The 60948-nt window shown below is 39.0% G+C and overlaps 2 protein-coding genes across 3 annotated transcripts; one reads left to right on the top strand and one right to left on the bottom strand.

The window, feature by feature from the left end:
* Window positions 1–3739: 3739 nt before the first annotated feature.
* On the top strand, window positions 3740–12280 carry ECRG4 (ECRG4 augurin precursor). Its single transcript, XM_007439673.3, has 4 exons — window positions 3740–4218; window positions 5964–6011; window positions 8393–8550; window positions 11902–12280. Exons 1-4 carry the CDS (start codon window positions 4131–4133, stop codon window positions 12061–12063), a joined length of 456 nt encoding a protein of 151 aa, XP_007439735.1. The 5' UTR covers window positions 3740–4130; the 3' UTR covers window positions 12064–12280.
* Window positions 12145–59233, bottom strand: UXS1 (UDP-glucuronate decarboxylase 1). Of its 2 annotated transcripts, none has more exons than XM_088136566.1 (15): window positions 58953–59233; window positions 45206–45233; window positions 40972–41023; window positions 39116–39159; window positions 36644–36704; window positions 31504–31684; window positions 29368–29472; window positions 26489–26548; window positions 24767–24888; window positions 23198–23317; window positions 21359–21402; window positions 18094–18154; window positions 16984–17041; window positions 16469–16572; window positions 12145–16043 (listed from the first exon to the last, which is right to left on the bottom strand). In XM_088136566.1, exons 1-15 carry the CDS (start codon window positions 59050–59052, stop codon window positions 15912–15914), a joined length of 1272 nt encoding a protein of 423 aa, XP_087992692.1. In that variant the 5' UTR covers window positions 59053–59233; the 3' UTR covers window positions 12145–15911. The 2 variants fall into 2 exon arrangements, with proteins under 2 accessions (XP_087992692.1, XP_087992693.1); XM_088136567.1 differs by having other exon boundaries at window positions 40972–41020.
* Between the last annotated feature and the right edge of the window lie 1715 nt (window positions 59234–60948).

Genomic DNA, 60948 nt, shown 5'->3' with positions numbered 1-60948 from the left:
TACCTAGCCCAGGCCTCCCTTGCTTTGTGCATTGGGCTAAAAGCTTAATGCAGCTTCACAAATGCTTTATTAAGTAAAACTTCCATTTTAGAAGGAGACAATGCCTCCTAAGGGAAACATGAAGAGTTTACTGCCCCCTTGCAGAACGAAAGAATATTAAAGCAGGGTTAATTAGATGACGCCATAGATGAACTCTTTTCTCTCCAGTTTGGGCGTGTAAAGCATTAAACCAAAAGATCTGCGAGCAGACACCAGTCAAAAAGTAATCTGGGGCTTCAGATCCCCAAAATGCCCTCCTCGATGACATTTGTGTGATGAAATTACCGAGAAAAGGCTGTCACAATCTTTTTGCAATTAGAAAGTGGATTAAATGTCTTTGTCTTGGTGCTCAGGGACTGATCTGTTTCTGACATATTTGGTGCTTCTGATTTTTAACATTCAGAAAACAAGAAATGGCATTTCATTTCCACCTGAGGATAGAGAGTGGGGCAATTAGGCAGTTTATTGGTTTCTGGTGTTACAATGACTCTTCACTATCTCTTTCTGGCAGTTGTCGCAAGAGGCGTGTGGGTGGTGGATTGAGGATCATTGTTTCTCCAATTAGAAATAAGATTTCTTAATGCCGTTTTCCATTTTCCTCTCATCTACTCTCTCCAGTAAACCAGGGTAAATCAACAGATGTAGACAGGCAGACAGACAAACCTGCTCACAGAATAGTCACAGCCCTATGATAATTAAGTTTTTCAATTAAGCATGCCCTATATTTCACTTCCAGCTTTCCATCCCTCAACTATGGGAGTAAATTAATTCTCTTAAAATAATACTCCCTTGCAGCTGATGAAATGTAATGCAGTCAAGAAAAACTCATATCATAACAGCTTCATAAGCCTAAGTGAACTCTGCGGCAATCGAGCTCCACATTTGGAAATTCTTATATAAGCCATAGTCATAGATGTAAATATCTTCTTGTAAGCATTTCCCCATCTCATCCTCCCAAAGAGTGTATTGGAATTGGCCCAGCTTAATGAGAAAATTTCCTACTTCCTTTCCCTGGTAAACTGAAACCCACAAGAAGAGATTGGAAAGACCAATAGCTTTTTATATCTGAAGGTGTGATAGCTTTTCCCAGATGAAGAGGGGTAACGTTTGAGTAGGGGAAGGCCCGAACTCAGCCTCTCAATCTTCTGGAGGATTACAAGAGGCTGTCCAGTGAGGCTATCATGTCACCAGAAGGGTTTGGCATTGAGTTTTTATCTCATTGGTGTTTGCCATAGGAATTTAAGGTAGCCATGGGGGAAGGAGTCTCTGGGAGGGAGGCAACTCTCTTCGTGTCCGCAATCCCCTCTAAGCAACAAGCAACTGCCAAAATCGTGGTGCCAGGATTCAGAACGGTGGTCAGGAGGTGTTGCAAATGGGTGCTCGGGGCTGCATATGTCATTTGGGTGTCCACCTTGTGCAAGAATTCTGGGAGTTGAAGTCCACACGTCTTCAAGTGGCCAAGGTTGAGAAACACTGCTCTAAGCTGTAAAAGGTCTTCTTCACTGGCCCATCCTTTACTCACAGAGATCCTCAGGAAGGATCAAAGCCTCAACTAAGCATTACAGAAAGATGCAGCCACAGGATCCTTTTTACAGTGAATTTCCAACCTAATCGAAGGTGGAAAAGAAATTATGTAAAGGGGCTGCCAGCAGCTTAACCGAACAGAATGGGACAACATTTAGCACAGAGGGAAGAAGGCAGCAAAAGAAAGCTTCAACTCAAAAGTGGGCCAGCAGGGACTGCAGAGAAAAATATTTCTGAAAAATTTTACCATGCATCCCTATGGGACAGGTAGTTGGGCACCATTACCAGTATCATTTCAATTATTATCTATTAACTGCAAAGATAAAATCAAATTAAAATTTAGGCATATTAATATTTTTAAGCCCAGGTTGTCCATTTTCATAGTAAAAAAAAAAAAGGACTGACTCTAAAAATATCTGTATAAAAACTTTTTTTTTTTAGATTAAACTATGCTTCATGAAACTGTGATGCTGGAAGATCAAATGGTATGCATAGAATGTGATTATTATTGCAGAATGAATAGTTTAATCATTCCTAAATTGCATTTCAGCCTTTGAGAGTCTTCTAACATCTTTGACAAGAGAATATTTGTTCTGTTTTGAGCAGAGGTAAAAATGAACATTTCTGAATGAAAAAGATTCACGGTTGTCTTATTTTGAAAGAAATTGGTTAATAGCTTTTCCTGCTTTCTCACAAACTCTACTTGCTTCAGCTGGAATCTAAATTATCCACTCTAATTTCCTAAAGACTGTCTTTTTTCTATTGTCTGGATCAAGTAGCTACTAATATGATTTTAATCTTGCAGTGTTAGCTTTTGTTAGTTCAGAATTTTTTTTTTTAGGTTGCATTGCAAGATGAAGGGAATATAAATTTTCCAGGTATTAGTGAATCCGCTAATCCTTGATAAGCCTACTACAGTTTAATGCAAGAACTATTTCCTGTTTCAATAGAAGAGAATATGGATTGAACTGTTGGGTTCTTGGGTTGGGTAACATCAACAACCCCTGTTTCCCTTGCACTGATAATGTTACCTAGCTAGGTAATAAAATGTCTACAAGAAAGCAACCAAATCCAGAGAGCACCAAGGACCCAACACTTTCTGGTGATATGAAGTTCCCTCGTTAGGTAGGGTAAATTTGTTTAATGAACAAATTTAACACCAGCCCTTGTAGTTTTTGAATGGTGGTTGGGGCACTGAATGGACTAGAAGGGAAGCCCTGTGTTCTCCACCTTCAGCTTTTCTGACCCTTTCCTATGGGAAGGCATTCCTGTGGGAAGAGCAGTTTCTCAACAGCAGGATTGCACCTGAAGTGCTCGATTCTTGCTTTCCCAGGATGGGTGGGAGGAGTAAAATAGCAGGGGGATCGACGTATCAAGGATCTTATTCACTGTAAGAACGCTCCACAGACAACATGAGGTCAACATGGCCAAAGCAAAAAAGGATTTCTTTTCAAACCAGTTAATGCCCAGAAGTAAAACAGCTTAAGGCTGCAGTGAAGAAAAAATGCAAGTATAGTAGCTTATATTTTTGGTGGACGTGTCTCTCAATCTAAAGTGAGCCGCATTTCTCGTATGAGGCATTGTCTGATACCCACCTGCTGCACTGGGCTTTGATGATGATAATCTCTGGCCAATATGCATCTTAGTTATGCTTGGGGGGGTTGCAATGGTAGTCAATGATGTCTAAATTGGGGGGGGGGGAAGGACAGGCAATTGAAGCCCTACCCCCTTTTAAATATGTGCCTCATACACACATCTCACACATGTAAAAAGGCTCAGAGCTTCAATCTCTGGTCCTGCCTGCCATTTTGATGTCTGTTGGCTGCCCTGCAGTGGATGCCCCTGGTCTGCTGGCAGGGGACGATGGTGGCTCAGGGTGAGGCAGCTGGGTCAGGGAATGCTAATACTAATACAATCTGTTGTTACTCTACTGTTAATAGGTTCCTGTAGGTATGTACACCCATGCATTCTGCGAGTGTGGTTTGGCAGCAACGTATGGTATAGAGATGAGCAGGAAAGAAGAAGAGAGAAATCCCTGAGAGAGGGAAACCGTTTTTGCTGCTTTGGAGAACATTTGGCAAGGGCTGCGTGGCTGGACAGCCCCCACCCTGATGATGCTTTACAGATGTATTGAGGCTGGAACCGCCGTCTGCGTTATGCTGGCGGAGTGGTTGGAACCGTAGTCGCAAGACCTTGTTAGAAGGTTGGGGCATGTAGACATTTTTATATATTAAGACATTTAGATGTTTAAACATTTATCTTTATATATTGTATAATATGAAGTAAAAGATTTCTTCCAACAACCTCCCGGCGCCTCCAGTTGGGGAAAGCCGGATAGGTTCGCCTCTTGAAACCTGGCAAAGAGTCGCTGCTCGCGGGCCAAGGCGATTTCCGCTCTGCTCCATTCCCGGGACCCCCTTCCCTCCCTCCAGCCTGCGAGGGAGCAGCTCGGCGGCGGCCAACGAGAGGCGCCCGCGGGGTCGGCTGCGAGAGAAACGCGCCGGCCGGACTCCGCGCGTCTCCCGCCGCTCCGAAGGACCGCGCCGCGGGGGACGAGCTCCTCCGAGATGGCGCTGCCGCGCTCCGCTTGGCCCGGGCGGGCTGCCCTGCCGTTAGCCGCGCTGGTGGGGCTCCTTTTCCTTTGCCTGAACCCGGGTGAGTCAGCCGAGCGGGGGGCGTGGCGGGCAGTCCCCGCGCGCTCGGGGAAGGGGCAGGCGAGCGATTGCGAAACGGGCCGCCGCAAGTGGCCGTGGAGGGGGGGGGCGCTTAGCCAAATTAATTATTTGCATAATAGCCTAGGAGAGGCACCTCCCCTCCGGTCTTGAATGGGGAATGCTCCCTTAATGACGTCAAGGGAGCAGGGACGCACCTGGCTTGCCATCCTTCTAATCACAATTCCGGGGTAACTCCGGATTCCAGAAGTGCTGCCCCGCTGCGCGAGCTCCCTCCCGCCGCACATCTGTAACTGCGGGGAGGCAGACGTGTTCTTTGTGCTCCAGCTGTTGCGTTTTCGTTCCTCAGCAGCTTCGAACGGGCCGATCTCATGGCAAAGACAAAGGCCCCCGGGTTTTTCAAGGATGGATGAATGACGGGCAGGCGTGGGGGTGAAAAGAAAAATACTGCAGCGGGTGCAGTCATCTGGGTTTGGGATTGGATGTCAGCCAGTTGGGATAGGAAAAGGGGATGGTGTTGTCAGCCCCCCTTGCAATAACCACGGGTACTGGCAGTGCTGGTTAGTTGCATGTCAAGGGTACAATTGGAGTCCTGATCTTTGATAGAGATCAGTGAAGGATGATAATGCACATCTTCCGTATAGATCAGGGTTTCTCAAACTTGGCAACTTTAAGATGTGTGGACTTCATGTGTGGCATGGCTGGCTGGGGAATTCTGGGAATTGAAGTCCACACATCTTAAAGTTGCCAAGTTTGAGAAACCCTGATATAGATGCTCTTGACCCTGACATGCTGGTGGGGTGGGGTGGGGTGGCTGTGTATAATAGAATTGTAGTTCAACACATCTTGAAGGCCCCAGATTTTGGAAATATAGTATTGAGCAGCAAGATTCTGCCTGGACCCACCAGCACCTGTTTTTGCCTTTTCCCCCCTAGTCTGATGAACCAGGCAGAATCGCTTGTTTCTAAAGGTGGTTCACACCAAGATGGGTGGATGGTACTTTTCTTTTTCCTTTCTTTCTTAAAAAACAGTGCTACTGTGTACTAATTTTTTCAAATCAATGCCAACATTTTTTGTGCATGTACAGCTCTAGAAACTAATTAATAAATCGTATGGCCTGGATATAAATGTGTAGCTGACTGCTAGAAGGTCAAACCAGTCAATCTGAAAGGAAATCAATTCTGACTGCTCATTGGAAGGATTGATAATGAAGCTCAAGCTCAGATACTTTGGTCACCTAATGCGAAGAGAGGACTCTTTGGAAAAGGCCCTGATGCTGGGAAAGATTGAAGGCAAAAGGAGAAGAGGACGGCAGAGGATGAGATGGTTAGATAGCATCACTGAAGCAATGAACATGAAATTGAGCAAACTCTGGGAGATAGTGAAGGACCAGAAGGCCTGGCATGATATGGTTCATAGGGTCACGAAAAGTCAGACACGACTTAACAACAACAAAAATGTAGTTATATTTTCAAGTATGTGGGGACTTTTCCTGAAATAGACAAGCTTCTTTGACAAAGAGTTTAGCTACATGGTCTTAGTCGTTCACTGATGTATGTTTGGAAATGCACATCATATACCACGGTTTCTTTTAAGTACTGAAGCACAGAGAAGGAAAGTTATTTGTGTTCTTCAGTCACATAATTACATCTGTCTAAAAAGTAACATTGTATAGGAAGAATGTGCATTTATACACTTAACTACTTAATTTTGTTTTGCTTCATTTAGGTGTTTCAAAGGGAAATAAACTTAAGCTGATGCTTCAGAGAAGAGAAGGTAAGCCTGTCTAAGATGATATGAATTCTCTTACATGTTATTTGGAAAAAATAATTAAAAATAAATAACTACATATTCTGCCTGCCCAATTTCTTCCCTATAAATTAAGAGAAAGTGACTTGGCTAAAAAAAATGCCTTTCCATAGTGGCCTGTTCATCCTGAACAACTTTTCCCATTCAATTAGTTGACTCAGATCTGTAGCAAAAACATAAACTTGGAAAATCAGTAATGTCTATCCTTTAAACCCTACATCTAAATCTGATTTCTATAAGAGAAGAGGCGGTCACCATTTCAGGTTACAAAATAGAAGTGGAACATATACATCTTTCAGGCCTTTTCCTATGGCTAAATACAGAGCTCCCCGACAATGACTGAGCCGAAACCGTAACAGCCTAAACTTTGCAGAGTAGGGAGTGTGGATTTAGGACACTTTCAATGGTTTGCATCCATGTAAGCTTACTCTGAAAGAATGTAGATCTGGCTTTGGGAAGGAGGAAGAGAGCAATGAACCAATTACAAAGAATATTTGTAGCTTAGGGTTGGAATGTTGAGATCTTGGGTTTTTTCTTGCAAATGTTTCATGGCCAAACTAGGTAACATCATCAGCGCTACACCTAGCGATCAACATGTAGATAAGAATGAACCAAGACAATAGCCAGGAACGATCTAAGATGAAATAATTCAGCCAGGTGGGTTAGTCAGAAAGAAGCACATGAACTACAACAACCCTGTTGAAGATAGCTATGTATAAAAAGCTAGCAAACATCACTTCCTTGCATCAAAGCGCTGACAGTGTTACCTAGTTTGGTAATAAAATATTTGCAGGAAGAAACCCAAGTTCCATGAACACCAAGATCTCAAGAGAGCAGTGAACCTTAAGCTGGGAGAAACAGCAATTCAGTCCTGTCAAAGTAGAAAGTGTGAGAAAGAAACTCATAATAACCCACCTTGATTTGGGGCAAAGAGAAACTCTGACAAGCTTTCAAGATTCTGTTCCTACAACAGTAAAGAGCACTCCTGGAGTCCTTGCTGCTGCTTTTCTTGACCTTGCCTATCTCAAAGGACTGATACCTACTAAGAGTTGATCAGCATGCTCCTTAGGCGGAACAGAAACAAGTTTGGAAAGACTGTGAAAACCTTTATGGAGGAACCCCACTCCTTAGTAGCTAAGGTGCTTTTAGGTGGACTTGCAAGTGGGTTTAGGTGGACTCAGCAGCTGGGCATTGGAATTGCCCAGTAAAGTAGGAGAATCTACCTCGTGGGTGGCCCTCACCTATGGACCAGCTGTACAGTGGACTTGTTTTGGCAAGAGTTTAGTGTAGTGTTTTTCAAGCTTAACAACTTTAAGTTGTGGGGACTTTAACTCCCAAGTCTAAATGTTCATGCTATCTAACATTTAATATACCTAATATATTAGTTATTAGTTATATAACTATATAACTACTGTGCAATCATTAATTATTTGCATAATTATTACTAAGCATGTCCTCAGGTGTTCAGATTCAAAGTTACTGTGTCACTGCAAATTGTCTTATAAGACTGCTTACAGTTGCTTGTTTAATTAAGATATGTAGCTTTTCTTTGAGATAATTACCTGAAGGGTGATTAAGTGACCATGTCTGAATATAAACAAAGTATATATCCTATGACTAAGCTTTTGATTTACACCTAAACATTTTATATTATCTTACCCAATATTATTTGTACTGTAGTAGGGTACAGTCACTTCAGATTCTATATCAGTGTTTCTCAACCTTAGCAACTTTAAGCTGTGTGGACCTCAACTCCCAGAATTCCCCAGCCAGCTAAGTTGCTAAGGTTGAGAAACACTGTTCTATATAGTATATAGTACTTGTTTTCAGAACAAAATATTCAGAATTTCTAGAATTTGAGAGCACCTCTGTCTATAGTTACCTTTTAAAAAAAAATCTAATCTTCATTATAAAAAACAAAATAAGAACTAATTGCAGGTTTCACTTAGTACATTCGTATCATCATAATAAAGTTATGTTATGAAATAGAAATAGGACACTGTTATTAAGAAGAAAAAAGACAGCTAGAATCAGTAGAGACTGAATAGACTTTGTAGGAAACAATTCATCCTAGACGATATTTTCTACCATGAAAATCAGAAACTGGGCCATAATCACAGAACTCAGGTGAAAAAAAAGCATGTTAAGAATTTATTTTTTTATTCAGGGATTGTGTTATGCTGATAACATAGGGAAATACTTTATAACAATGGTATTTTTCTTCACCTCTTGCACAGAGTATTCAGTGTAGTCAACATATGACCGATGAACCTGCTAGAAATATCTACACTATTTAGAATGAGAACTGTTGGCTTTAATAGATCCTACGTTTTTGATCTTTGTTTAAGCTCCTGTTCTGATAAAGGAGGAGGTGTCTGTTAAAGAAGATAAGGCCAAGGAATTCTTAAACAATCTGAAACGTCAGAAGCGCCAGCTTTGGGACAGAAGTCAACCTGATGTACAGCAGTGGTACCAGCACTTCCTCTATTTGGGTTTTGATGAAGCTGTAAGTGGCCCCGTTGTGTTTTAACTTCAAAAAAAGTAATTCAGTGATCTTAAGCACTGGGGAAATCACTTTGGATTCAGGATAGTTTCTTCATGTTTTATTTTCTTTGAAATAAGGCTTTGTATTTCTGTTTTGGGTAGTTATAGACACAATATGGACATCTTATTATATTTATTAGAGTAGATATCTTGATCATAGGAATCATCCCACTTATTATAAGTGAATTTGAGAAGACGAAGCTTTGAATACTTGATAATGGTCACAGCAGGTCTTCCTCGATAACTGCTTCAGGAATCCACTCAAAGCAATTTAACTTGACTCTATGGCAAAGTTTCTCTGGAAAATGCGGCTATTGAATGACATGAATGCACAGGAGAGTATTTCAGCATTATGATCTTACTAAGGCCTAAATGGTACATGCAAACAAAACACATTTGTATCATGGATAAAGTAGTTCATACTGCAAACAGTAGCCTGGAATTATATGTTCTGTCCCCCTGCTCAACCTTCTTGCCAATTACTGTCCTAGAAGTGGAATTCCAACACTTCTTCAGCATGGGAAGTTAATGAATCAATTTTCCATGCAGGCATTTTACCTGTCAAATTAAACCAACACTTTAATTTCAAGATACAGTGTATGTGTGTGTGTGTGTGTGTGTGTGTGTAGAGAAAGAGAGAGAGAGAGAGAGAGAGAGAGAGAGAGAGAGAGTTATTTGAATCTGATATAGTTGTTTTTAGGAGGAAACGGCAAAGAAGCCATATAAGAAAAGCTGAATGAGAATACGGCATTTGTGGCAATTCTCTAAGAAGCTAAATGCTAAACTGAGAGGATAGGAAGGAATAAGAAAAGGTACAGCAATGTCTTATACATTGGACAAACCATTATAAGCTGAAACCACTGTGGAATTTGATGTACACTGAATGTGCCTCAGACTGCTGCAATATTTCAGAATTTGAAAAAGCTTATTCATTTGAGCTCTATAATTTTTGCTTTTCGACACGTTATATTGATGCATTTTCTTGACTTTTAAAGAAAAACATAGTAGAAGTTACTTATAAAGAACACTGGAAGGCTGATAGAGGCTGAATCCTGACATAAATTGACTTCCCAATCAGCATGTTTGTTTTTTTGTTTTTAATCAACAGAATAACTACTTAATGCAAAAGAAGTGAATGATATCATCTTTCAATTATACAGGACCTTTTTTCTCTTGTCTCACTCTTTATGGCATTTTCCTGTTGCAGGAACGTTTGTTGGGAGGCAAACCCTTTTTTGTTCTAAATATTTCTATAGAAAACAATTTCATTTTATATGGGTTTTGACAGAGAATTGCTCGTACTTATTAAAATGAAGTCATGTGTTATCCAGATAACTGTTTGTCACAGTAATGAAGAGTGCTGGGTTTTGACAGAGGAGAAGCAGATTCAAGTGTCCATTGGCCCCAGAGCTTCTTAGATGTCTTCACACCCGACCTACTGAGCACAGGTCCCTGAAGAGGGAAGGGGGGACCATGAAGCATTCTTCAAGCCTTGCGTCCAACACTGCGAGGCAAATATACTTTTTTGGGAGGATACTTTTGCTACTGTCAGGGCTGTTGTGGGTATAAAATGAGGTGAGGCCCTCATGTATGTTGAAGTCCCAGTAGAAATGTTGATTGCAATATATAAACAAGATATAGATAAACCATGATCACAGCATCACTTTATTTCTTCTGTCATACAAGCAGAAGGACAAGCTAGTTAACTATGGTTTCACCTGATAAACCACTTCTAACCAAGCCAGGATGCTGTTGTATTTTAAGCCTGTATCAAAAATATTCACACAATTAGGGAGGTAATACATAAATCTACTCAACAATACCAGAGTAAAAAATAACCACTTTTTAAAAATTCAAATGACTGTTACTGAATGCACACACCATCTTCAAGAAAAGAAAACAATTCATTTATTTCAGAAAATGTGCATAATATTCACCTGTAAAGTGCTGAAACACTATAATGAGCAGAGTCATGTATGCAGAAAATACATAGTAGCTAAACACTGATAAAAATATCTTAAAATTTGAAGCACCATCTTACTTCATTAAATAGAGTTTGAATGAAATCAAGTTTCAAAGTTCAAGGTAAAATGTCACTCACCCTGTCAGCAACTCTTTATTTACCCAAAATTCAACTGAATTTCTTGGCTTGTTGGAAATAAGCCTTTTCCCACTTTATTGATGTAAAGAAATGGTTTATAATGTTCAATGATTGCATAAGCATACAGAAAGAAATGTACTAATACTTCTAAAGCACTTTAACCAATCTGTTAAATATTAAGCAGAATTTGACAACCCTATTGGGAACTTCTGTTTACTGTTGACCTGAAATAAAGTATAAACAGTTCTCACATGCTCTTCATAGAAGAGTAGATGTTATGTTAATGGAGCTGGGTGTCCCACTAACTGTACTCCTTTTACTTTATACGGTCATGCTGATTCCAAGGTGAGGATGTTGCAAAAGGTCTCCTCCAGAAACTCAATGAGTAGGCTGATTAATTGTGCTGGAGAGAAAGCTGTTCACTTTATAGATACAGTAGGTTTCTGCAGGTTTCTGAATCCTTGCATCATATACCATCGTAAAGACAGGAATCATGCTCAGCTGTTTCTGGAGATTAACACTGACTGCTTTTCCATGATGAATCCTTTAGCCCTCCCAAATACCAGTTGCATGAACCATTGAGTAGAAAACTTGCAAATACACATAATCTCTTCATTAGCTTTTCTCCAGTTTGATTTGAATCCATCCTGAAGGCTAGGAGAAGAGAGTCTAGGAGTCAAAATACATTATTTTAAGTCAATAGTTTAAACACTAAATCTATGTGATAAAGATAATTCCTGCTCCCAGGAGTAAGAAGGCACTGAAATGTAAATATTTTTACTGTACATCCACAATAACCATAGGCCTTATAGATGCAGATCTGACATTCATATAATATTTGAACAATAACTTTCAAAGCTTCGCTGTCCTAATATATTCTAGATTGCTGGTCAGCTATCTGATGTGGATGATTTAATTTGGACTCCTGCACTGAAAAGGAAATTGGACTTCGGAAATTGGATGGAGTTAATGGCTTCTTCCAGCGTTATGGTTCTGTTGCCAAAATTATCAATTAGCTTTTTAAACTCGAAGTTTATCCTCCACAGTGTACTACAGAAGATGGTATACAGTACGTATACCATTTTGTAGGAAATTATTTGATCAATAATGAAAGAAAAATATATTTTAAGCATCTAGTAAAACAGAGCATTTTTATTATTTTTACGATGAACCTATGACTTCAGTAAATCCTCACTTTCTCCTTTTCTGCAGAAATTTGAAGATGATATCTCCTACTGGTCAAACCTAGGCCGTAGTGGCCATGAATATTATGGCGGCTATTATCATCACCATTATGATGAAGATGCTCCTATTGGCCCACGAAACCCACACACCTTCAGACATGGAGCAAATGTCAACTATGATGATTATTAACCCTTTCTTCTCTGTATCAGTTATGATTATTAACCCTTCTCTGTGTAAAGACACTAGGAAGATTTTTTATATTGATTCTACTTTTAACCTGGTTCTTATTTTTAGCTGATGGCGGGGGGTGGGGTGGAGACCAAGAAAAAATGGTCTTGCATATATTCCCTAACATTTGTATCTGCATTAGAATTAAAGCTTTTTTATAATAAACTTCAATTAAGTATTTTGGTGAAATAGTTATCTTATGAAAACAAACTTTCCTTACTGAGACAAATATGGCCACCCGTTTTATACACATTAACAATGGCCAGCTCACAACAACTTAAAAATAGAACAACAGCGTCACACAATAACAACCTATTTCTCCCAACAGTACCATGACACCACCATACCAACTCTGCATTTGCTGGGTTCACTCCCATCTTAGCCCAACCATTGGGGAAATCAAATTCATGGCCTGAAGGTTCAAGGCTAAGAGGGTAAGGGCCCTCCAGATCCCAGGGGGCCAAAAACGGAAACCCATTCTGTCTTGCTAGGGTTGAGTTGCAGTCAGTTCTTCCCCATCCAGGCACTCACAGCCTCCAGGCACTGGGTCAGCACCTGAACAGCATCATCTGCACAGTCTAGGCGGAGACGTATAGTTATCATTTGATACTGCACCCCCTGCTGACGAGTGACCTCACCCAGAAGCTTTATTAGTTGCTAAATAGGAGTGGTAAGAGACCCAACCCCTGAGTCACCCCATATAAGATGAGCCTAGAGCTAGACTTTCCCCTCCAACCCAAACTGGAACCAGTGACAGGGGAAGGGGTACCACTGCAAAACAGTGATTCTCATTTCCAGTCTCCAAATCTGATCCAGAATTGGTTGATGGTACCGAATGCTACTGAGAGACCCAGAAGGGCAAGAATGGATGCACTATTCCCATCCCAAGCTTTTCAGAGACTGACAAGTGTGACCAATGCCATCTTAGTACTATAACCTGGCCTGAACCCTGATTGAAAAAGGTCTAGATAATAACTTCATCAAGGGGCCTCCAATACCAAGCACCCACCACTTTCTCAACAACCTTCTGTTAACCAACTTGGAGGGGGCAACAGTCCAAACATGTGGCAGAGCTCATAGAAGCTAGGACCCTGGCCACTTCTTCAGAATCAACTGGCCCAAATTCTTCCCAGCTAACCAAGCTAGTCACTTCCATAGGACCTGCCCAGCCAGAGTCCAGTCAGAGTGAAGCCAAGTGACTTTGTCTGATAGGGCCCTACAAGGGTTCTCCTGGCCCTTCCTTACCCAGAAGGGATCTGATCACCTAGAATAAAGCTGCTGTTGGCTATATGCAAATGCAATAAGAGTAGAGAAGTGAGCTCACTTTGCTGCTTTTGTCACAAGGTAAGTCCTAATAAAGGCTCCTACCTGTGCCTGGTGGCTTATTTTCCTCCAGTGGTGCTCCAGGTGTCTCTTGTGTCATTATATCTCCTGAAGACCCTTGGTAAACCATGGGCACTTACAGGATTCACAACATGCTCATTCCAGGTTGCAACTAAGGCCTTGGCTGAACTGTGTACCACAGCTTCAGGAATAACCTCAAATTCCCTTTGAAACCCATCAGTTTCCTGCATCCATCAGTTGCCTGGGACTGGCCGATTGAATAGGCTGCTCCTCCCTGCAGTGGGGCTAGCTTACAGAGAACTCCATGGCCAAAAGGGAGTGGTCTGTCCATGACAAGCAACTGATGATAACTTTCCCCAACCCCAGATGATGTTGCCACTGCCCCAAGACAAAAACCAGATCTAATCGGTGCCCTCCTCTGTGAGATGGGCCCCTAGTAAGTTGGGGTGAGATACAAGATTGCCATGGTTGCCACAAACTCCCAAGCCACCAGTGTTTCCAGGCCAAGAGAAGGTAGGTTGAAGTCCCTATCTTGAATATGCCAATTATGTATATCCATGTACCATATAATGAGTACGATTTGTCTTTTCTCCTTCCTAAATCGATTTAGTAATATGTTTCTGAAAGAAAATGCTTTTATAAATCAAAGAAGTAGGCAATATTACCATAGTTTCTTTTGCATCTCTGAACAAAGAGTAAGGCATACGTGTGCTCATGTATCACTCTCATCAGGAAGAGCGCAATATGGCTAGCATTATGAAGTACCACTGCAGATCCATTTCACAAAACACTAGTTAGTTCTGGAATCCACTGCACGTAAGTATTCTAGTCAAGAAACCCTTTTTCTTAAGTGCTGCAATTCGGAACGATATGGATGTACGGAGCAATTCTATCTGCATGATTTATATCAAGGAGGGTAATTCGTAACTCCCCATCCCACTACCATAATTTGGCAATAAAACTGCTGAAAACTCACAGCATGGTTTTGTATTATTTTGAGAAAAACTAGTGCAAGCTCTGAAATGCACCTTGGGCGTAAAAATATTCTTCCCAGCCTACTGGCTTGACAACCCTTCCTCTTTGGACCATCACTTTTGCTCCTTTAAAAACACTGAAGTGTTCTCTCCCAGTCACCAAAAGGGTTTTCTCCCTTGATTTGCATTAAGGATTGTTATAAAGGCTTGGAGATCACACACACAATTCTGTCTGAGCACTGTTATGCTGGTGGCTGAGCACTGTTACTGTAGCTCTGCTTCAAGACAGCAGAAATTGGCTGGCCATCTCCACTCCCATACATCTCAAATTTTGCCTAATGTCAAAACATGAAAAACTTGGAATAGGATTATTTAAGACATTCAAAAGCATTTCCCTAAAGAAAACAGGATGCCATTGTTTCTGTAGGAATGTGTGATTCAATTACAGTATGTCAATAGTAATGGTAGTTGAAACTTGTGGAAGTGGCAACTTGTTATTTTTGTTAAAAGTGGGTTAGTACTGCAAATAGCAATATAGCTTAATTATATTGCTAGAGAAAGGAGAAGTTATCCATGTTTGCGCCTCTTCCTCTTTCCCTGCCCAACGTGCTCTGGAAGATCCACTAAATTTCATCCATATCCATACCTACTTGATTTTTAATTTAATTCCACAGGGTTATTTGTAAATGAGTTGTACTCATCAAAAGGTATACTGTCTAAAAACTCACATACTATTGTTTAAAAGGATCAGTTACTCAGAGGCAAATGGATATAACATCAGTTTGTTATATCCGTATAATAATATGCCCACAACCACAGGGTTTTCACTTACTTAAATCTGTAAGGTTCAGTGTTTTATTAAAATAGCATATCCAACCACTGGTAACCAATAATACATTAACTCTTGCCCAGAGTATGCACAATACAGTAGTGATTTAAAATAGCATTTATCCATGGTGTTCAGTGGAAAAAGTTCAAATTCAAGTAGGCAACTAGAACTAAACGTTTGGGGGAAAAATGGATTTAAAGAATACATAAAGCTCTTGTACAGATTGTTTACTAAATGCCAGTGTTTGTCACCTGACAATACTGCTACCCTTTCTCCTTTATGCATAGTATCTCTCATTTAAAGTACCCATTTTATAAATAAATTGGCAATTCTGCCCCTCTTATCTTATCCGCAGCTTCACAAAGAAACCAGTAAATAAAACTGTCAAGGACAGTTAGAACAAATGATCTCACAGCAAGATATAAAACCTGAAGGTACTAAAAAAGGATGCATCTATTTTACATAAAAAGACAGATTTAAAAAGTGCAAGGCAAGAATTGCAGTTTTCTTGTTGAGGCACATCCACTTCTTTAAAGCAAGCTTCAGAGTGAAATTCCAGTTCTTTTTCTTCATTATACCTGTTTCTGAAGTCTTTTCCAAAAGACATACGACATCTTCTCCAATACAAGGTAAGACATTTCATTTCTTGTCCAATTGAGTTTTTAGTTATGTCTGGTTCTTCCTTTTTTTATCCTAGCAGGTTTTGGTTTAGGAATATACTGGTTATTCGCTTGATATTCCAGTTCTTTCCGAAAATAATGAATTGCTTTATTTAAACCTTCTTCCAATGGAACCTGTTCCGGGGGAGCAAGAGAAACAGAGAGACTATCCATGTTTCCAGAATATGCAGTACTTAATTATAAACCCCCACCTCCTAAAAATATACTCCTCCATCTATTCATGGAAGTTTGCTTGTTTTAAGGAATTTGATAAAATTTGAAGTAGCAAAAAACAAGACATTTACAGGGGATAAATATAGATTTATATATTTTGTTTCAGTTGCTTTGTTAAAATGACTGGTTTCAGAGTTTCTCCCGAGTTCAGCTTGCTTTATGTAAAGAATCAACAGAAGGAACGGGCTATTTTTTAAAATGCCTCTTTCTCCTAATCCCCAGAAGGGAGCACAACACAGAATCAATTTAAATAATTTGCCGTAAATAGTTTGAAATGAATAATATTACATTTTAAAACAACAATACAATTGATTAACGTTACATACCACAGGTTCCCAACCAAGTAATAGCTTTGCTTTTCTGATATCTGGCTTCCTTTTTTGAGGATCATCTTGAGCTTCTGACAGAAACTGGATTTCACTTCCACTGCCTGTAAACACATTTTATAATTAGGCATATTGTTGAGTGACTGCTGTTACAATTTCAATTTCTAGAAAGAGATAATTTCCTTCTGCAAGACATTCCACATCAAAGGCTTCATAATGCATTCAAAGTATCCATGGAGCACAGGGGTTTTAGGATCTACAGGCCTATAAAGGAATTTTTCCTTTATTTATGATAATTATGATAAAAATAAAGGAATTTTTCCTTTATTTTTATCATAATTCTTATTACATCTTCATTGGGTTTTCTATAGCAGCTCCAAATTATATCATTTGAATTTTTATGTATTTATTTATAAAATTTATTACTTCCCATGTAGTAATCAGCAGGAGACATATGTCACCTAAAGTCTGAAGTTCTACATTTTCTTTAAAAAGTAATTATACGTTGTACTTACCAACAAGCTTTTTAATTAACTGGGCAAATTCTAGAATAGAGTGTTCCTCTGGATTTCCCTAAGGACACAAGAAGTATGATTAAAATAATGTTTTTAAAGCACTTATTTTACAGTAGAATATCTAGAAAGAAAATATAGGCTTTGGTCCTAGTTTCCGTGCCATAAAGAGTTATTTTTCTGAATCCTCATTCTCTCTGCCAGCAAACTGCAAAATATGTTCTCAATCGCTGAATTCTCCGTTACAGGATGGAATCTACTACAGGGATTCCCTAAGAAAAAGAATGATCCAAAGACTGGAATACTGCCCTAGCAGAAATTCCTAATGCTTTCACACCACTCTTGGGGGCGAACCTAAGGAGGGACTTGAAGATCTGGCTCTGCCATCTGGCCTGGGTTGGGGAGGGAGGTCATCAGATATGGGGTTGGCTAGCCCCCTAGAGGCTTGGTGTTGCTTCCATCGGCCTCCTGGATTTTTCCTTTTCCTTTTATTCTTTGTAAATGTGTCCTCTTGTAAATTTTAACTGTATATTTATTTATTGTTTTAGTATGTTGTAAGCCGCCCAGAGTCCCCCATTGCGGGGTGATGGGCAGGGACAAGCTAGCTAGCTAGCTAAATAAATAAATAAAATGCATTTTACTACATCTCAGATCATACTACCTTCAGTAGCAATGTTGACTATCAGGCAAGTCAACGGCTTTAGCCACTTTTTGACTTGGCAACAGAATCTCAAGGAGATGAAATATTATGGTGGGAGAATACAGTTATAAAAGCAGGGCACTGCACAAAGAAACATTGAATTGGATTTATAAAATGGGGTCTGCAAAGGCTTTATGTGCAAATAGAATACAGAACTGACTGCATTTAAGGTCGAAAAATAGCACCATGCTGGTTTCTCCTCATATTTTTATGTTGCTCATGTTTTTAATAACAATAATGAGGAGCAGGAGGTGGTGGTGGCAACAGCTAAGAGCCTATTACAGTTCCCAAAGACTATGTCCCAGCCCTGATTCCATTCATTTTGAATTTGGGGGTGCTATTTTGTTTCCATGCTACTTGGCTCAGTTCCCTGCCAAGGTTCCCGTTCCCGTCAACAAGAAGGTTTTGTTTACCAAGTTAACAGGACTGCTAACATTGCTATTCATTAAGGCCACGAGCCCATTCACAAGGTCGCTGAAAAAAAAGAAGACACAGCATGAGCAGAGAGTCATTTCCTCATTTATGGTCTAGCTTTGCAAAGTGCTGATGCTGAAGAAGAACAGTTCTCTTGGGGGAAGTTTTACTGTAAGCAGTGGCATCCGTGGGGGGCAGGGGTCAAGGGGGCGCAGACTAACAAAGCCCCATCCCTCTTATACAAGCAGTGCAACACCACCTTTACCATTTGGATGAAAACAGGAAGCTTCTGCAGACACCCGTGAACAGAAGTCAAAGCAATTGAACCACAGCATCTTACTTTGAATACACATGAAGGGCTGGCACAAAACAGTTCTGCCTAAACAATTTTCACAAAAGACACAATGCACCCAAGGAGCACATTGAGACAATGGGATGGACTAGTTACCAGGGTGCCAGATATAGGTGCAGAACATAATAAAACTTTAAAATCAGGGTGGGGACCTTTTATTAGACTGAAGGCTAGACTTGGTTTTTGAGTGACACATCATGGCCCCTATTTTAATCACTGGTGTGGCCAAGTCAAGACTCAGATTAATTATATTGATTAAGAATAGTTAATGGAATTACTTCTTTTGGCCTTGCTAACATAAATTAAATAATGAAATTTACCAACAACTTTTGACAAGGTTCAGCACTTATGGCCATGCTTTAGAGAGGGAGGAAAGCTAATTTACTCAGGCAAATGGTTAGTTTGTAGACAGCCAGGGAACAAACACGTATATTCAATTAACTCTGGTTGTAAGTCTGGTATTCACTGTTTAAGTAGAACATTTCCAAAGACTCTTCCACTGTAATCACGGGTATCCACGGGGGTCAAAAACTCAAGGGGGTGGCCACAACTATGCAATCAAAGCCTGCCCTGTCATGATGCATACAAGTGGGGGAAGGGCACTGATCGCATGGTTTTGGTCACCACCTTGAGTTTTTTGAGCTCCTCCTTGGGAACATCTCTGCTTGTCATACTTAACGTTGGTATTAACAGCATAATGAACATTGGTGGGGAAATTCACTCAGTACAGTTATGGGATGGGAAAGAGGTTTTGATTCCCTGGTCCCTGGTAAAAAAATGGGTGGGGGGGGTTCTCTTATAATTAAGCTATATGATTTTTTTCCCCAACAAAATTTAACAAATATAGAAGCACAGGCATATGTGAGTGTGGAGCAGCAAAAGTAGTCACAGAATTTAAGAAATTAGCACAAACATTGTGCTTTTCCTTTGTTAGTGCTTAGCCACCATCATGCTGGCTAACACTGAAAAAAAATACTCTCCTTACAATAAAAACTGCATATCCAGATGTTCAGCAGAAGGTGGCAGTAATGTTTTGAGGAAAAACAGGAAAGGCCCAAAGGCTTCTGACACTTTTTTTTTGCCACTTAGGGTCACCTTGTAGTGTTACTTTATGATGATTACTAAGCACTTTATATTGATTATTCCCCATTTTGTAAAAACTATCTACTAAATACTATGTACAAATAGTGGGTATAAATAGATAGTTTATCCCTGCTGGGGTGGGCTGAATTAAATGTACTCAAGGCCCTGCTAGGAAAACACTCCACTCTGAAACTGTCTGGGGTACATAAATTTCCCGCGCTCTGCTCCAGACAAACACCTGAATGGCTGGCCCACCGCCAAAGCTTCTGCCTGAGCCAGGGTTCCACCAACAAATATACATAACTGGGACTGATGCAGACTTATTCACATCTCTGACAGACCCATTGGCCCATTTGCTTCTTTCTTTCTTCCTTATTTTTTTTTTAATCTAAAACAATCATTATTTATTTGCAACATTTATTATCAGCTTTCACTTAAAAGCAGCACCTCAGCAGGGATGCAACGAGAGAATCAGTGCATGACACTGGCTGCACTGTTATTTTCAGTGGTGTCCTTCATGTTTAACAGTTTGACGGATTGTTTAATTATACTACATATTGTTAGGAACTGCTCCAGAACTGTACAGCTGTTGTTGGTACTCAGAAATATTTAACCAGTGGTTTGATGATAGAAGACACTCTCCGTGTAATTTTAGGACTGTTTTTTAAATTAAAATAATAACAAATAAAACATGGCCAAATTAAATTAAAATAACACAGAGACGGCATGCTCTGGATCCCCTCGGCAAAAGAACTCCGACTAGTGGGGTCCAGAAGACGGGCCTTCTCTGCTGTAGCCCCCGCCCTTTGGAACATCTTGCCCCCGGAGGTGAGACAGGCCCCCTCACTCCTGGCCTTTCGGAGGGACTTGAAGACCTGGCTCTGCCATCTGGCCTGGTGTGGGGATGGAGGTCATCAGACGTGGGGTTGGCTACCCCCCTAGAAGCCTGGTGTTGCTTCCATCGGCCTCCTGGATTTTTCCTTTTATTCTTTGTAAATGTGTCCTGTTATAAATTTTAATTGTATATTTATTTATTGTTTTAATATATTGTAAGCCGTCCAGAGTCCCCCATTGGGGGGAGATGGGTGGGGACAAGTTTAATAAATAAATAAATAAATAAATAAAATAACCAATAAGAATGTTAAGTTCATAACCAGGAGCTTTCAAAAGCTGAATTTTCTAGGTTTATAAGTTTAGGATTTTCATAGGCCAGAAATTAAGCCAGCAACAGCATACTTGGTGTACAGAAATTGTTGGGTAAGTCCTGGTTATCTTTCATCATGATCTGAAGCCCAAACTATACAAAGAGGTGTTCACTTAAGAATAGACATTAAGAGCTAGATGGAGGTACAACTTGCTAACTGTAATGAGAAGTTACTAAGTTCTAGGAGACAAACACTAATCTGATTTGCAAGAATCCCTGCCTTTGAGTTGAGCACAATTAACATTCAGAATTTTTATTATTATTGTTTCTCTTTATAATTATTACTGCTTTCAGCAAGATGCTTTATATTTCTTTCGATTACTAAGGCCAGCAGGCTAGAAGAAATATTATAATGTTGTCTCCATCCAAATTCCTACAATAGTTTTTTTTTAAAAAGGCATGGTTTTGAAAGCCGAACCTGTGCATTATCAGACAACGTGCAACATGAATGAAACTATTCAGGAAAAGTGCTGAAAAGTTATATGGCAAAACTGTGGCATGTTGGAAAGCACACCTTCCCACAAACACTTTACATTTATTTCAGTCACTACTGGAACAACGAACATTAAAAAGTTTGCTGGCCAAAGGCCATAATAAAGTTAAATTGAACATAACAAATGTATACCTGACATATTGGAATGCTCTGGTTTGAGTGCCAGGCCCATATACCTGGAAGAAGTAAAACTGACATAAATATGCATAGTAAAGATATCACTTTGTAGTGACATGCAAGTACCACTCATCTATCCTCATGTGTTTGTCCTGATCTACCAAACGATTATCTGAGGTTAGATGGAAAATAATCTTATTACACACCACTTAAGAACATGTTAATTTTTCACGAGGCTCATGGAGTGCCATCAACAGGCTTCCCAGGTAGTTTTCCATTCATAGCCAAACAAATCTATTTGATGGCTGGTGTGGGTCTTCCGGGCTGTGTGGCCATGTTCTGGAAGTTTTGTTTCCTAACGTTTCGCCAGCATCTGTGACCGGCATCTTCAGAGGGCAGGAGCACAGGCAGGAGCAGTTCCCCTGCTCCTGTCTGTGCTCCTGCCCTCTGAAGATGCCGGTCACAGATGCTGGCGAAACGTTAGGAAACAAAACTTCCAGAACACGGCCACACAGCCCGGAAGACCCATACTAGCCATCGTATTTCAGCCATGAAAGCCTTCAACAAATCTATTTGATATTTGCCTACCCAAATCCAATATTGGTCCGAGATCCAAACCAACAGAGCTATTTCATATTAATCTATTTGTTCATTTTCATAGGATCTCTGTAACAATTCTTACCAACAAAAAATCTGTTATTTTTAACATGGCACTTTTTGGAAGAATTTGTTTTCAAAAAAAGGTTCCATAGCAGATCATGCCCCAAATTATTATATATTTGCTTTGCAAATGAGAAAGAAAAAAAATGTTTTTAAATTGGCTAAAAAAGGAAGCAAAGTCATTCATGCCGGCTTTTCTGACAATCTACAAAGAATTTAAACCTTTTTTAATGCAAGTTGAGAAACTGAATGCTTCATCAGGGGCCTTAGCAACCATCTTGTCAACAAGCAGATTACAAGCGCTCTGCTAATATATGGTTGTTTGCCAGAAAACAAAACATTTCAATTTTGAGAAGGCTGGATCTCCTGAGATTTCACTGTTCTTCAAAAGGATTTCAATCCATCAAAACATTCTTGTCTGAAAATCCTCCTCAGGTGTACTTTTATTTTGCAAAACTGCTCTCTAAAAGCATTACTTCATTTGTAAATGTTTATTTAAATTGTTAAAACTCAGCAGTAGTTTTAAATGTTATTTTAAAAGGAGCCATTTCAAAGTATTACTTGAATCACACCAAACGCAATTAAGAAGCAGTTTACATGCCTATATTTGTCATTTCCTGAACTGTAGCACTAAGTGATAAACAGATGTGTGAATATCTGCTAAAAGTGAACCACAAGAGATACAAGTGCAAATGTCAATTCAAAAACACCTTTCAACAGAAACAGTTCATACATTTGATTGAAGGCTTCACTTGATTTCTAACATGCACGCACCAATGAATCTTCCATGTATGAGATAACATTTCTATTACCTTAGGGATCTTAATATTAAATGACACTTTGAAGTGTCAAATATATTTTTATATATCCATATTTAAAACACTGATGTTTAAAAGGACATAACTTCTGCTTCTGAATGAAGCCACTTTGAATATGCTAATATTCAAGCTTTACTGAACACCGTGGGACTTTATCTGAGTAAATGTAAGCAATTGCCTAAACTCAACCATTATACAACACAATGGGCTTAAGTGATTAAATACCAGATGAAGCATTAAAATGTTTTGATTTCTAGTTTAAGATTCTTTACTAAAATATGGATCCTGTAAGATTTCACAAAATGGAGACTGATGTGTCTTTGCTACATAAAATGAATAGTCATTAAACTGCAAGGACAAGAAGGTGAATACATACAGTTAAGGGTTCTCCTTGAAGAGCTTGCAAGATAAAGTTACTAACAACTCTGCCGTCGTTCATGTGCATCCGGGGGCCAAACGTATTGAAGATTCGGGCAACTCTTACTTCCACACCTTCCTGAAAGCACAAGAAAAACAGCATCTTGTAAAAATTCTATTAAAAATGTTCATGCTGGGTTCTAATATTTTTGGTATTATGCCAGAATAAGACATACACACAAACATGTACCACTTTAATTATTTCATATGCTGCAGCTCAATGATCATATCACCTCATAATGTGATATTGGCATCCTTCAAATATCTGCTACAACATCTCCCATAATCCCAGCCAGACTCTAAAAAGGGTTAGCAATAATAAGAGTTGTAGTCCAGCCTATCTAGATGCCACAAGCAGTGGTTGGCAGCACTGTTGTTCAGAGAACTATTTCTGAGAGATTTCTCTTCAGAGGGTCAATGTAATGTTCTGTCAAGAATATTCCTAATTAAACTAAATCAATTTTTTGTTAGACTGTTTGGGACATGAAGCACTTCAAACTAGTAAACAAAACAGATACTCTAGAGGCTGCCATGAATGTTTACAGATCTTGACAACCACAGCAAATGTTGCCCAACATGTCCCAATTATTTGTTCTCTTCATAATATTTCTAGAAGAAACGTCAGAAAGTATTAAAGTTTACATTGCCTCTTACAGTGTTTGTACAGTCAGTCTGCCTTCTTAGTAGCATAGCAACTGCAGATTAGAAAGTGGATTCTACCATACAGGATGAAATATAAACAACTCTTTAACTAGTTTATTCTTACTTTCACAAGAACCTTGTTCCTACCCAAATAGAAACTCTACTACAGTGTTTCTCAACCTCAGCAACGTTAAGAGGTGTGGACTTCAACTCACAGAATTCCACAGCCAGCTTATGTTGCTGGAGAAGGCCCTGGATGCTTAGGAAAATCAAAGGCAATTTAAAAAGAGGCCGAGGGGAGGCAAAGTATCTAGATGTTATTGCATCTAGCATCTGATAGCACAGGTTTACAAGAACTCAAGAAGCAGTCACTGAAAGAATGGTATACATCAGGTCACAAACAATTGACTGTGACTGAATAACCAAACAAGAAACAAAAGAACAGAAAGCCAGTGGTGAAAAACAAGATTTTTATATTAACATATATGAAAGGGAAGATGGGACAAATAGAAAGACTGAATCACCCATCTCACATCTGAGAGATCTTGCATTTCTCTGCAACTGCCTTAGTATTACGCTCATTTCTGAAATTCTGGACCTTACTGTTATGACTGAGAGTCAGTTTGTGTAGTGGTTAGGGCAGCAGGCTAGAATCCAGAAGACTGTGAGTTCTAGTCCCACCTTAGAGACAAAGCCAGCTGGGTGACCTTGGGCCAGTCCCTCTCTCTCAGCCCTGGGAAGGAGGCAATGGCAAACCACTTCTGAAAAACCTTGCCAAGAAAACTGCAGGGACTAATCCTGGCTGTTGCTAGGAGTCAACACTAACTTGAAGGCACACTCTCACACACACGCAAAGTTATTACTGTGCAAATCTTGCCCTCAATACCTGCTTCATATAGGCATAGCACATAGTTTCAGCAACTCGCTTTCCTTCATCATAACATGCTCTTGGTCCTATAGGATTCACATGACCCCAGTAATCTTCATTTTGTGGGTGAACTTCAGGATCTTGAAGGAAAAAAAGGGGCTTTCAATTATCCAATAACATATAACAATATTAATATTAATTACTTTTGACAGAACACAATTTTCTAACCTTAACCTCTAGATGTGTTGGGAGTATGACTGTCCCAGGCTTACAATTCAGCACAGTTTTTAGCCATGCTATGTAGGAATTAACCAATTGCAGTCCCAACATAGCCAGAGAGGAAAGAAGGCTGCTATATAGAATGGTGGACAGCAGAGCTCAGCAAAATGTTTCCTGAATTTGCTTCCTGCCTTGGAAAAGTCATTTTCTTATCTTTCTGGGGCCATCTGCACAATTTCCTTGTGATACCTGCAGTTTCAGTGCAAATTTTGGGGAGTTCATTTGTTCTTAAGTGATCCTAGCCAATCAAGGCTTGTATATATGGGCTATTAAAAAGTTTAATTAAGAACAAACAAAACCCAATTAGAAAAAGGCCAGTGTGCTGATTATATAGCTCAATCAAAGCCGGTTAAAAATTACTATTGAGCACCAGCATTTTCTACAAAACAGTTTGCAGCTTCAGGACTTTCGATTAAAAAAAAAAAGGAGAGAGAATTGCCTCAATTAATATAAAATAGAAAAAGAGCTATACCTAAAACAGCTAATATTTCTTCCCATTTCTACTTAGGTTTTTTTTCCTGGCAACTATGAAAAGCAACTGGAATGCTTTCTTATGAGCCACAGTATCATTTGATAAGAAATTAATTCATTTAGAGTTGACTTTAAAAAAAAATTGGTTTGATAATGGGACATAAGCTCTAAAATGCTTTACTGCTGGTTACTCAATACAGAAAGGATAAACAAACACACCCAGCAATACAAACGGTCCTTTAATTACCTGCAGTGTTGCAAGAACAAATTGTTCATACACACCATGGTGATAATGTATGGGTTTTTAAATATTTTTAAATATTTTTATTATTCTTAAATTTTAGTTTTTCTATTATTTTGGTGTTTTTATATTGTTTTTAATGGTTTCTGAGTCCCTCAGCCATATATTTGAGATGGACGGCTATATAAATTGAATACATAAATAAATTCATATTAGATAGTCCAAATATTCTGTGCTGTTCACAAACTGTTCAATAGTCACATCACAGATATGGCTTAAACTGTACATTTTAAAACACTGAAAATCTGAACTAATTTGTTTCCACCAATAAAAATCCAAAAAGAAATCAACTCCATTAGGAAGAATGAAGGTTTGACTGTACTGTATGCCTAAATCATGGCTTAGCAAGTGAACTTCTTCAGAAGTATTGGATTACAATTCCTAAAGGCCCCAGTTAAGATGGCCAGCAGTCAGGGAATGTCAAAATTGTAATCTGAACATCTTAATGGCATTAAGATGCCAAACTCTGAACCAAGCAATATGCCAAGTTGAATGTAATCAAATTATAGTAACAGATGATTAAAGAGTAGAGCAGTGTAACAGAAAATATGGAGGATTCATCAGTCTATGCTTCATCACTATACAGCCATTACATCTATGGAATTATATGGTAATACTTTAAAGAGGAGACAAGTGAGGTGGGGGAAAGAATGTAACTCGATAACGTCTTCCCAGATCAGGCTTCTTACCTCCATACACTTCAGAGGTGGATGCAAGGAGAAGACGGGCTCCAACACGTTTTGCTAAGCCTTAAAAAAAATAGGACATTTTTTTAAAAGAAGCAGACGTGTCCTTATTTTACTTCAACCAACCCTGAAGTAAAATATTACAGATCAACATTTCTTTCAGTATTGAGCTTCAGAACAAATGCTGACTTATGATTCAAAAAGCATTTAATTGTGTCAAGAAAATCTGTACTAGTTTTAGGAGTTCTGGAAGAGCATGTAGCCAGATTGTGTATTAGCTTCTTAAAACTCACAGATTTACCTTAGCATAAGCTTAGTGGACTGGAGTTTACTTCAGTGCATGCATTTGTTTTTGCCATGAAGACCACTATAGTATTAGACAGGTGGTTAAAAGTGATTTATAATCTGGAGTCCATTGTTATTTGTGGCTGATGCCACAAATCTTCTGTCCTTTTGGTTTTAGTCTCTATGGAAGGTCTACAAACCAAAATGTAACTGAATGATTGAATGATCTGCAGTGAACATGAAAAGTTTACAGTGGTACCTCGGGATACGAACTTAATCCGTTCCGTGACTCTGGGCGTATCCCGAGTTGGTCGTAACCCGAAGGAAATTTCCCCATAGGGTTCAATGTAAATCCGGTTAATCCGTTCCGCCCTCTGAATTTGGTCACACCCCGAGGCAAATTTCCCCATAGGGTTCAATGTAAATCCGGTTAATCCGTTCCGCCCTCCGCCCGAATTTGGTCGCAACCTGAGGCAATTTCCCATAAGGTTCAATGTAATTACCGTTAATCCGTTCTGGCGTCCACGGACCACACGGAAAGCGGCCGGGCGCGGCGTGGTGCGGCGCGAAAATGGCCGGGTGCAGCGCGGCACGGCGTGAAAACGGCCCGGCGTGAAAACGGCCCAGCCCGGCCCGGCGCGAAAACGGCCCGGCCCGGCGCGAAAACAGCCCGGCGCGGCGCGAAAACGGCCGCGGACCACGCGGCAGGGCCGGAAAAACAGCCGCGGACCACGTGGCACGGGCGGAAAAATGGCCGTGGACCACGTGGCACGGGCAGAAAATGGCCGCGGACCACGTGGCACGGGCGGAAAATGGCTCGTACCCCGAGGCGGAGTTCGCAAACCGAGGTAAAATTTTGGGGCCAGAGCTGGTCGTAACCCGAAAAATTCGCAAGCAGAGGCGTTCGTATCCCGAGGTATCACTGTACTTTTATCCTGCCATAAGAAAACCAAGAACATCAAGGCTGAAGGCTACAAGACAAAGAATATAAGAATCCATAATAATGAATGGCTTCAGCCACACTTGTGTATACATGTGACTGATCCAACTAATAACTGCTTAGTACTTAAGAGAGCAAACAACATTTTAATATGGGGAGGACAACTTGGGGCCTATGGGTACCAAAGCATTCCCAGGTACTTCTACAAAGACTCGCTAGGCTCCCTGCCCCATCTGATTTTTTAATTATTAATTTTAAAAAACCCTACCATGCTTCAAACAAAGCACAGTTCTCTAGTATCCTTTTGATCTGCAGGAGTGATCCTTGAGCAGTACAAGGGTCCCACTGGAATGGCAGAGAGGAATATGGGGGTCAATATACCTTCTGGCAAATGACCTTTCATGAGTGGCCATGTCTTCAATTGCACCATTTTCTGAATGGGCAAGGCTCCTATTACAATTATTTTTTGACTATGACTAAAATTTCAAATGTGCCCCAGCACAATTTTGTTCTAAATAAAAAGATTCATATTTATTTCTTTAGGTAGATACATCTGGGAATATTATTGGTGAAGACATGTGCTTTTTTACTTTTGAGGCCATTGCTCAGTGTTTTGGCCTGAAAATTTTATTGTACAACTGTCCTGTTACTGGGCACTGTTAAATATCCTTTGCTATCTGTGCCAAAGCAATGGCAAAGGATCTGCCATTCACCAAATTTGTGAATTCCTTCTCACTCCACTCTGTCACAACTTTCAATGATTAGCATGGGCTGAATGGCCTTGGTATTATTACAGTAGATCCTTTGATAACAACTTCAAAACCAAATTTCTCAACAGAATGGTAATGATTTGAAATTGTATTAGACATGAATATTTGCTTATACTCTCTATTAAGAATGTCATCTTGAAAAGGGCTGCTTCAGCCATCACGTTTGCACTTATAAGCACATGCCTTGGTTCAGTTGGGCCTATATATACACGCATACACACAAGCATACACACACACACACACACACACACACACACACACACACACTGCTAAGACAGGGTGGGCAATCCACAGCCCAAGGCTCCTTTTTGCCATCTCTGGAGTCTATATTGATCATGCTTGCTGAAAACTGACATGGTGTCTGATCATGCCAATTCTTCTGTAATACTTAAAATAGGCCCACTCCAGTTAAAAGGTAAACAAACTGTCTTAAACTCTCATCCTGTCCATACAGGTAACGTGGCCCACTACACTATGGGGCCCTCAACTTCCTTCAAAATTGTAAGTGGGGTCTTGGGCAACCAAGAATTTATTGCTGAATGAGCATTCCCTTCCACAAGTGGGTTGTAAACTCTGCCCTCGAGTTGAATACCTGAACAGGTAGAGGAACTGTGGCAGGTGTCAACATGCTGCTCATCTGTTGAAAAATCATATTTTGTCTTAGTATGTTGTGTGAACTGCTTCTGTACGGCCAGTTCAGAACCTCTTTTGGCATTTCACAAAGATAACCTTTTTTAGCATTTCAAATCAAACAGGAAGGCCAATTTGCAACAAACACATCAGCTACAGAGAAACACGCTAATGTAAAAATTGGAGAATCAGAATGCTGGGTTTTATCCCTCCCAAGTAAACAGGAAAATAATGTTGCACTTAAATTTTATACTCACCTAACATATTTAATGTCCCAATTGTGTTTGTCTTTAATGTCTTTATGGGATTATACATATAATTTGGAGGAGAAGCTGGAGAGGCTAAATGATAAATCTGGTCCACTATATGAGAAAAAGTAAAAAAAAAAAAAGAGAATATTTATTTTACATCAGATTAAAAAAACCCCTGAGATTCAACAAAATAATTACATGACTTTTCCAGCCTGTGCTAGATATACACATGTCAAAACCCCATCCATTATTGCAAGATGCTCTTGTAACCAATTTCCTAAAAGAAACAGAATTAGAGTGCAAATACACATCTCAGAACTCTGGGTTGGCTCACAACCTCTATAGTATTGGGTAATCAAATCTGAAGCAAGGTGAACCCATTTTGCTGAAGAGCAGTGCATCAAAGATACTATGGAAAATTCAAGCTGTCATCCAGTTTATTATCTTATGATTAATGTGCACAGGTGAAAGTTATTTTTCAACTGCAAGATATTCTGAATTAGGTTACATATCCATACAGGCAAGATACATCTTGAGAAACGCAGATTGATAGCCAGAAAAAGTACTTGTGAACATGAAAAGGCCACTTTCGCAGCAGCTGTAATAAGACCACCAGCTCTGCCAGGTAGTCAGTTCTTTAAATCCTCATGCGCAAGCTTAGACTGCTTCTAACTAGGGGTCTTCCTCACAAGTCAGAAAATAAACATGCATGGCTGAAGTATGCCTTTTAGAAAACCAAAGGAAGGAAAGGCCACCAGTTAGGAGAAGAACCAGGAGCTTTAGATATATATGCATTTATATATGCAACAGACATGAACCAGAAGTGGGTGGGGGGGGAAGGAATATAATTATTATGAAATGCAAACTATGAGTACAGCAAATGTAATAGCTAGTGATGAAAGCTAAGAATATGCACTTTGCACACTACCCAGCTAATCACTATATAAAGAAAGCAAAGTAATTCTTCAAGTCCTGTGCCATTATTTCCCAATGAATGATACAATTTTTTTTTTCAAAAGTCAGTTGGGGGAATACTTTTGCTGCCTACATTCTGGTATGCCAATTCAAGAATTAACCTTGTACAATCAATGGTGACTTCTGCATCTATATTTTTATGTTGTTATAGACCAATGGAGAAGATACTTTGTACTGTGAAGCATCTGATTCTATAAGCAAAGTCTTGTGGGCCATGAACAAACTGCAGCTAAACTCATGCAAAAGTAATTAGGGGATCCAACCAGATGGAAAATGAATTAATGCCAGCATGTAACATTCTCACTAAAAAGTCCCTGCTCCCATTCTCCATCATTACAAATGATATGGGGTCTGTGGGAAGAGTTCAAGAAAAAATACTACTGAACAAATACTACTCTTTCCTCACTTTCTTGGGATGCTTAAAAGTCTCCTCTATACTAAAAAACAGAACCAGACACTTCAGGATAGCTCCTCCACATGACTTCACTGAATTCAAATCACAATGAAGAAAGGCAACATTACATCCCCTTGTTCTTAAGGTACATGCATGGACTGCTGGTGGAGGGCAAACCCCCTACTTGCTATATATGGTCAATATCAAACTGACTCAGATTAGATCAAGTTTAGAGAACCTGGACATTTATTCAATTTAAAACCAAGGCCATTCTAAATTGGCAATATCTCTAGGTCCCACAGAGCACCTGGTATAATTAGGAGAAGACTTAATCCATCCTATCAGTTCTCTAGGTAGAAACTGCCTGTACAGGCCAGCCTTTCAGTGTGGTGCTCTCCAGGTATGGGTGGATTCAATGGTACGTAAAACATATCAAATTCAAAACATTTCAAGCTCTGAAAACTTCTGTAATGTTCAGAACAGCTTCACACACCTCCAATAAGATCAAAACAACCTGTTTTAGTCTTGAAAGAAGTGTATCAAGCCTCTACTTGAGCTTCAAATACCACAATTATCACTCAGTGTATACTACACAGTCTAAGAATTATGGAAAATATTTTCCATAGAAAATATATAGATTTAACACAACTTGAGGATATCAGGTAGAAGAAGCTAGTGTAGAGACATTCCAACCATGCAGAGGAGGCACTTCATGCAAAGACAAGAATGGCTTGTTAGTGTCATACCCAGCATGTATGTCTTAAGGTACTCACCTTCAATGTACAGGGGCTCTACAACATCATGATTAATCAGTTCAAAGTTCTCATGGCCAATCCAGTGTTCCACGTTTCTTTTCCTGCCCGTAAAGAAGTTGTCCACAACTGTAACTTCATGGCCATCCATCATTAGTTTGTCAGTAAGATGAGAACCCACAAACCCTGCTCCTCCAGTTATCTGCATTAGGACAGTTTGCATATAAATTTTTCTTCTAATTTAAATGAAAACACCAGACAAAAAGTCCACAAACATTACATGAAAGAATAACAGCGTCCAGAATTTTTCTAACATCTTGGCTGAGGAGCCACATACAAGATTTTCATCCAGATCAATCAAGCAAACCAAAAATATTAATGTTTACAATCTTATCCCACCAAAGAAATTCTCCATTTAGTTTAGCACAGAAGTTAGGTAAGATACAGGAAGAGAAGTCAGACTTTAGGACACACATACAGTATATTCACACATTGTGTAGGATATATTTCCTACATGTTGAGAACATTGGTTTTAATCAAGAAGAGGATTTTGCCACCTTCTTAACATTGAAGCTTCTCATGATGTGGGGGGCTGATAGAAGAGGCATGCAGACATAGAATGCACACAGAAGAGTTACAGTACAGACAGGAGGTACAATGCTGTTGCATCACCATCTTCACTAAGAGGGCTTTTCCCACAGCTACTATTTCACTATTAAATAAAAGAATTAAGCAGAACTACATTTTGAGCAAAGGTCCATTTTCTCATGGTTTTCCTGTAAGCCTTCTCATCAACTTCGCACAGATAATGGGCAAAAATTATAGGTCATCTAGTTTTTCATACAAATACAAAGCTCCTTAGTTGGTGCCATTTAGAAGTCCTAATTACCCACAACATTCCAAGGACTGTGGAAAATAACTGCACTATTGAACTGTGAAAACAAATGGGCTTCAGTCTGATATGACAACTTCCTAAGGGTCAACCATATAACAGCCAAATGTTGGTATTCAACCAAGACAAGCTATAGAGCAGCTGGGAGACTATAAGTGATTGCAGATATTCCAAATAATTAACAGTGGACGATGTCCTCATACTGGAAAGAGAGGAAAGTCTTGTACATATGCCAACTTGGCTGTGCATTTGTTAATTACTGCCTTTACAATGGTAAAACACACTTGAAAGGGGGACAGAAAATTACATGGAGTAAAGAAGGAATATTTTTCTGCTTGAATTTGACAGGTCAACCCATTTAAAAATTACAGTTCTCCATTATTTAGTATTATTTAGCTAAAATGGCTGATAAAATGAATGAAAGGGGGGGAAAACATCTCTAACCATCTATTAAGGATTAAAGAATCTATTTTATGTATTGTAGATTATGTTACAAGTTCAGTGTATCTACCCAAGACAATCAATCCATAACAATGTTTTCAACTAAATACATGCTCCTGGTGCACTGCAACAATTCATTACTGAAGCGAACATCTCCAACATGGTACCCTCCAAATACACTGAGAATTCTCAGCCATCACGACGACTCCAAGGGTTTGCAGGCTTCCCAAGAGCATTGTGGGATATGCCACAAACTGTTCCAGTTAACAATGTCTTACTGTGCAAGTGAAATTCTACTTGCTACTCATAGGATCCAAGTCATTAATTACTGACCCACAAAGTTAAAATTTGAGAGTAGGAAAAATAAGTTTAAAGTTATTTCAATTTAGATTAATTTTATATAAAGTAAATTAAGGTTAAAAGGTTCTACCTTTTCGACCTATATTATGAGAGTCGCTGCAGCACATGAACCAAAGACCAGCTGTATCGTTAATGTAGTTTAAAGTCTCAGGGCTACATCTTGAACATATCTAACAGATGCCAGATTGGAAGTGTTCATAATACTGAGTACAGCATTTTTACAAATAATCATAGCACACCAAGCTAATAGATTTGTGGGGGAAGAGCATACAATGAAAATTGTAGGCATGTTGCCAGAAGTCTACTGTTTGCATTTCACATGCTGCTCATTTTGATTGCCATTTTATAAATGTTAGAACATTTGTCAAGGAACTACATCATCAGCCAAGAAAATCTAGGTTACTAGATTGATATATATCTCCTTTCTAGTAATTATAACCTCCTGAAGGTGGTACATCCCATAGAATCATTTATATTTATATCCTTCTCCAGTGCAGATGAGCACAGAGACCTCCACAAGAACATCCTATCTGCAGGGATTTCTCTGTGTGTGTGTGTGTGTGTGTGTGTGTGTGTGTGTGTGAAAAGAAGTCAATATAGTGGACACAACAGTACAATTGAAGTTCCATTTCTTTTTACATGCATGCAACATGTTAAAAGGGGGGATTCAATCACACAATTGTGTCTGCCATCTTGACTTTTTGAACCTCCCCCCCCCAAGAGGATGCCCCTTGATAAGACACACACTGTTCTCAAATTCTCATATATCCACAGTGATTGCCTAAGAGCAGCCCCTATAATCTTAACATTTGCCATTAATCTACAATACCTTTTGTTGCTTGATATTTCTTTGGACAAATTAGGCCTGGCAACTGTTCCAGGAAAGTATGTATTTAAATATTGCAGATAAATATACTTAAATGAATCAAGATTAATGGGAATCATTTGCAAGTGAAAACACCGAGAGGGAGCATGCCAATCATTTCTGAAAGCTTCACTAGTATCTGGTTGTTAGATCTTATCTCCGAAGACTGCAAAGCTCCAGTTCTATCAAAAACAAAATGCTTCTCAAAATGATACATCAGCCAACCCTGGTGCCACAGAGGCTGACATCAATAGCATTTTTGGTCCACTGCTTCAACAAGAGACTTATGAACCATAAACTATTAATTAAAATTCATTTGTATGTCACTGATTAAAAATATATTGGCTTTACATCTTCTTTCTACAGCTTTCATGTACTATTAAAATTGATGTCTCTTCTCAAAGTTTCTAGTTCTAAAGTGAACAATCCTATTGCTCACTTTCAAAATTGAACAATGGAGTTTGGGTCTCTTGGCTAAGCAAAAACTCCTCGCCGAGCATATTCCTTGCTCCAGAAAATGAACAATTTTAGCAACATCTTGTTCTTTTTTAAACAGAGTACTCTGTAAGCATATACAAAAACTGGGATTAGGAAATATTTCGTAGGAGATTCTGTATAAATATGGAAGTACTAATTTCCACTGTTTAAAATCTTGGTCCATTTTACATGCTATTCCCTATACATAATCAGCTTTGTATCAGATAGTATGAGAATCATACACGTGTTTGTCATCTGATGTATGTTTTATATCTAAGGATGTATTTGAACACCACCACAAATGCCTGCAGGAACACAATATGATCAACGAAGGAAAGCATTTACACAACTTCCTCATCAACATTTATATTATGAAAGCAATTGTTTTTTGAGAGTAAAGCCTGCAAATAGGAAACAAGAGCTCTGTAGTTTATTTTCTGCATAATTATTTCATAGAGCTTTAAGGATTGATCTTAGGTATGTATGAAACAATAAGGAGATTTGTGTTACGATGGAGATGCAATTTGCTCTGAAGCAAAAGGTGGTGTGATTCACCTCAACAAAGCAGTCCCCATCCACTGGAACTGCTTTGGGTCAGCCCTTCTCCCCAGTGACCAGATGAAGGACTTCTAGGATAGGTCGCCCCAGTGCAGGCTGTAGCACTGAAGCTGCTAATTTGGAAGATGCTGAGAAGATACCTGGCTGGACAGCTTTGACACATGCTGTAGGACTGCCCCCCGAATGTGCTGAAGGCCTGAAAGCATTTCAGCCACCACTGCAGAAGGAGGCTGAAAGGGGTCACTAAACAGTGAGGGGTGAAATAAGGTGACAATTTTATTGGGTAGTAGAAGCATGGGAGCCATATTACATTACGACACAGGTTCAGAGCGCTTAGCTTGAGCCTTTGTCAAATTTTTGATGCAAATTATTTTATGCAAATTATCATGATTGGTATAAAGCAATTGGCATAATCACAGATACAAGGTTAACGTTTTCCATGGAAAAAGAAAACACTAGAAATATTTCTAGAAAACGCTTAACCTCACCTCACTGATGGCAATCATGATATATTACTTTAATCATGTATTACTTTCATATAATTTGCTTTTTAGCTAACATAAATAATATTGTCTGACTCTTTAAAAAACTATCTGTGTTAGTGGCCACGTTAACAATATGCTGGAAAGCATCTGAAGTTACTCACTCATATGGTTCACTGGTATTTTGAAAAACTACTCTTCCAGAATATAGAAGGATCTCATTAGATATATTATAGGAGACACTGCTCCAATAAATCAGTGCAGATATAATCACACTGCATTATTCATTGAGAGAAGTATCATTTCTCCAAATCCCAAGTTCAAGCTTGTTACCCAATTTTTTTTTTTTTGCATTTTAATAAAGAAATGCACATTTTTATGACTAATTCTCTATGGGATTTTTATTTATGATCACTGGTTTCTCTTTTAAGATTACAAAGAGTAGCTTCCAAGGGGTTCCCAACTGCCTGGCATATCAGTTGAGGCCTTGCTCAATCAATTCCTCTTTTATTCAACAATATTAATCGAAGACTAATCTCTTGATCATTATCTTTCAAAACAGAAATATCTTTGCACAGAAACCGAATTATTAAAATTAAAGTCAGAATTAAAATCCAATTAGGGAAGAAGCTGAAAAACCATCTCCCTCTCAGTTATCTCCAACATTTGTCTTTTGACCCAGGAAGGGGCAAATGGGAAGTTTCTGGAAGCAAGCCTGGACCTGCAGGATCCAAAGTCTCTCCATACATTGCCTCTTCTCTGAACTGGAGCAAACCATAGTATGGTTAACATGCATTCCATTGGAAAGATCAGTGGGAGTCAGTAGGATAGCCTGGGCCGGATGCTCAGCAAAGAAACCAAATGGAGTTAAACAGTTGTTCATTCCACCACCGAACTACCTTGCACATGCAAACCTGCATAGACCCACAGGAAAAGACTGGCTTGGATCTCTGTACAATTTTTCACAAAGTAAGATTATTCTGTCTCTTTCCTTATCAGTTTGGACCCCACTTCCAACTTTGTTTTCATTAACTGTATGCTCAAATTGAGAATACCTGATCAGCCTCCAACAAGTGCTGAACTTACCAAAATTCTTTTACGGTCCTTTTCAGATAAGAACTTCACTGGTGGGTACTTCTGAGTAAAACTATGAAGCATTTCAAAACAGAAACATTGAAACAACACATCAGTATGTACATTAGTAAAGCAGTAAGCACTGTAAGGTTCATTAAATATTAGGTTTTTTTCTCGCCCTAAAGCACTTTGTTGCTTTCCCCCCCAACCTGGATTTCTTTTTTTAAAAAAATCTGGATTATGAAATCTTTTATTTCAGAATTATTAATAAAGTATTTAGGAAGGAGATTTATATTTAATAGTCCCCAAAATGATCTCTGATATGCTTAATGGTTCAAAATATCTCTGAAGGTATGTAAGAGGAAGAGCTTTCTTCCAGGACTGCTGCAATTCATTTTGGAGGATAAATAATGCTAGAACAAAAGAAATCTGCTTCTAAGTGATTGTGGCATTTCACAAGAGAAAAAAAGAGTCAATACTTCCTTGGTTATTTGGTTCAGTCAGTGGTTCTCTTCCCACACCCTGCCAGGGTTTACTTATTTTTATTTATGAGATTTCTAGGGCACTCCAATCTAATATTCTTCTACATCAGAAGATCTATTTTAAAACAATGGAGCCTTAGAATTAAACAGGACTTCTTTGGCTTGAACATTCTCACAAGAGAAAGGTTTGATTCATGCATTGCCACTAATTCCTTGACCTATTCCATTGTAGAGATGGAAAGGAATCCTGGTCCTGGCCCTCCTCACATACTTCTGCCATCCAGACATTGTTGGAGTAGCATGGGAAGAAGTCCCAGAGGTCTGTGGTGATGCATGAATTGAGCCAAGCCTGGATCTCAAGAATATGTTCAGGCTGTGTTCTGAAATTTATTAACAGGGTTGCATATACTTCAACCATCCAAAGCCAATCTCAGGAGACTCACATGTATTAAAACTAGTGCACCTGCCTTGTGCAGAAACTATACAGGGACACTGACAAAAGACACCAAAAATCATTTAATATATCCTTGCTTTGTAGCAGAGTATGGAATAATAAGATCATACATTTACAGCATATATGGAAAGTCATTTATCAGTATATTGGGAGAAATACTTGAAAGTTCTTATTAGCTCTGCACTCAGTACTGATATTTGGAAAGAAAGTAGAGGTGATATTCTGAATAAATATTCTGACAGGCCAGAACATTATTAACATCACAGCTTCTGAGAGATTCATTATCTTACACTTGATTTACTCCATATTTATAATTCACTCGCTATAAGGACTATTTAGAAATCCCATTTTCAGAAAGAAGCAATTCCAGTAATATAAATTAGGTACAAGCAGCTCTCCAAGCAGGTGTAGAGAATATTATGTCCGGAGCAGGGAGATCTTCCATCCGATTACACTTATAGACATTATTGATTCCAGCATGGGTAAAGATTGCCAGCACAACGCCATGTGTCAACTTTGAAATGGAGAGAGAGAACAGACAGCAAAAGATCGTACTTCGTATTCAGATCTGAAGTATCCTTCTGCCACTCTACCTACTAAATACTTACTAAGACACCAACTTGGTTTTTCAAAATAAGAGACAGTTTTTAGAATTCTGTAACATCTATCTTATATAATACATTTGAGACTCGCTGCTTGAATTGCTAGGTAATATTTGTTTACAATACACATTTGCAGCTTCTGTCTTTCTTAATGGATAAAAAAAAATGCTGTTTTGGTGTAAAAATATACCAGCAGCTCACAATAGTACATGGTTCTATATGTTGTCATAAATATAAATATGCAGTGGCAGAAAAAATGGTGACAGTTTTTGGTATTTAATTCACAGTAATGCTTGAATTATGACTTTCATGTTAAAATAAGTTCAGAATTTAAATAACTGCAATAGTTTGTTTTCAATCTGCTATTCAGCCAAACTTCTCTAAAGAAGTTTATCTAATATCAAATCCTCCATTTATATTTCAGCATTCAATTTGGAATAAAAATTGAATTTCTTTTAAGAAATCTTTGATCAATGGAATTTAGAAAATATACTGCATGCTATTATAGGTTGACTGTCACATATTTCCAGAGAATTGTGGCAACATGCCAGATATGATCAATCAATGTTCACTGTTGAAGGTTACTGTATGCCAAATCCTTACATTTACTTTCAAAATAAACTCCAAATATTAATATATTTGGAAAACATTAGGTACTGACATTTACAGAAAAGAATTGGATGAAGCAAGCAATTTTGTTCCACCTTCCTCCTTTTAGCATTATTGTTCTGTCATATTTCACTCTAGAACTGTCGCTGAATGAGGCAGTCATTAACCGAGGACTATCTGTACTTAATACTACCATTAGAAGACAGTAGCATTTATTGCAAACAGGTGTTCCTTCAGTACTGCAAGATGTCCTCCGACCAAGTATTCTGAATTAAGCTCCTCGCCTGAACTCAAAATAGGACAAAAGATGATCTACTGAAAGCACAAATCGACATACCTTTTCTCTAATTCTCGGATCTTTTCCCTTAAAGGTGCAACAACCTAAAAGAAAGTTAAAAGTTAATTTTAATTTTATATAAATATCTTTTCCACTAAAAATGACAAATGGTAGAAAATAGAGGCCTTATAAGACATTTAAAGTATTTTAGGGATATACTTGACAGTGTTGCCAATCTCGTAATAAGATTCTCTCCAGTTACAAAGGGCAGAGGTGGTGGTAGCAAGAAAGGTCATGGTCCAAACCCAAAAAACATCAAATCAAATCAAATCAAATCAAATCAAATCAAATCAAATCAAATCAAATCAAATCAAATCTTTATTATGGTCATAGACCAGCATAGAAAACATCCAGTTTCTCTCACTTGTTCTTTCCTGCTCTTCATCTGGAACTAATCAAGTTATTACCCAGAGATGCAAGTGATTAATCGCGACAGACAACTGTTAAGCCTGCCCTCTCTCAGGTCTTCCTTAAACACCCTCCCGCCCATCATCACCAACGGCATCTGCCTTCATTCCTTGCCCTTTGAGAAGGTTGCTGTGTACACATTCTTCTTTGACACTCTCTTCTACTACATCGTTTCGCTATCTTCTATGGTTGCAATGTCAAATTCTATCAAACCATGTTTTAAAAACCCAAATCTCTCAAAACTGAGCTCCCTTCAGCACACCCCTGGATATAATCAACACTGCTCTTCCCCTTGCTCTTTTTTCTTGCCTCTACATCCCCAAATCTTCTCCAAAGACTCCTTCAACCCTGTGAAAGAGAACTAAGGAGTTCACTGGGAGCTACCAAGGGCCCCATTTCAGTTACATAGTGAGCATGAATACAATCCTATAGCAAATAGCTAGAATTCATTCATTTATGTTTCAGTCACACATTCAGAATGGGTTTTTACAAGTTATACTAATGATATTTTATATTATAAACAGTAATTACCTATTTACACTATTCATATGTTCCGCTCTTCACATCCATTTAATGTTATGTTTTTGACACACACACACACACACACACACACAAGCAAGCCCTGGAAAATATTGGGATGGCTCCAAACGTAGCTATACTTAGAATAGATCAAATGAAATTGATCTATTCTAAGCTATACTTAGAATAGATCAAATGAAATCATTGGGACTTAAGTTACTCATGACTAAAATAAACCCCGGTGATTTCAACAAAGTTATTGAAGTCTCAATCCAGCTCACTTGCATTTTAGCAACAGTAAAGCATATTTAAAATTAAGAATACCAAGGGCAAACCATTAACATGAAATCAAAATGGTCTATTCTGATGCTGATGTATATACTAGGAGATTGCACAGAGAAAATTGGCCTGAAGATCAGTAGATGATTATTTGTGGTGCACATAAGTATGCATTATATTTTTAAGAACTGACATGCATGTCGGTTGCCATCCTAAAATATGGGGACATTATTAAGGGAAGCACACTCTGTAAAAATATCCTCCCCCAACCCCAACCCCCAACAAACAAATGAGAAGCTGGCAAAACAGTCCGCAGAGGTGGAGCTCCAGGTTTTGAGAGTTTCTGCAAGTTTTCAAGTGGAAGGGGTGCCCACAGGTTGTGGTAAAAAAAAAAATCAAGATGGCAGCTGCAGCGGTGAATTCGAAACTCCACCCAGTTTTTATGTGTGTCACTTTGATTGCACCATTGTGGTCATCTTGACTTTTTTTTACCAACTCCTAGGAATACTCTTGCAAGCATAAGAAATGAAAAGAAGCCTGTTCAATTCAAGAGGAAGTATTAAAGGAAAAAAGCAGATAACTGATTTATTAGTGCAAAGCAAAATATTAAAAGGGAGTGGGGAAAGAAATAGAGAACATAGTGTACTGACCTCTTCGATTTTATTTTCTACTTTTTGATCCCCATTATCCTGGATAGACCTGCTGGGTAGGAAGCCAAAGAAAGAAAACACTTTAAACAAGCAAAGCCACAGTGGTTGCACGGTAAAACGTGAAAAACTGATGAATGTATGTTAGTGTCTGTGTTCTAATGTTCTTTTAAAAAGAAGCCACTTGTCAACCCACCAGCTGTTAACAGTGACCACAGTTTGCCTGTATTCAGACATAACAAGTCACCATAATTTCTAATTTTCTCCTCCGGGGGGAAAAGAGGAATAGATGAATCAGAAACGCTAAAGTAAAATTTTAACATTGTGCCTGAATGCTGATAAACTTCAGGGGTCAGCAACTATTATTTATTTATTTGCTGCCTTTCCTCTAGGAACTCAGGGTTATTTCTATGGGAGTTCTGAAATCTTCCAAAAACTTGCCAAGAAAACTGCAGGGACTAGTCCAGGTAGTCATCAGGAGTCAATACTGACTCAAAGGCACCAAAAAAAAAATCATCAGAAGGACAGGGATGTGAATTTGGGTCCAGGTCTGAAACCTTAATCACTCACAGGATCCACTGTGCAATTTTACACAATGTGTTGGCCATCAACAATTAAAAATGACTGAGATGTCAGGCAAGTACAAGTGAAAATACAGGGAACATGCCAGATTTAAGCCATTTTGAAGCTTTTAAATTTCATTTATTTAAATCTGAAAGGGGCAGAAGGCATCACCTAGGCATGTTAGGAATATCTATTTTTTCACTCCTAGCCTAGCTTCCTCACTCTGGCCAAATACATAACTCTTAAAAACTCAGCTATGCTGTCTTCAGAATTTAGAAAACCACAATTCTTATCTCTGATGTTCTATTCTCAGAATAACGTCTAATATCAACGTAGTTCTACATAATCATGAAATGATTTAAAAGTCTAGCCATGACTAAGCCACAATGGAAATGGGCTCAAAAATTGGTCCTGCTCACACATTAGACTTTGAAGAAGTATCACATAACACTTCACTATAGTTTTATCTTTTAAAAATACCTATTTTGACTATTCTGACCATAAGACAAACAGAAAGCCTCACAAAACTGTCATCAAGTATATTATCAAATCAGTAAGCAAGATTTATGAATCCCAGTGAAAAGATAATTGCTGTAGTCAATTAATTCTGACTTACTTAGAAATTCATCTAGGAAGCTATGATACTCATCTGAGCTCTGGGTCAAAGTCGTAAACTAAAATCTTTAGTTTAAAGTTATCTTTAATAAGATTGGCTAGGGAAAATCATGTCCACAGTTGAATGTAATCTTATAAGTAACAAAATTTTTATCCAAAGCAGCCTTACTACATACTTCCAGCTTACTTTAGGCTAAGCTGCTTCTGCAAAATTAGCATCAACAAACTTTTATTTTTATTGCCAAAATAATCCAAACTGAATTTCTATTGACAATAGATAGCATTTTGCTCTCCCTTTTTTCTTTAACAAGGAGGCATTTTATATAGTAATTTTCAACACAATTTTCTATACATTTCATAAAAATTGAACACTGAGTGCCCAGCAAGCAAAAGTAACTTTGCAGACAAGAATTTATCAGTGAATAAAAAGTACTAGATGTCAATGAACTCCTTTTTTATTAATTTTTAGGTGCAGAATTTTAGTGTTGTGCTTCAGAGTATTCCATAATGGGGATACTATTTCTTCTGATTGGACAGTAACCTCTAAATGTAACTGACAATTTACTTACATGAGTTATTTTTGCTTGCTTTATATAACCAGGTTGTAAGATCCTGTGAATGTAATGAAGCATGTCAACTGTGCCTTAGTAAGAATAATAAGTTCTACATGTAATAAGTGCTCAAGGTAACTCACAAAATGCATAACGAGCATATGCATATCGTCTACATGAACACTGTGATGTCAAAGAAGCATGGAAGATTCGCCGAGATTGACAGATCAGTTTCAGTCTGAGAGCTAAGTGTGATGTAGCAAATAAAACATTATACCAAGAGGGGAGAGATTTTGGTTCAGGCAGTGTGAACCTAGATAAGGTAAAAGAGAGGGGTTCTCCCATAACCTAGACATCTTCATAGGACTGTTGTGAAGATAAAATCAGAATATCTATGATTCCCTGAACTAAGTGGAAAAAGAACAGAATAAATTTTAATTAAGACGAGATTGTGTGAGGGCTATTTATTAATCTGATTAAGAGTCAGTTACACAATATGTCTCCAGCTAAAGCAGGCAAAAAAGGTCAGGGGTATACATTGGTACAGAAGACTACCTATGAAATAGTTAATATGCCCTTTGATAAATCTGTTAGGTATTATTCAAAGAGCTTCTTTATATGCTGTTTTCAAAACAGAAGTCTCTCCTTCAGCAGCAGCTTCAGCATAAAAATACCCCACTATTGCTGGAACATGATTTGCTGCTTTGCCATCCTGTGAAAAGGAAAATGATTGGTCTCCTGAAGGTATTCGTCTGAAGACAGAAATGGCACCTGGAAAAGACAATATCTTGAAATGCCATTTCTGTCTTCAGACGAATACTTTCCTTGGAGCTGTTCCCTGCTGAAATTCTAAAGATGATCCTTTGCAATTGGCTTAATAGCACAGAGTTCAAATGTCTTTCTTTAAAATTATTCACATAAAAGGAATTCTGCAGATAGAAAGGTTTGTAGTAAAACCACGAAACCTCTATTTGGTCATTAGTAACAGCTCAGTGTCATTTTTAAACATTCCAAACGGCTTTACTTAGTTTCAAATCATCTAAACAGAAATAAAAGCTTGTTTAGCATCTTTCACTTATGCAAGGGGATCCTGCAAGCAAAATAGGGCTGTTTTTCACTGGGGTATATAGTCACAACAACCCTCCCCTGTAAAAGGTTTTGTCAACAGTATTACAAATCAAACATGTAACTCTTCTCCTGCAGAATTTAGTCAAGGCTGCAGGATGATTTTAGTAACTTTGTTTTCAGAATAAGGACAGTACTGGGAGTTAAAAGTTGCCTTTCCATGAAACTATCCAGTGAGCATTAAAAAATAGCACTGTCAGGGTCAGAACCAAACACAGCAATTCATTATTTGTATTTTCCTGGCAGCTAACACAATCTTTTGACCTTTTGTGGAAATCAGGAAGGAAAAAATTAGCTAAGGGCCAGAAAAGACAAGTCTTAAGATGAACGTCAAGTACATAAATGCTTCACCTGGAATATTAATGCAAGAAGCCTATTTTCCCCCAGATTTTGAGGAAATGAACCACCCGCATCATTCTCTTTCAGGAAGCCAATCTGATGTACTGGACAGAAAAGGAGCTGCAATATGACACCACGACAAAATTCCTAGATGGTGCCCACTGAATTCAAAAAGTAGGGGAAAAAATACTTTTTCAAAAAATGGAAGTGTAGAAATAAAAAATGATTAAAGTGTTGTGAGATATGTGCTCTCACACGAGCCATTTTTAGTTTTAATTTTCTTTCATTTAAATTTTTCGTTTAACACCCCCCCCCCAAAATACATTTGAAGGTACTTGAGACATAGCACCCTCTGTGTGCATGTGATGGACCTGCCACATAAAATGGCTGATTCTACGGTTAGACTACTAAATTTGACCTAGGGTTCAGATATACAAGAAGTCTGTAAAAGAATGAGGAATTAAACAGCAGGAATACTAATTTTGTTGCCACAGATTAATGTAAGTTTTCTAGTTCCATTTTTCTTCTTCATCTTGTTCTTCTGAAAGACCAATATCTCTCACATTAAGCAAATGTGGTATGTAGCCAGGAGAACAATTCTGAATGGAAAATCTTCCCTACTTTAAATGTGACATTCTGGATGGAATATGTTCCCTGCTTTAAATGCAGAATACCACGTCCTGTATTTCAGGGAAATGTCCAGCCCTTTTAAAAGGGTAAGCAATGCTTGTATTCAGTTCCTCCACAAATCTATGAGCAAAGGTGACCTCTTCCATCATAGAAATGGATCACGCTAGCTACCATTTTCTCCTCTTCCTCTCTAGCAATAAGCAGCAAGGCTGAGAGAAGAGATATTTCCTTTATTTTGAAAGAAAAAAATATTACTTTATACCTATAGAAAAAACTTTATTGTGGTCATTAACCAGCACAAGGGAATTCAGATATCCAAATATCCAAAATTAAACTGACAATCTCAGGATAATTTATCTCATTTCTCTCATTTTATACCTATATAGATGTATAAGAAAACTGTATAATATTACCTCATGTTGAGTACATTTCCCCATACAGCTGTAAAAAAAGAAAAAAAGTGACATTAATTAATATTGCTTAAAATAATTGACATCATTTCATAATACATTTGTTTTAAGATCCTAATAATTCTATCTGTGTAACATGTGTTCATAATGAAATTTATTATATCCTATTTCAGGAATGGAATGGTGTTCTTAGAAATTGCTTACTATACATGTATTTTAACTCATCTTGATCCAGGAAGGGGAGAAGAGAGAGAGAAGTGTGTATGTTTCTCAAAGATGAATATTTACTTGAGTATCCAGTGGACCAAATAGGTATTGCCAGGTTAGCATGTTGTTTTCAACACAGAAGTACTTATATGTCAAAATATTGTTAACAAGTAGCCCTTAATTTTGATTGCATGTGTCACCCTTGCCAGTCATTGGGCTATTCTTTCAAATGCAATATTTGCTCTCCATTGGATAGCACAGCTAAGTGGCCAAGGAGGAGAGCTTTGATCTAAGGACCTTCTAGCTCAGTGTTCCTCAACCTCAGCCACTTTAAGCTGTGTGGACTTCAACTCCCAGGATTCCCCAGCCAGCCAGTGCTGGCTGGGGAATCCTGGGAGTTGAAGTCCACACAGCTTAAAGTTGCTGAGGTTGAGAAACACTGTTCTAGCTGATGTCTCATCCCAATATATATAAGTCCCACTGATTTATCTCCAAATAAACGCATATGAGATCAAGATCAAGCTACAGCCTAGAACGACTTTGAATAAGATTCTTTACAAGAGTCTTTTCACCAGTTCACTATTCTAGTTAGTGCACCCAAAGTTCAGCTTGATGGCAATTCCATCATTAAGAGAACAACATCAGCCGCAAAGCCAGTGCCAGTAATCCAACCAGTGTGTCATAGTGAAACAAGCAGCATTGCAATGTAAGTGTGAGGGTTCTTTGCTTCCCAAGGACTGGACACACCTCAGCATAGAAGGTAATTGTACAAAATACTTTATTGTAGCATACACCTTTTCTGTTGCCCTGGGTTAACTCCACCCCCCCTAGGCTTTGCAAGTTGAGGTAGCCACGTAAATAAGTCTTTGATGATTAGCCCTCATAACAAATAAAAGTCCTAAAGTTTGTAAAGCATTCAATATTTGCCTCCCTCCAAAGGTTCTTGTACCGCCTCAGCGTAGTTGCTCTTTTTCTGGTTGCTACTGAGCTCCAGGCCAAGCACTAAGCCAAGCTCCAGGCAGGAATCCCACCACAATGGGCTGCTTACTGTAGCTTGTAGTCCTGGCAATTGATTGATAGCCTTCTTGCTTGCCTATAATAGCCATACACTCCATACATCGCTTTCTGTTTTCTTCTCTGCTTGTTGTCTTCTTCTCCTTTTCTCCTACACACCCAAACTTTTGTAGCCTAAGGACTTGGGTGGGATGAGACTGTCTATGGACAGCAGGACATTCCAGGGTGTGGCTCAATTAGCCAGACACCTAGAATGCTGGTGTGGATGCTTGTGAGTAAATTGTGAGTGGGGAATGAATGAATGAATGAATGAATGAATGAATGAATGAATGAGACCATCTCCTCTCAAGTTTCTGGGTCTGTTAACCTTTACTGCCCTTTGGGAGAAGGGATGAGCTCAGTCTATCCTTGGGGAAGTGGGGGTGGAAAGCATTTCTGCCTGGCTGCAGCTGCTTTTCCCAAATGCAAACAGCAACCCCAGCGTCATTCCCTCACAGTAAGGCCCACTCTTTTCTAAATACATACAATCACAACATTGCAGATATTCCCCAAAAGGGTGGAACTTATGGTACAACACGGCTGAACCCAATACTAGGCTGGCTGCTTTCACCAGGCCTGAATAAGATGGCTAATTAAGTAGCTTTAGACAATGAACATGCATGACAATTAGTGGCTTTCCATATCTAATAAACGATGAAATAGCCATTATTTCAAGCTGAGGTCCCTTGCAACCTGATGAAATTATGATTATGATCCTGGAGTTGATTCAAACACAAGAGGGCTACAATTTAAAAGCATTATTCCCTTAGTTTAGGAAAGCAGAAAAGAGCCAAAACAGTTTATTTTTCAAAAGGTCACAATGACTGTTTTTTTTTTAATTAGAAGTATCAAAAATTACTTGGAAAGCTGAAAGAAAGCACCTTAAAGCAGCCTTCCCCAATCCAATGGCCTGTAGATATGATAGTCTTCAACTCCTATAGTTCCCTGGCTGATGTTGAAATGTATCACGTCTACAATCCAATATACTAGAGAGGGTACCTTTAATATATCAAACATCTCCCTCTCACTTTTCCTCACCTAAACCTTTATGCAATGACAATTCAATGCTCGTAAGCTGCTTTAGGATATCTACAAACATAGTGCAAGTTCACTGGTTAGAACTGTTTACCACACACACAAGGCACACTTAAATAGATTACTTGCTGATTAACCAGACTGTTTAGAACAATGCAGCATATGAATAAAGGTGCCCCAGAACCAAGCATATCCTCTGAAACAGGTACATTTTTTATAGAATTCTGTAGTTACAATTTCCAACAGCTCATGAAGTCCCTGCCTCGTAGATTTTTAACGCCACTAAGAAAAACAGATTCAAAAGCATCAAATGCTAAGCAAGCGAACATCCGTTTATGAAACAGGACTGCATCACTCTATCCAAAATGTGTCCCAAAGCTGCTTGGAGACCCATCAGCTATTTATAGCAGATTTGGGGATATGAACTAGCATACTGAATCAAATAAAAGGTTGCCTTGATACCTTAATCATCTAAAACATTTGTGCCAGAATTAAATATGTTAAGCTGGTGGGAGAGAGGAGAGGAGAGGAGAGGAGAGGAGAGGAGAGGAGAGGAGAGGAGAGGAGAGGAGAGGAGAGGAGAGGAGAGGAGAGGAGAGGAGAGGAGAGGAGAGGAGAGGAGAGGAGAGGAGGAAACACATTACCCACTTCTTCTTTTTCAACCTGAAAAAAAAAAATTAAATCGGCCAAAGGAAAACAATAGAACAAGGTTTTATTCAAAATGTGTAGCCTGCCAATTTGCTTGTTATACCTATAGCATGAGATAATATATGCATATGTTCTGCCCTAGAAGTTGCTGCCATCTCTATGAATAGAGAATCACAAGGACTTTTGATTTATTGGGGATTACAGCTTGATTCTTTTGAGTGATTTTTGATCTAGTTTGGAAATAGCCTTGTCCAGGTATTCAGCTGGAACAGGAAACTTACTCCTGAGGAAGAACGGTGGAGCCATAATGCCAATATCATTGGGTCTCCATCTGTACCTTCCAGATCTCACCTAAACCTGTCCACACTGCCAGGGTTTTCCAACTATGCTCTTGAATACGCAGAGAACTCTCTACATGATCCAGGATAGAGACAAAATAATTCAGAAAACTTGAAGCAACGGAATAAATGGAGGGAGGTGGGAACTGAGATATATACAATATACTAAATTTACTCTTTTATTTTTGCTTCAAACGGAGCAACAAGCTGCTGAACTCTAAGGAATGCAACATTTCTTCATTTTTTCTTGGTTAGAAAAAGCAGGCAGGTAAAAAATTAACACTGAAAACCTAATAACCTATTAGGTTTTTTTAAGTAGCCTAAGTTAAGTATTCAGAGGTTTGTCCTTCACTGTATCTAACAAACAGAAAATGCTAATTTTCAGAGAAAAGCTGATAAAAATAGGTAATGAATGTTCAGAATGTGCATTTTGCCTGATGCAATGTTGCCTAATGTCTCATTTTCTGGATCTGAACTGTCACACTCAGCAATTCCTTTTTATGCTGATTCTTCTTTTAAACAAACTCCTGGAATGGTTCGCCTGTATTGATAAAAACTTGTTAATGTTTGTTCATTTCTTGATTTGGTGTGAGCTAAACTCAGATTAATCTCTTTTACATCTTATCAATTTTATGTATAATTAAAAAATAAACAATAGGAAACATTTCCTAATTCTTTTCATTTTCAAGTTTTGGGAAAAAAGCAAAAGGAAAGGGGTTCAGAATAAAACACTTTTCTTGCTTTTTTTTTCTTCCAGACCTTCAGATGTCTGATTAGGACCTAGACAAATCAGAATCCCTAGTATGCATATTTCTACTCATATTTAAGTGAACATAGAAGATCATTTTTAACAAATTTGGCCCAGAGGACTGCAATTTACAGCGACGGGCTAAACCCTGGAATAACAGATCCCTATTTGTGATCTGTCACTTTCATGATTTCATACTTCCGATAATAACAACAATTGCCCAATTCCATATGCTTAATTCAAGAAAACAAACTGTTAATCTTTGACCAGATCATATATGCAACTCTAAAATGCACACTAATAGAAAGAGAATGATCGGTCCTTACTGTGGATAAGAAACGGTATGTGAAAGTAAAAAATTGCAAACATTAAGAATAGCTGATTAAACTCACAGAATTTATTTTAAAACAAAGTTATGTAGCAATTTACTTGTACAGAGAAGAGAAGAGAAGAGAAGAGAAGAGAAGAGAAGAGAAGAGAAGAGAAGAGAAGAGAAGAGAAGAGAGGGGTAATAGGCAGGGAATGTGCCACAAGGAGTAATAGACAAGGGATAAAAACATCCAAAATATGTTAACTGTGCTAATGGGATCTGGGGAGAACGCTGCATATGTTTGTGTTCTATTTTAAACAAACTTGTTCTGCTCCCAGCATATCTATTTTGGCAAAAGGTTTATGCATTGTTTGACAGAATACATGGACACGAAGCTTAAATAAATGCAGTGGCAGTGTTACTTTGATCAAGCTGATATTTAGTCACAAAACCTTTTAAGGTTCCATAAACAAAAGGCAATTTTATTATTACAGCCAAAAAACTTCAAAGCCACCCACTCACTTTTAACAGGATATCCAAAAGTCTACTTGTAGCCCATTAGCTACATTTTATCATTAACTACAGTGGACAATAAGGCAATTGTTCTTGCTCAGTCTTACTGAATCAAAATTAATAGGATATCTTACTATCTGAAATATTTACCTTGAGGGCTGAAAACACAGCGCACCTAACTTTAGGAAAGGCCGGATCGAAAACAGTACACGTACTATGAAAGTCAAGATCAATTTTGTGGAAGGCTGCCATAAAAGTGAGAAAAAATAAAATTCTTAGGGGAAGACTTAATTTTCAGGAAGCCCCATTAAGTTTCATGGACAAAGTAAATATGCTGGCATACCAGTAGAGCCATCTCAAATGCTGGCATCAATAGATGGACATATTTAATTGTACCTTAATGGTGTTACTAAGTGTTCCCTTACTTCTCTGGAAGGATTTCAGCTGTACATCAATCCGGAAATGGAACCAAACTGACCGTGTGATAGTACAGTCCATACAAATCAGAACCAAATGTTAGGGAAGTTGAACCAGAACTGTTCCTCACTCAGTTGTTTGATCCTGAAGGTTATGCTCAACTTGAAAGAGTTAGGCATTGGTTATTCTAATCAGAATTTTTCAAGCCAGCCTTTCTTACTCAGTGATTTTCAGATGTATTCAACTACAGCCTCCAGGACTCTTTGCCATTTTGGCAATGCTTGCTGGACGTTCTGTGACCCAAAACTGTGTGAAGGGTACACAGATATCAGAAGGTGGAAAACAAATCTAGAAAAACTCTTGTTGAATGGGCTTTTTTTTTTCCTGAAAAACTGAAGGAAAGAATATTTCCATTTTTTTAATGATATGTAACGTGATTAAGATACAGTAGACGCTATATTTGGAAATACTTCAAGAAATAATGTAGTAGAATGGTAGCAATGCTTGTGTTCATATGGGTAAATCTTCATTAAAATTATTAAAAAATAAAGAATCAAAAGCAAAGGCTGCTGTTTAGAGGCTGAGCAAAGTATATCTTCCCAGCAAGCAAAGTAAATCAATGTATCAAAATTAAACCAACTACTCCCAATCAATTTTACAAAAATGACCTTCAAGTTTTTTTCTTATCTTTACCTCTAATTGGTATTTATGCAACCCACAGGCCAGTTCATTTTCATCCAGACTGAAAAGGAAAAAATAATTAATTCCCACTGCTAATGGAAATAAGTACAACAACTACAAGTCGGGTTTCCAAGTACTGACAGAAAATAGTCCTTTCTCCTGAGCAGTGCTTCTTTCTTTACGGAAAGAATACACTCAAGACTCCAGAACTATATAGCAAAATATCTAACAAAAATTTTAGCCAAAGCAGTCCTTTCATTGTGATACAAATGCCTCCTCTTGTCAAATATAACTTTACTAAAGAAATAAACAAGGCAGAATTGTGCAGGCAATGGTTTTCCCTGTGATATGCTATGGAAGTGAAAGATGGACTTTGAAGAAGCAGGTCAGAAAAAGAACTTGACAGTTTTGAACTTCAGTGCTGGAGAAGGCTCCTAAGGATATCATGGATAGCCAAGAAAACGAACAAATGGCATGTCAAACAAATCAACCCAGAACTCTCACTCGGGGCACAAATAACCAGTCTCAAATTATCTTACTTTGGACACACTATACAAAAACCTAGTTCTGTGGAAAAATCAAAAATGCTGGGAAAGGTGGAAAGAAAGAGAAGAGGTTGACCAGCAGCAAGGTGGATGGACTCAGTTACAGTGATGATGAGTGCATCACTGGAAGACCTAAAAGACCAGGTTAGGGACAGATCATCATGGAGAAAATCCATCTATGTGTTTGCTAAGAGCTGATTTCTGCAGGGGATGGGGCAAGATGATCTCCAAGTCCCTTTTACACTTCCATTCTAATCATTTAACACTGACAAGCATAATCCTACATCACTTTAAGAAGTATGTGCATTCTTGGAAAGCTACAGCTATTATGCATTTCATGGTCAAGACTGTCTTTCCTCACTAATACACATCTAGCTCAACAAGGACTTAAGCTCCAATTTTCATTATTTTTTGCAATTAAAAGCCAAGTACCTGTACCATTCTAGCAATCATTTTCTCCTAGCATTTTTAAAATACATACAATATTAAAAATGAAATGTGGTTTCTTCAAACTCTAAACCGACTTGCCTATTAAGAACTACATCTAGGATACTGTATCTATGCATTATGTTGGTGTTGTAGTGCTATTTTATTCCAAACAGGAAACAGTAGGAGACTATTTTACTAATAGCAAACTTCAAGGAAAAGAACATGGAGACCATGAAACACTTAAATCATTTTGTAAAAAAGCAATAGGCATTGTAAGCACATCCATCTGTGGAAGAAAAATCAATAGTTTAAGCTTTCAAAAGCTATTACCCTTTTACACTGTGTTGAAGGAAATCAGCAACTGCTAGGTGCATAATGTTCCAGAAGGAGAAGATATTATAAAGACAATCTACCAAAAAAAAAAAAAAAAAGGTTTGAGAATGTCATCTCAATAAGTTGACCAGTGATTCAAAATTCTGCAGAAATACAATAAAAAAGAGAGAATTCCACAGAAAATGATTTGCATGGGAAGATAATCTAAGGACATGATTATCCTTATCCTTATCCAGAGAACAGGAGAGAACCTAAGGCTGATCTAGACTGTTCTGTCATAGCCGGAGGAGGGAAGGAACTATGCATTCAGCTTCTATACTTCAGCCTGCCTGTGTTCTGTATAGGCAATACTGAGTCAGCTGTACAGAAGCATAGCTTTCTAGGTCTTTGTTTCAATCCGTAGTTCCTTCAGTGATGCTGGTCACGTGGACCCAACAGTGCTTTCATTTTCCTTATACCTATCGGCGACAGGCAACTGCTCACAGCCTCGTCAGCCAAATGAATGCAGCACTTTAAAGCTTACATTTAAGTTGGGTATCCACAGAGGATGACTTGTGGTGATACATGTATACAGTACATGATTTTTGACTAGTCATGAATTAATCATGTGGAGAAGAAAAGTGGCACCCAAAGACCCTGGAAATGGCAGACAACAACAAGGCCAAGATCTTACATTAGGTTCTGAAATGGTGGTGGGAGAAACGCGTGTACATTTCTTTATTTTGTGCAGTACTGAGAACCAACACTCCCAAGAAACTTACTACTCCACTGAGCTCCAATAAACCTCTTCACATAAGGATTCCACACTGTCCTTGCCTGCCCTAGCTTCTGACGGTTTTAGGAACAGCAAGATAGACTGGGGATAACCACTCTTTAAACTTTATTTACAAGATGAAAATAAATATCTGGCTATATTTACTCCAGGATAATTTTTAGTTTTAGTTATATAGCACTGCCACCTTAAGATAGTAACACTTAAGTAACCACCGTAAAAATACACACACATTCACAAATGTATTTTTCAGTACTAATTATTATCTCTATGAAAAACAGAAGGGAGAACTAGTTAATTCTGACAAATAGGCTATGCTCAAAATCCTAGGATTCACCTTCTTGTACAATTATATAGTAACAATACCTAGAATATGAAATCTCAGGCAAATTACATTCTGCAAGGAACTGTACACTTTTAATTATTCCACAGCTTTGTCTTGGTGAAAATTTCTTCTATGCATGTTCATGAAACAGAAAATATATTTTGAGGTCAAAACAAAATATCCCATCCAGAATATTCTGTAAAAAACATTTTCAATTGTCTGCATTTCAGAGGAACAAATCGCAAAGCAGCTTAAGCGTTCCATGTTTCGTGAAATAAAACAAAGTGTTTCAAACATTTCAGCAGTAGGAAACAATGAGTACACAGAAAAAGGGGTTTGTTCTCTACTTTTTCATCTCTGGAATAGAAACAGAGAGGGTAGCAGTTCATACTGAGTGCTACCAGCAAGCCATTTTGCAGAAAGATTGGCAGAGGAAAAAAAGTAAAGGAACACTCCCATTATGGCTTCACTGACCTCCTATGCTACCTTTCTTAAATTCAATTAGAAAAGTATCCTTCTTCCCTTGCCTAAGGAAAGCTAATGAAAGAAACATAAAAAGAGAAAATACTAGGGTGGTTCTTTGCATTTGCTTTTTAAAGAACACAGAGATCTTAATCTCTCACATACCCATTTCAAATCAATTACCTCCCCCAGGACAGGAAGACATCCTGACAGAAAATGAATTCCAGTCAGATGACAAATGTGATTTATTTACAAAATGTTTTAAAAATAAAGCTCTTTGCATGCCAAAACCTAACTTTGCAAACAATCAGGAACATGGACTGCCTCTTTCTACCCCAATATTTACAAGTTCAGATTGCTCTCCCCCCAGCCTCCAACTTACTTCTTCCTCTTTGGCAGCCTGGCATTGGTTGGTTGTAAGAAGAGAAGAGAGGGGAGGGGAGGGGAGGGGAGGGGAGGGGAAGAGAGGAAGGTGTAGCTTACTCCTAACAGTATGAGAATATTAGTGAAAACAAAGAAAGAGTGAGCTGATGCCCAGGACAGAAGCTTTATTCTGGAAAATTAAAAATCCCTCCTTGCCTTGTACATCCTAAATATAAATTATATTTATGTGCTCAATAGCACACAGAACAAAAAACTAATCATGAGTCATGCATATAATCTTGTTCAGCAAAGCAAATATTCTTCTTACACTTGAAATGCTAATGGGATGATGAGTGGCAGCAAAGAGGTCAAATCAACAAGTTAAAATATACTTTTGCAAGAAATTACCCAAGAAGAAGAAAGTCCCAAGAACTACATCAACAGCACACAGGAATGTGAATAGAGTGCACGCATACATCCACCAAGCTTAGCAGGCCAACCAGATACTTTTTGCATTTTCAAATGCATTCTGTAATTTCCACAAACAGAAGGACAAAAGTCAATGCAACAATGAGTACCAAAAAGCTCAACAAGCCAATCAACCCAAATGACTCTTTTTGTTTTCTCAAATCCCCTCGAGCCCAAAAACCCCAGAGGAGCCCTCCTTCAAGCAACCAACCAACCAAAGCCATCAGCATAGCAAACTTTTAGAAGAGGCGCTACCTTACTGGTTTGCTAAGCTTAGGTGTGTGTATGCACACTATACACGCTCTTTTGTCCTGATGATTGTGAAGCTTTCAGAGTGCCTTTGAGGATGAAGACTCAGTGCATTTTTAAAGGTACTGAACTATACTGCAACATCAACAGGACCTGAGTATACACAGACACCACCTAAGCTCCACAGGCCACTCAAACAAATGTTATACTTCCTGCATTTACATTCTACCTGCAGGAATGTGTATATATTTATATTCACATAGACAGACAGAGACACGTTTTCTGGGTATTCAAGTAATGGCACAATGGTGGCAAGAGAGATGGACAGATCCAGAATGGCACTTTCACTGTGCCACATGTTCCTTAAAATGCCACTCCAAAAATCACCTCCAGGTCCCCTCCACATAGCCTAAAGCAATGCAACAGGGGATTGACTAGTCCTACGGGGTTAGGCCAGAGAGGAAAACTCCAAAGAATGCAGTATAATGCAAGAGGCATTACAACCTCCTAAAGCAACATGGAACACTTGAAACACTTCCACTTGAAATAGAAACATCTTCTTTCACTATCAAAGCAAAAGTCACGAAAGTGTGCTTTTGGGGGGGGGGGAGCATGAACTACTCAAAACAGCTGTTTAAAGCTCAAAATGTTTTGACTTTGAATTGTTTCCACATCTTTGATTTTTCTGTATCAACATTCAAGCTAGTATGTGCAAGAGAAGTGAAGAATTACTACGAATCATGACAAACCCATTTCTTTCCTGCCAATTCTTTATTAAGCACGGTATAGTAACAGGCTTCTATTTACTTGTTAATCTGATCAATTCCTAAGGTGGCTCACTCGCTAAAAGGTTAAAAACAGGAAAAAAAATTCAAAGACCATTGTACTAAGGAGGAAGAACAGAATAAGATCAACTACACCTTACACATTGATTAGAGAAGTCACACACCATCCTAACTTAGAGCCTGCAGGTGAAGTGCCTTCGTAAAAATCAGCAGAGTTGAGGCCAAACAGAGTTCTTGGGCATTGACTGAAGTCACTTTAATATATGAATAGCACCAACAACAATTAACAGTGAAAGACAGAAGGACCATGCCCATTCTGAAGCTCTCATATAGCATTCTGAAACAAATATTCTCATCTGTATCTCCCTAAAGTGATAAATGAATTTGCATTTCACCCCCCCAAATAAAATCAATTATTTCACTGGCTTTAAGAACGCCACTTTCTTTTAATAATTCCATTTTAATTTGTATATCAAATACAATAATGGTATAACCTCACAGTATTATAATAGAAGTTAAAAATACTGAGCTTTACTAACACATACCTTCTACAGATAGTCCAAAGACTATAGATATCCTACTTCACACTAGGTAGGTGGAGATGCTAGACCCTGAGAGAAGCTGAACCCAACTACGGGTTCTGCTGAGTACAGAAATGATGTCAATTTCAACTGCATTATAAACCCTGGTTCATGAATTATGATATATTTTACTCAAAATAAATTACCAAAAAATTACAATTTTTTTTGCAATTTTAATGGATAAACTTTTTTAAGACATGCATTTAAAACATGCATTTATTTTCATTTCAAAATAATGCTACTATAAGTAATCATGTGAACAATGCAATACAATTAGTGTTCATAGGAAAAGAAAGCAAGTGGAAAACAATTTGTAAGCTTAGTAATACTCAAAAGTACAACTGCTATGTCATTGCAAGGCATTTAAAAAAAAAAAAAAGTCCTTCTCCAAGTTGCTCAAAAGCCCTGGAGGGTTGTGTCATACTTTTTGAGAACCCCTGCAATAATAGTTATCTCAAAGACAAAATACCAACTGGGAGAATTTGAGGCAGATCCATTTGCATCACAAATACATGGCTATCGGAGGCCTTAATATCCTACAAAAGGCAGCACAAATACATAACAAATCTCACTGGTTTCCTTAAACATGCAAAATTGAAGTATCATAGGTACCTACTAAATTCTTTACCCAAAGCTGCTAAATTCCTGAAATCAATTGGAAATCCAGAATCAATGATAACTTTGGAAAAGTCACCCCCGCCACTGATGTATCACTGCATCACATCATGCAAGCGATCGACAGTGGATTACATAAAGCAGGTTGGACACCAGTATCTTAAGCCTGAAGATCACAGATGACACACAAGCCTACTTGCATAAAACCACACTACTGCAAAACCATTGGCAAGCAAGATAATTTCTTTAAAGCCAACTTTCTTCAACAGATGCCCTCCAGTTGTGTAGATTATAATTTTTGGTCAGCAGAACCAGTAAGTCTTGTAGCAACTATACAGATGGAGAATATCAGATGGGAAAGGCTATTCTAAGCTACTTTCCAATAGCACAGAATGTTCCATTGACACATCTCATATAAAACAAGTGTCCTGCATACAAACAAGTCCATCAGTTTTGTTTTCGATCAAGAATCACATTATAATATTCAAATATTTGTCATGTCGATTCAGCTGACATTATCCAATCTGGTCTCAAGCTTTCAGATTGTAAACTAAGATTTACAACCCAGGTACCTGGACTCAGGGCAGGGCAGAGAAGTGCTCTGCACTGTTGGGATGGCACAACACTTCCTAACTCAAATAAGATGTTCTTGGCAATTCAGGATGACCTGCTGGCCTCCCATCAACTGTTGCATTTTCTTTCCCATCAACTGTTGCATTTCTGATTAGAGAAATCTTTCTAAATATAAGAGATGAGAACACACGTGGACTCACTTCATAGGCCGCTAGATAGGGAGTACATGAATTTCATTCCAAAAACATCTAGACAGAACCAAGCTGGTGTAGGCCTGAGTTGTGATTTAGGTGGTAACACAATGCAGAGTTATGGGTGTTTGCAGCCACCTGCAATTTCTTCAAAATGATGAAACATCTATCTTAATATCACAATGCAAGTTTTGTGCTTTATGTATTGGTGTGAAATGTCATAATGCAAGTACAAAATGGCTGGAGTTTGCATGCTCTGACATTGCACCTCTGGAGTGCGCATGGGCATAGCAGGTGCATGGCTGGACGCATTAAGTTCAAGCCTTGAGGATGTTGCCTTGAAACCCTGGACAGCTACTAGGGAATCCAGAGCCTTACTGAACCACCCTACTGGTGCCCAGCAAATCAGAGAGCAGGTCCCGTTAATTAACCCTTGACGCTCTCTCTTGATATTTTGGACTACAAGCTTTGTAATCTCCAGTTGGAGTTGCAGCCCAAAACATCAAGAGGAACCAGAGTCAGCAACAGGATTCCCACTTATATTAGCCCTGCTCTGCCTGCAAAGACAGGGCACATTCCTCTTGGATCCGTTGAGGATGGGAAGAGGTCAGCTCCTTAACCGCCAGCCCCAGGCACTCCCAATTAAATTGGAGGAAAAACTCCCCAAACCACGATAGCGAATCCCAAAGCAAAGCAAAGAGACGGTGGCCAGGTTTAGTCAGGGCCTAAACCGGGGCGCCCTGCAGATCGGAGGTCCAAGAATTTTGCTTCTGGGCTCCTGTAAAGTTTCAAAGGAAGCCCCGGGGGCAGAAGACACGGGGGGGGGGAGGGAGGGAGGGAGGACGGGCGCCGGATCCTTTCCCCTCGAAAAATAACAGCCCCGGACGAAGGAGCCGGCCATCTCAGGTGACCCCCAAACCTCCGGCAAGCCCCGGGATTGCCGCCTCCCGCCCCCTCCCCGGCGTTGTTGTTGCGCTCTTCCCGCGTCGCGTGCGACGCCTCCGAGCCTGCCTGCCGCCGGGCGACGGGGCTGCCTCCGGGCGCAGGGGGAGCGTGCCGATTTCTCGGCCGGCCCGAGGGGGCCGCATGAATGAGATGCCCCCGCTTACAGACGACGTAGGCGACCAGAGCGAGCCCCATCAGCAGCTTCATCCTCCGTCTCCTATTGATGGCAGACAGCACGCGCTGCAGCGTCCCTTTACTCAGCATCCCCAGCCAGGCGGGGAAGACGAAGCCGAGAGCAGCAGCGCTCGGCACCGCGAGGCATCGGCTGCACCCGCTACCCCAGAGCCGCCGCCGCCGCCGCCGCCGACCTCCTCAGCCCGCCGCGCCAGCAGCGGCAGCAGGAACGGCAGCCAGGCCAGTTCCTGGCAGAGGCACCGCGCATGCGCACGTGCATCCCCACCTCTCTCCCCGCCCTCCCTCCGCTTCAGCCCAGGCTTCGGCAAAGCAGCGAGACCCTTGCGGCGGAAGGAAAGAACCCGACGTTGAGGTGGCGGAGTATGAAGTCACTTTCCTCTACTACGCATGCGTAGGAGATTTCTCTCTCTCTCTCTCTCTCTCTCTCTCTCTCTCATCATTTCAAGCGCTTCGTGATTATTGCTGCCAGTGGGTGAAAAATCAAAGTCCACAATTTTTCTTGCTTTCTCCTAATTTTTACTTAGGATGAAGCAGAAACAACTGTCAAAGGAAAAATGTTCTTCTCATTGATTCCATCGTAATAGTTACGGCTCTGCAGTTTGTTACATTCTCATGCCGTATGTGTATGTGAGAGCCAGCTTAATGTAGTGGTGAAGGCCCCCGGCTAGAACGTGGGAGACCGGGAGTTCTAGTCCTGCCGTAGGCACGAAGCCAGCTGGGCGACCCTGGGCCAGTCCCTCTCCCTCAGCCCTGGGAAGGAGGCAGTGGCAAACCACTTTCAAAAATCCTGCCAAGAAAACTGCAGGGACCTGTCCAGCAGTCGCCAGGAGTCAAAAACTGACTCGAAGGCACATATGTGTGTGTGTGTGTGTGTGTGTATGACTGACTCGAAGGCATATATATATATATATATATATATATATATATATATATATATGCCTTCGAGTCAGTCATACATACATACATACATACACACACACATACATACATGTATATGTGTGACACTTTTGAACTTTGGTGTTGGAGAAGATTCCTGAGAATACTCAGGAATACCTGATCAAGCCAAGAAAACAAACGAATGGATCACAGAACAAATCAACTCAGAGTTCTCAAATGAGAAATATCAAATTCATTAAAGAACAGTCGTAAGAACAACTATCAACATAAAGTCAACAAGATCATAATATTGTCATAAAAACTAACATTTTATAACACCAAAGCAGCTGGATTCTGCTTAAAAATCATGAGGATCACTGAAGAGTCTTGCCTTTGTGGACACAAATGACCAGGCTCAAATTATCCTACTTCAGACACATCATTAGCTCACTGGAAAAGGTTCTAATGCTGGGAAAGGTGGAAGGAAAGAGGAGAAGAGGAAGACAACCAGCAGCAAGGTGGATGGACTCAGTTACAGTGATGATGGGTGCCCCGTTGGAAGACATATTGGAAGGACCAGGTCAGGGACAGATCATCATGGAGACAATCTATCTGTGGTCACTAGGAGATGAAAACGACTTGATGGCATATAATCAATCAATCAATGGTATGTATTTATGTATTATTGCACAGAGCTCCCTGATTATTTCATGGCATTGATCTAAAACTACTGTCAAAACGAAATCATGTGTCTGTGACTTCAATGTTCAGGGAACACAACAACTTTCAAAAGGCAGTCTGCATTCAAAATTATGGGCTGTGCTGAAAAGACCACCAATCTGGTGATTCACTATGCCCCCTGCCACAAAGGCAAGACTCTTCAGTGATCCTCATGATTTTTAAGCAGTATCCAGCTGCTTTGGTGTTATAAAATGTTAGTTTTTATGACAATATTATGATCTTGTTGTCTTTATGTTGATAGTTGTTCTTACGACTGTTCTTTGATGAATTTGATATTTTTTGAATTATTGTAATGTATTGTGCGTATTGTTTGTTTTGCTTTAGGCCACTTGGAGTCAGATGACTGAA

The sequence above is a fragment of the Python bivittatus genome, unplaced genomic scaffold (genome assembly GCF_059951505.1).
Source record: "Python bivittatus isolate LINGU-HERP-01145 unplaced genomic scaffold, Pbiv_v1 ctg000060_np1212, whole genome shotgun sequence".
NCBI lineage: Eukaryota > Metazoa > Chordata > Lepidosauria > Squamata > Pythonidae > Python > Python bivittatus.
This window is presented reverse-complemented; position numbering and strand designations above follow the sequence as displayed.

Excerpts from the sequence above, each read along its gene's own strand:
- UXS1 (XM_088136566.1), bottom strand. The coding sequence starts at position 59,052 with ATGCTGAGTAAAGGGACGCTGCAGCGCGTGCTGTCTGCCATCAATAGG. Across the intron at positions 29,473-31,503 it reads AGAGCCCCTGTACATTGAAG|TGGACCAGATTTATCATTTA; the intron begins GTGAGTACCTTA and ends TTTCTCATATAG. Across the intron at positions 17,042-18,093 it reads TTAGCAGTCCTGTTAACTTG|GGAAATCCAGAGGAACACTC; the intron begins GTAAACAAAACC and ends TTGTGTCCTTAG.
- ECRG4 (XM_007439673.3), top strand. The coding sequence starts at position 4,131 with ATGGCGCTGCCGCGCTCCGCTTGGCCCGGGCGGGCTGCCCTGCCGTTA. Across the intron at positions 6,012-8,392 it reads GATGCTTCAGAGAAGAGAAG|CTCCTGTTCTGATAAAGGAG; the intron begins GTAAGCCTGTCT and ends TCTTTGTTTAAG. Across the intron at positions 8,551-11,901 it reads ATTTGGGTTTTGATGAAGCT|AAATTTGAAGATGATATCTC; the intron begins GTAAGTGGCCCC and ends CCTTTTCTGCAG.